The sequence below is a fragment of the Malaclemys terrapin genome, chromosome 20, assembly GCF_027887155.1.
Source record: "Malaclemys terrapin pileata isolate rMalTer1 chromosome 20, rMalTer1.hap1, whole genome shotgun sequence".
NCBI classification, from domain to species: Eukaryota; Metazoa; Chordata; order Testudines; family Emydidae; genus Malaclemys; species Malaclemys terrapin.
In genome coordinates, this window is record NC_071524.1 from 9,907,053 (window position 1) to 9,979,141 (window position 72,089).

General features: G+C 46.7%; 1 pseudogene; it reads left to right on the forward strand.

Annotated features, from left to right (window-relative positions):
• Positions 1-24,048: 24,048 nt before the first annotated feature.
• On the forward strand, positions 24,049-55,466 carry LOC128826504 (butyrophilin subfamily 1 member A1-like; annotated as a pseudogene).
• The last annotated feature ends 16,623 nt before the right edge of the window (positions 55,467-72,089 follow it).

Sequence of the window (72,089 nt, forward strand, 5' to 3'; positions counted from 1 at the left end):
TGTGTTCTTTGTTGGAGAGTGTGTTCGTTCTCGGGACTGAGAGGGACCAGACATCAATCCAGGTTCTCCCCATCTTTCTAAACAAGTCTCTCCTATTTCAGACTTGTAAGTAAATAGCCAGGCAAGGCGTGTTAGTTTCCCTTTGTTTTCTCAACTTGTAAATGTACCTTTTACTAGAGTGTTTATCTTTGTTTGCTGTACTTTGAACCTAAGACTAGAGGGGAGTCCTCTAAGCTCTTTAAGTTTGATTACCCTGTAAGGTTAATTTCCATACTGATTTTACAGAGATGATTTTTACCTTTTTCTTTAATTAAAAGCTTTCTTTTTAGAACCTGATTGATTTTTCCTTGTTTTAAGATCCAAGGGGTTTGGATCTTGATTCACCAGGAGTTGGTGGGAGGAAGGAGGGGGGATGGTTAATTTCTCCTTGTTTTAAGATCCAAGGGGTTTGGATCTGTATTCACCAGGAGTTGGTGAAGGGAAGGAGGGGGAAAGGTTAATTTCTCCTTGTTTTAGATCCAAGGGGATTGGATCTGTGTTCACCAGGAGTTGGTGGAAGGAAGGAGGGGGGATGGTTAATTTCTCCTTGTTTTAAGATCCAAGGGGTTTGGATCTGTATTCACCAGGGAATTGGTGAAAGGTTTCTCAGGGCTTCCCAGAAAGGGAATCTAATTGGGAAATGGTGGCAGCGGAACCAGAGCTAAGCTGGTAGTTAAGCTTAGAAGTTTTCATGCAGGCCCCTACATTTGTACCCTAAAGTTCAAAGTGGGGATCCAGCCTTGACACTCACACATTCATTTTTATCTCAGAGACACAACATCACCAAACTTATAACATAACAAATTAAGGGCTTGTGACTGGCCTCTGTAGCTACATAGTGGGGAAAGGGAATATAAAATACCCCCCATCCCTCTACACAGCCATGCAAGATTTACTGTCAGAGTTATAAGGCAGCTGCACCTCTGACCCGTTTCCAGTCCCTCTGAGAGCTCCCACCCTTAGGTCTCTTGACCTTACCTGTCTCAGGGTGGAATCTCATGAGTCTTCAATTCTTAGACAGGGATGTGACTACAGTAACCTGGTCATACCATCCACTTACCACCCTTCAGTCCCATCTCAGACTGGGCACCTGCTTGATCCTCCTTTCAGGAAACTGTGACCAATGATACTTACCAAAAGCCTTTTAAAAACTAAGTATTTTTAGTTAGCAGTTGTGTAATTTATAGAAATAGAGTCATGTCCCTTTAAATCATCTATGAGCCCGCAGATCACATTCACCATTGGCTATGAATTGGAAGCTGCCATAAACCTGTCGGCGCCGCAATGTGTGCGCACCCAGGCCATGCATGCTTGTGTATATTTAGAAAACTCATTTGTTTGGAATAAACTTGTTTATTTGGAATATTTGGAGCCTGTGTTGTTTCTTCATATCATTTTGTCTTTGTAAGGAGAAGAGGACACGATTGGTAACAAGGAGGAAAGCCCAATCCCAGAGTACAGTGGAACAGAGAATAACTTCAGAGTCCTAGACTAAAGGAAAACTACAGCCACTTAGATTGTGACAAAACTGATCATTCCAGAAAAAAAAAAAAAAGGTTTGTAAAAGTCTGGCTGTTTGGAGAAAACTGACTTGTTTGATAAAGTGGGTCAGTCCTCCACTAAGCTGTGGGGAGAGAGTAGAACACAGTATAATAGCTAATGGTATCAGTGTTGAGCAAAAGGTGTCAGTTTTACTGAGTCTAATGGGGACTAAAAACCTATATCCCGCTACATAGCCTGACAGCTCCTGTTGAACCAGCAGCTTCATTTTCTGAGATTGTGGAAATTCTCCAAAATCACCTCTCGCCAAACCAACAGGCGATTGCAGAGTATTTCTGATTTTATAAATTAAATCAAAAACAAAATGAAACAATTCCTAAATATGTGGTTGATTTAAGGATATTAACAGAGTATGACCAGTTTGGAGAGAGTTCAAATCATAGAATCATAGAATATCAGGGTTGGAAGAGACCTCAGGAGGTCATCTAGTCCAACCCCCTGCTCAAAGCAGAACCAACACCAACTAAATCAAGCTGGGCCTTAAAAACCTCTAAGGATGGAGATTCCTCCACCTCCCTAGGTAACACATTCCAGTGCTTCACCACCCTCCTAGTGAAATACTGTTTCCCTAATAGCCATCCTAGACCTCCCCAACTGCAACTTGAGGCTATTGCTCCTTGTTCCGTCATCTGCCACCACTCAGAACAGCCGAGCTCCATCCTCTTTGGAACCCCCCTTCAGGTAGTTGAAGGCTGATATCAAATCCTCCCCTCTTCTGCAGACTAAACAAGCCCAGTTCCCTCAGCATCTCCTCATAAGTCATGTGCCCCAGCTCCCTGACCAGTTTTGTTGCTCTCTGCTGGACTCTCTCTAATTTGTCCACATCCTTTCTGTAGTTGGGGGGCCCAAAACTGGATGCAACACTCCAGATGTGGCCTCACCAGTGCCGAATAGATGGGAATAATCACTTCCCTTGATCAGCTGACAATGCTCCTACTAATGCAGCCCAATATGCCTTTACCCTTCTTGCAACAGGGGCACACTGCTGACTCACATACAGCTTCTCATCCACTGTAAGCCCAGTGCACTCCCTCCCTTTGCTGCAGAACTGCTTTTTAGCCAGTCGGTCCACAGCCTGTAGCAGTGCATGGGATTCTTCCTTCCTAAGTGCACTTGTCCATGTTGAGATGATGACATTATAGTGACATTAATGACATTATAATGTTATAAGCAAAATGAAGGAATCCAAAACCAGTTATTGACTGAGGCTGATTGGACCCTGTAACATGCACTAGAACTTGCTGTGTCAGTGGAAACCATTACTGAAGATTCCATGGAGCTGCAATCACAACCCATGATCTGACCAATAAACAAACTGGCAGCCAAGCGGAAAGCACGACATGGTCAGTGCTAACACAAAGACTGGGTGCTTTCATTTGTAAATCAGTCTCTCAGTGCAACTGACTCTTGATTTAAGGACAACACCTGTAGAAACTGCAACAAAATGAGGCTCACACAGTAAATATCAAGGTCTGTGAACAATGCACAATAACTACAGCAAGAAGGGCAATACCAGAGGATTTCAGATGCATTAGCATGCAGATGACAACATGGTGTCTCCTGAGAATGTTATAACATCTCTACAAAATTTAGTTTACAAGATAATAAATGACTAGATATTAAAGGGTATTCCTGGCACTCAGTGTTAGTTGGATGATATACTGGTTATGGGAACTGGTGATAAAGAACACCATGGACACCTCCCAGTGTACCTGTGAGGTTGTCTGAGTGTGGGCTTAGAGCAGAGGTGGGCAAACTACGGCCCACGGGCCGGATCTGGCAAGTCAGGCATTTGGATCTGGCCCACTGGATTGCCCCCCCGTGGTACTGCAGGCCCCGCGCCACTCTCAGAAGCCGCTGGCACCATGTCCCTGGGGCCCCGGGGAAGGTGGGGCAGAGGGCTCCGTGTGCTGCCCTCGCCTCCAGGCACCACCCCCTGCAGCTCCCATTGGCCAGGAATGGGGAAGCGCGGCCAATAGGCGCTTCGGGGGAGGTACCTGGAGGAGTGGCAAGGGCAGCGTACCTGGAGCTATGTGTCCCCCCCCCCCCCCAGGGGCCGTGCAGAGACGTGGTAAGTGGCGCCGAGCTGGAGCCAGAACCCCTCCTGCACCCCGCCCCCCAACTCCCTACCCTAAGCCCCCTGCCTGCACCTCGCACCCCTCCTGCAGCCCAACCCCGTCCTGAGCTCCCTGCTGCTCCCCGCACCCCTGTGCAACGCTGCCCTGAGTCCCCTGCTACACCCTGCACCCCCAACCAACTGCCCTGAGCCCCCTGCTGCACCCCTCCTGCACCCCAACACTCTGCCCTGAGCCTTCTGCTGCAACCTGCAACCAAACTACCTGCCCTGAGCCCCGTTGCACCTCTCACCCCTCCTGCACCCCAACCCTCTGCCCTGAGCTCCCTCCCGCAGTCCGCACCACTCTGCACCCTGCCCTGAGACCCTCCTGCACTCTGCACCCCTCCTGCACCCCAACCCCCTTCCCTGAGCCCCCTCATACATCCCACAGCCCTCTTCTGCCCCAATCCCCTGCCCTGAGCCCGTTCTTGCACCCCGCACCCCCTTCCATGCCCCACACTCCCTCCCGCACCCCAACTCCCTGCCCCAGGCCTCCATACAATTTCCCCTCCCGGATGTGGCCCTCAAACGAAAAAGTTTGCCAACCCCTGGCTTAGAGCAAACAAGGAGAAATATGATATTTATAGAATCAGGTGCGTACTGCAGGCCCGCCATTGATACAGATGGCTTGTGTTAATCACAGTACACAGTTGAAGCTGTCCTTATGGCACCTCAACCATAAAATGTGTCATAATTATGTCCCTTTGTGGGGATGATCAGTTATGACTGTCACAGTTCAGGACAACTGCACCTATATTCCCCCTCGGTGATCCAGCAAGGACACGCAATCTCAGACTTCTGGCTCCCCAGTCATCACTACACTTGGAAAGAATCCCACATGTCTCTGTCTTTTCTCACCAGGTTATTCCCAGGCTGCACAGTTCTCTGCCTTCACTGTGTATTTCCCAGCACAGACAGATTGGCCAAGGACACCTGCTTGCTTTCTCTTCTGAGACAGTTATCAGGTGTAATTGCTACAGTTATAAGGTATCACACCATTGTATGAAAGCCTACTTTATTTTAAGGTAAAAAGCATATTTAAACAATAAAATAACTTACACATGTGCTAATGAGCTTATCAGCGATCACCCCCAACTCCAACATGGAATCTGGCAGAAGCTGTCCTTCAAGCCCCCATCTAAGGAAATTCCTTTTTTGTCATACATGGATTACAGCTTCAGCCCCGAATAAGTGTTCAGTCTTATGTGGCCGCATTAGGCCAAGTCCTTCCAATCCTTCCTTAAGGACTGGGGCCCTCAGTGGACCAGAGGTCCTGTCCATGTGCAGGAACAGGAAGAAAGCCCTGAGTCAGTCTAAACAGGTTATTTATCCAAAAATCCTTCCTTTGTCTCTAGGTACCTGCAGAATCCAGGTTGAACTAGTCTATGCATACCTCCCCAGAGGGGTGGCTTCAAAGGCTGGCATCAGAACGGAAAATTTGTATTTCCAGAACCCCAAGGGATTTCCTAAGAAATTCACTTCACATGCTCTGTTCCAAAAAGTCCTTTGAAGTTCCAAGGAATCCCAGAATAGTGCACAAATATTTTCATAGTTACTGCAATGAACTGCAGAGATATAAATCTTAATTCAGTAACATTGACAATAGTTCAATAAAGTTCATTCCGGGTGTTACAGGAAATTGTCAGCCTGTCACAATTACCGTAGGTTCTTGACTAACACAGTGTCACAGCCTCCATGTGAACTGTTGGACAGGAATGGTGTTGGCCCACACACTGCATGGGATGGGACCAAGAAGTTTGTATCATCTGAAAGGGTCCTTACACCCAAAAATGCATCTTTGCCTATAAAGTCAGTTTATGACACTTCCCCTTATGGAGTGGAGCAGTGATTTCACATGTGCTGGAAGACCAGAATGAAAGGCCCATTGCCTTTTCTTCTAGATCTCTCACCTCTGTAGAAGGTAAATATTCTCAAACTGATAGAGAAGCTGTGAATTTACTCAGGATAGGCCTTTGTGAGCCAGGGCAGTAGGGGATAGGCTGGATTACCCAAAATAACAGTGACACAGCCACCCCTTTAAGCTTTCATGGGCTACAGCCCACTTCATCAGATGCATAGAATGGAACATATAGTAAGAAGATATATATACATACAGAACATGAAAAGGTGGGAGTTGCTCTACCAACTCTAAGAGGCTAATTAATTAAGATGAGCTATTATCGGCAGAAGGGGAAAAAAACTTTTGTAGTGATAATCAAGATAGCCCATTTCGGACAGTTGACAAGAAGGTGTGAGGATACTTAACATGGGGAAATAACTCATCTTAATTAATTAGCGTCTTAGAGTTGGTATGGCAACTTCCACCTTTTCATGTTCTCTGTGTATATATCTTCTTACTATATGTTCCATTCTATACATCTGATAAAGTGGGCTGTAGCCCACGAAAGCTTATGCTCAAATAAATTTGTTAGTTTCTAAGGTGCCACAAGTACTCCTGTTCTTTTTGCAGATACAGACTAACACGGCTGCTACTCTGAAACCAGCCACCCCTTTGACATCCATGTCATTGGGTGGGAATAAAATCCCATTTTATCCAAACTGGAAAACACTGCATCTCCAGAGTATCCTGACACTATGTACTCTGCCAGTGCATCCCACATTGGTGCCCAGGGCCATCCTTACCCATACGCAAAGTATGCAGCTGTGGCAGGCACCAGGAAATTTGGGGCACCAAATTTCCTGGTGCCCTGTGCAGCTTTGTGCTGTGCCAGCCCCTGCTCTGCCTCTTCCCCAGGGCCACCGCCCCTGCTCTGCCCCACCCCACCTCTTCCTGCCCCCACCCTAACCCCTTCCCCACCCAGCCCCCGCTGGTGAGTGCTGGGGGCTGGTTCCCCCCATCGCCCAAGCCAGCCCCCCCCACAGAGGCCTGGGTCCCCACACACACCCCATGGGGGGGCTGCGTAGGGCCCCAGAATAACTAGGGATGGCCCTGTTGTTGCCCATGAACCTCTCTCTGTGGTCAGCCAATCTCTGCAAACTGAGCTAATAGTGACCTTTCTGGTTTACATATTCATGTGCACCTTGGGCTGGTGGGGGTGGGGAGACGGGCAGGGGAGACAATGTTTGATAAGCCCAATATAATAATTCAGGAAGACTATTTGCTCAAATCCAACTATTATTTGGGGGGACATTAACAAACTTCACCACCCATGGGTGAACCACACCAATAAGTGCCTTGCAAACGTCCATCATCACAGTACCAACAGCTGACTTGGTAACACCAAACTGATCAGCCACGGATCTGTAGCAGTTTGTAACAGCCATTTTCCAGATGGCAACAGCAACTGCTTCTGCACAGGAATGACCTCCCTCACCTGTGTGTCCGAATGCTGGAAGGTTGGAGGAGCTTCTCACACAGCTGAATGGGAGTGTCCTTCCTCATAGAGAAGTCTTGGACTCACTGCTGAGCAATTTGGGTCTGCATGACAATGTGGTCCCACCACTCTCAGCTAGTGACCCTGCTCCAGAGCCACTGGTTAGCACAGACAGAATCCACAGCTATTAAACCATCCACAGCTATTAAACTATTCCATGTCCATATTCAGTCTGCACCATCTCCTTAGCAGGGCATGCAGTCACCTTCTTTGGGCAACAAGACGCTGCCACAATGCACTTTGTAGTATCTCATGCCCATAACTGCTGGTTATTGCCAAATGCCATGAATGCAAACAACTGGAACAGGTCATCCAGAGTAGGACCCCTGTCTTTTCACCAGTTGCAATGGATACCACATCCAGGAATCATTTTTTTCCCCCTCAGTCAGTGGGCTCAGAGCATATCTCTACAAGGGCCTGAGAAGAACAGACAAGTTCTCCCACAATATGCTGTGAACAAATTCATGGAGTGGCACAACTTGGGGCAGCACTAAGAGCCCTGGGATGTGCCCCCACAAGTCCTAATGACTCACAAGGGTGAGTACAGCACTGCTGTGGATGCAGCAATGCAGCAGTACATCAAGTGCATTACAGAGTGACGGGATGGATCACTTGATTATTACCTGTTCTGTTTATTCCCTCCGGGGGCACCTGGCATTGGCCACTGTCAGAGGACAGGATACTGGGCTAGATGGACCTTTGGTCTGACCCAGTATGGCTGTTCTTAGCTATTTTGGTGCATTTAGTGGGGGACCACAAGGCCCGTAAATGTGCAGCAGGCTAACACACTGTAGACTTACATGCCAGTTTGCTGTGCATTAACTCCAATAGTAAAGCTCTAAGAGACCAGAACAGGAATCAATTACATCAGTTGAAGCCGGGCAGGGGGCCCGATGGCAGAGATTCATCACCCTGGAAGCATGGCAGAATGCACAGTGAGACAAAAATGAAATTAGTTGAAACCTGAAGGAAAATACTGTTATAACTATCAGCCCCCTTTAGCTTTGGGCAGCTGCTTGTTTTGTGTGTAAACAGGCAGAAAAAAATATTTACAAAGGGGCACACTCCATAGCCTGCAAAGTTCTGAATGGGTTTGTCTAGAATGGAGGGAAAGCGTCATGTCCAAAAATGTAGCTGATTTTAGCTAGGATGGTATTAAACAATTTGTCCTAAATGTGCCTAAGGACAGTCACGTTTATTAGTGGGTCAAGGGAGACATCCACAACCAGCTCGCATTATTGTAAACATGACTCTTCTTGCTCCCAATACGTCTGTTAGTCTTAAAGGTGCCATAGGACCCTCTGTTGCTTTTTACAGATTCAGACTAACACGGCTACCCCTCTGATACATGACTCTTCTTGTCCACCCTAAAGGCAAAAATCCTGTTTAACATTATGTCAGTTAAAATGTGAGTTGACATATTTTGTAACGTGTTCGCATGTGAAAAAGACCCAAAATGAGGAATAAAAAATAATAATTCTGCCAGGGCACTGACGATGCTGTGGGGTTTGTCTCTTTAATGTGACTAGCTCTCTGTAATCTCAGTTTCACAATTCTTGATTCCCCATTTTACGGGGAGCTGGTAGGGAGTCCTATGTTTGGATTGCCTAATTTTATAAAAGATGCTTGCAAATTTTTTAGAAGCACTCACACCTCCACTATTTACAGCAGATATTAGAAATTCAGCATGGGGAGCCCTTGAGTTAGAGAAATGCCTTTTAAGTCTCCCAGGAAATTCTGCTCTCTCACCACCACACCCCACTCACAGTGGCTGTTCTTGGTCAGTGAGGACCCAGGAATCAGAGGTGCGTCTTTGTGAGTTCACCTCTGTGTGAGTTCACCGTCCACCCAGAGAAGAAGGCACCTGGCTTGCTCCATCATCTGAGCACTTGCTCTGGCTGGCCCCCCAGCCAGTTGCTGTTCCTCACCCCTGGGCTGTTCCCACCAGTCAACTTCTGCTGCCTCTCTGGATGTCAGTCTCTTAGTGATTTTCAGCACATACCAGGCTGGGCAGAAACCCTACCCCATTGCAAATGATTTCAGCTTTTATTGAGTACTTAAAATAACAAAACTTTCCTAATGTAGCCTATTTAGTTCTATCTTTGAACAGTACGAAGGAACAGGTGAAACCAGACCAGGGACCCTGAAGCATAGGGACAAGTATCTACACCTTCTGGCTAAGCTCAGGATCCCAATCTCCCCCACCACCTTTCTTGCTTTCAGAGGAGTTTGGCATTCTAACCCCTGGCTTAATTATGTCCTTTCATCTGAGGGTGACCCCCCTCATTCAGGACAGGTTAAGCACAGTTCTGCTGCCCTTTATTCATACAATAAAGACAACAACATTGGTAACAGCATTTCACTACCCCTGCATTCAGTACTAAAGTGATTTGTAACCCAACACCAGCCATAGTTGATCACTTTGAGTAACACCCCTCTATCTCTCCACACCTAGGCAGAGTAGGTGTGTTCATGTAAATACAGTTTGCTCAGGAAGTCTCTCCCACTCCCAGCTAGCTGTCAGGGGAGAGTTCATTCAGACCCTGCTTACATTGAAATTATGGTCTTAAGAACATCTTCCCAAGCAGGCTGGCTAACCTACTGAGGAGGGCTTTAAACTAGGTTCACCGGGGGAAGGAGACCAAAGCCCTGAGGAAAGTAGGGAAATGGGATACCGGGAGGAAGCACGAGCAGGAGAGGAGGACTCCTGTCTCAGACTGAGAAAGCTGGAAAATCAGCGAGTTATCTTAAGTGTCTATACACAAATGCAAGAAGCCTGTGAAATAAGCAGGGAGAACTAGAAGTCCTGGCACAGTCAAGGATCTATGATGTGATTGGAATAACAGAGACTTGGTGGGATAACTCACATGACTGGAGTACTGTCATGGATGGATATAAACTGTTCAGGAAGGACAGGCAGGGCAGAAAAGGTGGGGGAGTTGCGTTGTATGTAAGAGAGGAGTATGACTGTTCAGAGCTCCGGTATGAAACTGCAGAAAAATTTGAGAGTCTCTGGATTAAGTTTAGAAGTATGAGCAACAAGGGTGATGTCATGGTGGGAGTCTGCTATAGACCACCAGACCAGGGGGATGAGGTGGACGAGGCTTTCTTCCGGCAACTAGCAGAAGTTACTAGATCACAGGCCCTGGTTCTCATGGGAGACTTTAATCACCCTAATATCTGCTGGGAGAGCAATACAGAGGTGCACAGACAATCCAGGAAGCATTTGGAAAGAGTAGGGGACAATTTCCTGGTGCAAGTGCTGGAGGAACCAACTAGGGGCAGAGCTCTTCTAGACCTGCTGCTCACAAACTGGGAAGAATTAGTAGGGGAAGCAAAAGTGGATGGGAACCTGGGAGGCAGTGACCATGAGATGGTCAAGTTCAGGATCCTGACATAAGGAAGAAAGGAGAGCAGCAGAATACGGACTCTGGACTTCAGAAAAGCAGACCTTGACTCCCTCAGGGAACTGATGGGCAGGATCCCCTGGAGAATAACATTATGGGGAAAGGAGTCCAGGAGTGCTGGCTGTATTTTAAAGAATCCTTATTGAAGTTGCAGGAACAAACCATCCCGAAGTGGAAGATTGGACAAATGACCAGGGAGGAGTATAAAAATATTGCTCAGGCATGCAGCAGTGAAATCAGGAAGGCCAAATCACACTTGGAGTTGCAGCTAGCAAGAGATGTTAAGAGTAACAAGAAGGGATTCTTCAGGTATGTTAGCAACAAGAAGAAAGTCAAGGAAAGTGTGGGCCCCTTACTGAATGAAGGAGGCAACCTAGTGACAGAGGATGTGGAAAAAGCTAAATGTACTCAATGATTTTTTTGCCTCTGTCTTCACAAAGAAGGTCAGCTCCCAGACTGCTGCACTGGGCAGCACAGTATGAGGGGAAGGTGACCAGCCCTCTGTGGAGAAAGAAGTGGTTCGGGACTATTTAGAAAAACTGGACGAGCACAAGTCCATGGGGCCAGATGCGCTGTATCCGAGGGTGCTAAAGGAGTTGGCGGATATGATTGCAGAGCCATTGGCCATTATCTCTGAAAACTCATGGCGATCGGGGGAGGTCCCAGATGACTGGAAAAAGGCTAAGGTAGTGCCCATCTTTAAAAAAGGAAGAAGGAGGATCCGGGGAACTACAGGCCAGTCAGCCTCATCTCAGTCCCTGGAAAAATCATGAAGCAGGTCCTCAAGGAATCAATTCTGAAGCACTTAGAGGAGAGGAAAGTGATCAGGAACAGTCAGCATGGATTCACCAAGGACAAGTCATGCCTGACTAACCTGATTGCCTTCTATGACTCTGACTCTGTGGATGAGGGGAAAGCAGTGGATGTGTTATTCACTTTATTTGACTTTAGCAAAGCTTTTGATATAGTCTCCCACAGTATTCTTGTCGACAAGTTAAAGTATGGGCTGGATGAATGGACTATAACGTGGTGTGACAGACCCAGACCAGTGGGGTACAGGAGTCTGGTAGAGGGCAAATATACTGGTCACTGGATGAGTAGTTTTCTGTTTCCTGAGTGACCAGACCTATTGGGATCCAGGAAGTGGGCGGGCAAAGCCCGCCCACTGCTAAAGGATCCCCCCCAGCCTAAGGGGGGGTCCACAGGACCTGGAGACCAAAAAATTATGGGGGACAACTAATAAAAGAACAGGGACAGGAGTGAGGGCAAAGGGTCAAACGAAGCGAACCAGAAGGGGACACCGAGCAGAGAACCCCGGACAGTGCCCACTGCTTCTCGAAGGCGTCAAGGGAGCCAGTGGACGCCGCCCAGAGGAACTCTGCCCGGATACGTGAAAGAACGGACGACCTAAAATACGCCCCACAGTCACAGGAAACTCCATCGGCCAACCTCCTTACTCTGGTTTTATAGATGGCCAGTTTCGCTAGGGCCAGAAGGAGGTTGACCAGGGGGTCCCGCGACTTTGTGGGGTGACGGATAGGGAGTGCATAAATAAAAAGGTGAGGAGAAAAGTGCAACCAAAATCTTAACAAAATATCCGTGAGGAGCCGGAATAGGGGCTGCAGCCTGGCGCACTCCAGGTAAACATGCGCCAGGGTCTCCCTCACGCCGCAAAAAGGGCAGGTGTCTGGGATAGGGGTAAACCGCGCCAAGTACACGCCCGTGCTCACGGCTCCATGAAGGAGCCACCAACTGATGTCCCCGGTGGGCTTCGGGATCAGAGCAGAATAAAGGCTGGCCCACCGGGGCTCCTCACCCTCCAGAGGTGGCAGAAGGTCCCGCCGCTTCGTATCGGGGCGGGACGCGAGGGTGAGGACATGAAGAACATGGAGCACGAGCGTGTATAGATGTTTCCTTGGTGCAGTCCGGAACAGAACCGGCTGCAGATGGTGCAGCCGGCTCATGGCAAATGGACGGGGAGGGGGCCGGTTGGGTCCACGGGGCAGGGGCCCGATGAAAAAGTCTGGAGGGCTCGGAGTGGAGGGTGGGCGGGGCATGCCTTCTCGCAGGACCCGGTCGAGATAGTCCCGAGCAGCGGGCAGCAAAGCGGACCTCACCTCCTGAAGTACGCGCCGGGGAGTACGAGGTCTGGATAGCCCCATGCGCTGAGCGAGCGTCAGGGGATCCAGCCAGTCTCCCTGGTTGTAGTCCAGGAGGTCTCCGACTTTGGTGATTTCTGCTAGGACCAACCTCTGGCGCACCATGGGGGACTCCGCCACCTGCACACAAAGCGGGGGGTTGTGTAGCAGGGGCTCCGTGAGGAGATCTGCCCCCACGGTGGCCGCCACGGACCTGGTCACTGAAAACAGTTTCCAGATCCGGAGGAGGTCCTGGTAAAAGACCGGCAGCTCGGAGAGGCCTCGCGGAAGACCTCTCGGATGGAGTCAAAGGAGCTGCCGGTCATATCGGAGCCCTCGGAAGTGGCGCAGGAAGGCGTGCACCAATACGCTCCATGCCGGACTACCTGCACCATAAAGGAGCCTCTGCAGGGCCTGGAGGCGGAAGACATGGACCTGAGCGTGCAGACACTTCAGGCCCTGCCCTCCCACCTCCAGGGGTAGATGGAGAACCCCTGCAGAGACCCAGTGCAGTCCTGACCAAAAGAACTCCAGAATCAACGTCCGGAGGGTGGTCTGGAAGCCCGAGGCCAGGACCAGGGTGTTGAGACGGTACCAGAGCATGGACAGGACTAGTTGATTGAGCACCAGTGCTCTCCCTCGAAGGGAGAGACACCGGAGCAGTCCTGTCCATTTCCGGAGCCGCTTCGACACTCTGCCCTCTAAACCTAGCCAGTTCTCCAGCGGAGACGGATGCGTGGCAGAAAGGTAAACGCCGAGATAGAGCAGCGGACCCGCGCTCCACCGGATGGCCTGAAGCGCGGGTGGGAGGGAGCTCGCTTGTCACCGTCCCCGACCACCAGGCCAGAGCTCTTGACCCAGTTGACCTGGGCGGAGGAGGCCGCTGAATAGATGGTCTGGCAAGCCTCCACCCGCACCAAGTCACCCGGGTCCTGGACAACGAGGAGCACGTCATCGGCGTACGCCGACAGGACCAGCCGCAGCTCCGGCTCCCGCAGCACCAACCCTGCCAACCTCCTACGGAGGAGACAGAGGAAGAGCTCGATCGCCAGAGCATACAGCTGGCCCGAGAGGGGGCACCCTTGACGTACTCCTTGCCCGAAGCTGACCGGTTTGGTCAGGGTCCAGTTGAGCCTGACCAAACACTCTGCGGAGGCATACAGCACCTGGAGAAAACCCACAAACTGGGGCCCGAAGCCAAACGCTCGCAGAGTGCCCAGGAGATACCCGTGGTCCACCCTGTCGAACGCCTTCTCCTGATCCAGGGAAAAGGAGGGCGAACGACAGACCATCCCTACACCCGAGTTCCAAGAGGTCCCGGACCAGATACAAGTTGTCGAAGATGTTGCGGCCTGGGACGGTGTAGGTCTGGTCTGGGTGGATCACGTCCACCAGCACGGACCCTAGCCGCAGCGAGATGGCCTTTGCTACGATTTTATAGTCCGTGCTGAGGAGCGAAATGGGACGCCAATTCCGTAAATCACGGAGGTCCCCCTTCTTTGGCAATAAGGTGAGCACAGCTCGCCTGCACGAAAGAGGGAGGACCCCGCCCTGCAAGGACTCGGCCCAGACGGTGACAAGATCCGGGCCGAGGACGTCCCAAAACACGCGGTAGAACTCCACGGTCAGCCTGTCCATGCCCGGAGATTTATTGGTGGGCATGCGGAGGAGGGCTTCCGAGAACTCGGCCAGAGTGAGAGGCAGCTCCAGCCAGTCTCGGTTGTCCACGCTGACCATCGGGAGTTCATCCTAGAGCATTCTGCAAGTGTTAGGATCGGTCGGATCCGGGGAGAAAAGACCTGCGTAGAAGGCCCTGGTTCTCCCACACATTTCCGCCGGATCCGTGAGGGGGGTGCCGTCCTCTGCTAGAAGGCAGGTGATGTGCTTCTTGGCCCCTCTTTTTCTCCAGGGCGTAGAAGAAGTGGGAGCCGCAATCCATCTCCCGAAGGAGGCGGATGCAGGATCGAACAAAGGCACCTCGGGCCCAATGGTCCTCGAGGGTCCGCAGCTCTTCCCGCTTCTCCCAGCACGCTCCGCAGAGGGATGGATCACCGGGGCTGGCAGCCAGACGCCTCTCCAGCTCTAAGATCTCCCGTTCCAACTGCCCTATCACTGCATCCCTCCGTCGGCTGGCGCCCCGGGTGTAGTCACGGCAGAAGAGCCGGGCGCGCACCTTCCCCAGGTCCCACCACTGCCGCGCCGAGGGAAAGGCACGCCGCTGCCCTCACCAGGCCAGCCAGAACTCCCGGAAGGATGCCATGAAGCCCACATCCTCCAACAAGATATTATTAAAGTGCCAATAGGCTAGCCCTGGCCTCTCCACGCAGAGAGAGGCTGTCACGGTGACTAGATGGTGATCTGAAAAAGGGGCTGGCCGGACGCTGGAGGAGTGGGCCCGGGAAAGATGGAAGCGTGACATATAGATGCGGTCCAACCGGGAGTGGTACGACCGATGGACCTCCACCCGGACAAAAGTGAATGTCAAAACGTCATCCGGGTGGTGGTCGTGCCAGACGTCCACCAGGGAGTGATGTTCGACGATCTCCCGGAGGACATCCGTGGCGGCCTGGTGCTGCTCGGTCCCCGAGCGGTCCCGTTCCTCAAGGGTGGCGTTAAAGTCCCCGCCCAGGACCAGGCACTCGCGAGGATCCAAGGTGCCGAGGAAGGCGGACGCCTGCTGATAAAAACACAACCTCTCCGGGCCCAATGTCGGGGCGTAAACGTTGACTAGATTAACCACAAGCCCCTCCATGCGGACCCGGAGGTGCAGCAGGTGGCCCGGCACAGCCTCGGCGACCCCCAGCACCTTGGGCCGTAGGTCGGGGGAGAACAGGGTCGCCACTCCAGCCGTACAAACTGTGAGATGGCTAAAATAGACCCTGTCCCCCCACTCCAGCCGCCAGCTAGCTTCAGCGGCCGGATCCGTATGGGTCTCCTGCAGGAAAATCACAGAGTACCCCCACCCCCGAAGGAAGGAGAGCACCTGGCTCCTGCGGAGACCCATCCTACAGCCCCGGGTGTTTAATGTTGCGAAGATGATCGGTGCCATGAGGAGGGCTTGGGGGGATCCTCGCTAGCAGAGACACCCACGGCCTCCTTCGGGCCGCGCAACAATCCATGACCTACCCCATAAGCGATTTAGGAGTCACGGAAGAGGCGGACCGGTTGGTAGGCCGCGGCAGCCTGCCTCCCGGTCCTCTTACCCTCCCCCATGAGGGCCCTCGCGGCCCGAAGGATCTGATGGAAATTCCCCCATCGCTGGAGTGCAAGCTGTATCTTGTTGCGGGAGCCACAGACGTCCTCAAGGAACTCCCGTAGCTCCTCTCTCAGCATATGGGGGGGTGGGGTCACTGATCTATGGCTTTCCCCCAGTGGGGCCCGTCACAGCCCCGTGGCCCACCGAGACGGGCAAGCAGGGGGCAGACCCTCGATGTGGCGTCCGATGGGCCGACGCCACATGGCCCGCCTCAGATCCTGGCTCAATGGGGGGCGGCGGAGGGAAAATAGCAGCCCCTGGTGGGTCGGGACAGGGAAAAACAAAGGCTGCTCCTCGGGGGTCATCATCTGGGATATAGAAGGAGACAGCCCCAGGGGCGGCAAAAGCATCACGGGAAGTGGAGGGGACAGGGCCGGGGTCGGTGTCAGGGGTAGGGCTAGAATCAGGAATAGGGACAGGGGAAGGGGCAATATTGGGATCGGGGGTCCCAGCAGCCAGGCCACTGGGTGGGGGGGGTAACACCCCGCAAATGGGCTCAGGGATTTGTGGGGAGGGAGGTGGGCCCTCAGCGATGCCGGACTCGTGCTCCAAGGCAGATGGTAAGGCCACGGCATCCATAGGTGGAGAATCAACGATGGGGCCCCCACCCGGAAAGGAGGTCGGCTGTCCCTCAGCCATGAGGGAGTCCCCTGGCGACTCGGGTCCCGGTTGCATGGCACTGGCCGTCGCCTCAAGAGGTTCGGCGGCCGCTAGCGAGGTGCCATCTGCAGCTGGGATGGTGGAAGAGTCCAGGGGCTCCTCGGAGGCGGGAGCGGAAGCAGTGGGTAAGGGGACAGAAGATGGGGAAAGGGGGGCCGAGGCGAGGTCGCTCAGATCGAGGCCCGCTGGCAGAGGGTCGTCCTCCCCCTGGGTAACTGGGGTCAGACCCAGGGCCTCGATCTCCTCATAAATGGAGGGGAGATCGCCGTCCATCACCCCAGGGCTCTCCCCGCCTGCACCCGAAGTGACGCTCGTCTTGGTGCATGCAGGGGCTTCAGATTGTAAGGGGGCAAGAGGGGCTCCATCAGGGGCTTCCATGGGAAGGTACTCCAGAGGAGGGGTAGTGCTATCCTCCGATGCTGCCACGTCTTCCCTAGCCGGTAATGGAGGACAAAACCCACCCGGGGGCAAAGCAGAAGGCTCAGCATCGGTGCCCCCCTTCCTGGTCTTCCGGGGGGCTACCGCATCAGATGGAAGGAGCGGAGCTCGAGCCTTCCGCTTGCCCCGCTTCCCCTGCGCTAAGGACCAGCCCTCCATGGCATCATCCGGGGGCTGGATAACAGGGGTCAGGTCAGGGAGCAAGGGCAAAGGCTTAGGGACTCAGGGAGGCAATGGTGGGGCAGCATGTAGGAGGGAAGATTCTCTCTGGGGCATGCTCTCTTCTATGCCCGGCAATATCCCTACCTCACCCTCCTCCACAGGCCCCGCCAGATCGCAGGCGGCAGAGGCGGGGCCCACTCGCTCGTCTAGGCGCACTGGGGGAGATACCCCTTGGGCCCGAGCGGGAGCGTTAGTGGGCCGGAAAGGAGGAGGGGCGGCTTCGGGCGCTGGGCAGCTAGGGGCACAGGCGATGACGGGGCCGGCGCCCTGCTGGGGTTCGGGGGTCTCTGATGTCCCTCCGTGCCGGGCCAAGGGGCAGTCCCTCCGGACGTGTCCCATCGCCCGGCAGAGGTAGCACCGGGCCTCCCCCGTTGAATAATGCACCCGGTAGCGGGGCCCCTGGTAGGGGACCAAGAAGGACCCCTCGAGCACCTCACCGTCACGTGCCGCCGGCGGCAGTTGTAACTGTACCTGCCAGCGGAACGAGAGGACGTGACGGAGGGCGGGGTCTTTGCAGCCCAATGGGAGAGGGCTGACCACAGAGATCGGCCTCCCCAGGGTAGAGAGGGCGGGTAACAGGGCGGCATTTGGAAGGAAGGCAGGGACAGAAGTCAGGACCAATCAGGCACCCAGGTCTTCTAGCTGTTCCAGGGGGACGTACACACCCCCCACCGCCAGGCCCTTCTCCACTGCCTCCTGGGCAGCGGCCTCCGATGCTAGGAAGAAGACGACCTTGCCGTACATCTTGGAGGCCGCCACAATGGCCGTGGGCTCCACCACTTTCGCCAACGCCCGCACATAGATCTCCACGTGGGGCGAGGCGGGTACCAGGAGGCAACGGACGCCGTGCTTCCTGGACAAGGTGGGGAAGGGGCCCCGTCCGCTATAGATGGTAGCAGAGGTGGTGGATGGGGGAGATGACATAGCGGCAGGCGGGGGGGGCTGCCGCCACCTGGGCGTATGCCCTGGGAGCTGGGGGTGGGACACCTATAGAGCTGGTGGGGGGAACAATAGGGAGGGACGCTGCGGCCTGTTGCGGGGCCGCGGCAGTGGGGGCACCCCCTGCCATGGAGGGCCTGGCTTTTTTAGCGGGGCCTTTACCCTTCTTCGTGCCCTGGCCCTTCCTGCCGGCTGGGGGGACTCCCCCAGAGTCAGAGGGGGCGAGGGACGTGGCAGCAGCGGAGGTCACCTCGTTACCCACCGCTGCCGGCGCTCCAGCAGGGGTGGTAGTAGGTGGCTCAGCAGCGGCGGTTGAGGTAGAGGCTAGGGGGGAAGATGGTGGGGAGGGTAGAGGAGGGTAGCAGGGTCTGTCCGAGGGGTCTCACTCTCCTCGTCCCCTACCATAATGAGGACGGGGGGAGAGCAAACACTGGAGAGGGGGTAGGGAAAGGGGAAGCAGGTTGACCACTCCTCCCCGCTAGGCTGTAGGCAGGGGAGGAGGGCGCCAAAAAAGGGGGGGGTGGATGGGGGGCTATCAAGGACTAGGGGTCAGTCACTGACTCAGGGAAGATTTCCGGCTCCTCTTGTTGCACCAAGGAAGGGAGGAGATAACAGCATTGGGGGGGTGCAGTGAGATAGAATCAAACTAAAACGGGGAGGGGCACAAGCGCATAGGAGGGGACATGGGCGCACGAGGGGAGGGGCTAATCAGGGCGAGGGGACCGCAGGGGGAAGGGAGCAACCAGGCAGGAAATGGGGCAGAGGAACCACGGGGCTAGCTTCGGAGGCTGGGGCGGGTCAAACAAAGGCTGCAGAGGGAAAGGGCGGGGCAGGCAAACAAACTGGAGCTAGCGAGGGGCTGGGGCAAGGGGGAGGGGCAAAAGGCAGCAAGGGGCAAATGGGTAGGCAGCAGGGGCAAAGCTGGGGGCTTGTTGCAGGGGGGAAAGGGTCAGTCAAAAATGGGGGGTTACGTGCACCCACGTGCGCTTGCAACAAAAAGAGAATCCTTGGAAGCTGGCTGCTGTATCAGGCCCAATGGTGGCAACAGGGCGTAGCAAGCCTAGGTGAGCAGCTGAAATCCCAGAGGCAGGAGCTCGAGACAGATGGTAAGTAGCCAGTGGGGGTGGTGGAGGGGGCAACGATGATGGTGGTGGTGGGGGTCGGGGGGGACACAGACGGACCAGGGGGCAGGCTCCATGCCACACCCCTGTGTCCCACAAACACAGTCTAGACCCCCACCACAAGAGCACAGTTCAAAAGTTACTCAGTCCGTGAGAACCCCCTCCATGGTGGTCTGTTCCTACGTGCTTCCCAGCTGGCAAATGGTCTTCTCCTTCTCCTCCTCCGCCTCCTCAGGGCTCCAGCAGCTCCCAGCAGCAAACACAGCAGCTTTAGGCGGCAGTCTGGTGGCCAGCAGGAAGGACCCCTCTCAGGTGGTGGTCGATGGTGTCCTCAGCAGCAGGAGCAATAGCTGGCTCCCTCCCTCCTCTCCTCCGGGGAGTGGGCCAGCAGCCCCTCCCCCCAAGGGGCTGTAACTGGAGCAGCAACAACCAAGGAGGGCGGGGGGGTCTAGCAGCCAGCCAACAAGCAGGTAGCAGAGATGCAGGGGGGGGGGGGGCGGGGGGGTTAGCCCAGCCAGGAGAGTAGTTGGAGCAGCAGCAACAGACAGCAGTTGTAGGGAAAACCCAGGGCCTAGAAGCAGGAGGAGCAGCTCTCAACCTCCCTCCCGGCCAGTGAGGTACAGGAGTCTGTTCAAAGGCAAACACACTGGCCACTGGCTGAACAGTTGTCTGTGCCCTGAGTGACCAGAGCAGGGGCTGCACTAGAATAATCAGGAACCTGCTAGAACCAGTTAAGGCAGGCAGGCTAATTAGGACACCTGGAGCCAATTAAGAAGAAGCTGCTAGAATCAATTAAGGCAGGCTAATCAGGGCACCTGGGCTTTAAAAAGGAGCTCACTTCAGTTTGTGGTGTGAGTGTGAGGAGCTGGGAGCAAGAGGCGCAAGGAGCTGAGAGTGAGAGGGTGTGCTGCTGGAGGACTGAGGAGTACAAGCGTTATCAGACACCAGGAGGAAGGTCCTGTGGTGAGACTAAGGAAGGTGTTTGGAGGAGGCCATGGGGAAGTAACCTAGGGAGTTGTAACTGTCATGCAGCTGTTACAGGAGGCAGTATAGACAGCTGCAGTCCACAGAACCCTGGGCTGGAACCCGGAGTAGAGGGCGGGCCTGGGTTCCCCCCACACCTCCCAATTGACCTGGACTGTGGGTTCTCCCAGAGGGGAAGGTCTCTGGACTTGTTCCTCAACCCACATGGTGAATCTCTGAGGCAAGAAAATCTGACAATAAGTGCAGGACCCACCAAGATAGAGGAGGAACTTTGTCACAGTGGATAGAAAGCTGGCTAGATCATCGGGCTCAACGGGTAGTGATCAACGGCTCCATGTCTAGTTGGCAGCCGGTTTCAAGTGGAGTGCCCCAGGAGTCGGTCCTGGGGCCGGTTTTGTTCAATATCTTTATTAATGATCAGGAGAACGGCATGGACTGCACTCTCAGCAAGTTTGCAGATGAACTAAACTGGGAGGAGTGCTAGATACGCTGGAGGGTAGGAACAGGATACAGAGGGACCTAGACAAATTAAAGGATTGGGCCAAAAGAAACCTGATGAGGTTCAACAAGGACAAGTGCAGAGTCCTGCACTTAGGACGGAAGAATCCCACGCACTATTACAGACTAGGGACCGAATGGCTAGGCAGCAGTTCTGCAGAAAAGGACCTAGGGGATACAGTGGACGAGAAGCTGGATATGAGTCAACAGTGTGCCCTTGTTGCTAAGAAGGCTAACGGCATTTTGGGCTGTATAAGTAGGGGCATTGCCAGCAGATCAAGGGACGTGATCGTTCCCCTCTATTCGACATTGGTGAGGCCTCATCTGGAGTACTGTTTCCAGTTTTGGGCCCCACACTACAAGAAGGATGTGGAAAAATTGGAAAGAGTCCAGCGGAGAGCAACAAAAATGATTAGGGGGCTGGAGCACATGAGTTATGAGGAGAGGCTGAGGGAACTTGGATTGTTTAGTCTGCAGAAGAGAAGAACGAGGGGGGATTTGATAGCTGCTTTCAACTACCTGAAAGGGGGTTCCAAAGAGGATGGATCTAGACTGTTCTCAGTGGTACCTGATGACAGAACAAGGCGTAATGGTCTCAAGTTGCAGTTGGGGAGGTTTAGGTTGGATATTAGGAAAAACTTTTTCACTAGGAGGGTGATGAAGCACTGGAATAGGTTACCTAGGGAGGTGGTGGAATCTCCTTCCTTAGAGGTTTTTAAGGTCAGGCTTGACAAAGCCCTGGCTGGGATGATTTAGTTGGGAATTGGTCCTGCTTTGAGCACGGGGTTGGACTAGATGACCTCCTGAGGTCCCTTCCAACCCTGATATTCTATGATTCTCTGATATTTATAACTTAGCCCGTTGCAAAAAAAATGGTTATTAATAATATTATGATTGCACCTCAACCATAACATTGAAATAGTGTTACCACTTATATTTAAAAAAAAAGGATAAAATTGACTTTTGTGGCAACAAAATTTAAGAAAAAAGTAGTCACATGACACACAGAACATATGACACAAGACAACATACATGACATACAGGACAAACTTACAATTAAAGAAGAATGGCACCAGAATTGTATTTATAAACTATACAAGATAAGGCATTAAGAACTAAGTTATTAAAGTAATGAGTTTTAGAAACCAGACAGGTAAACAAAAGAGTTAAAACATTTAAATAAGTGAGTTATTAACTTTTTCTTTAAAACTTTTGATAAGAATTGATAAAAATTCATATTAAGTTATCTGCCCACTTTGTTGTGTTAATTTCGTTAACTTAAGGCAATTTCCATCACTTCATATTACTTTTATTTTAAAAATACCATATATGGAAATAAAAAGTATCCATGTTTCATATATTAATTAATGGCTAGAATTAGAAGAAGAGTTCACATGCGTCTGACGAAGTGGGTATTCACCCACGAAAGCTTAAGCTCCCATACTTCTGTTAGCCTACAAGGTGCCACAGGAGTCCTTGTCGCTTTTTACAGATCCAGACTAACACGGCTACCCCTCTGATACTTGACAACATTTCTATTGCTTGTCAACTATATCTTCAAGAAAGTTAGGAGTATTTCTGGCTGTTCCATACCTGAGAGGTTAACATAATTAATTTTACTGGACTTATTTAAACTAAAGTTTTTACTTGGTTTTCTCTTTGCTTGTTTGTTGTTGCTTTGTCTTTTTCTGCTATGGAGATTTGCGTAATAAGTATAACTTTTAACTTTTAAAACAAAGGGAGGGCAGAAGTGAAGAGAGGTGTGTGTAGAGGAGAAAGCAACATTGACAGGGAGGGAGACCTGAGCCAAGAGATTAACTCTGTCAGATCATCTTTATGTATAGACAGCAGCAGCCAGTTTAACAAACAGAGAGGATATAAAGGAAAACTTAAGCAGTATGTAAAAATATTTGAAAAAGGTTATATTGTTAGCTCTGAGTGAGGAGTGGGCCTTCGTGGGTTAAAGCAGTAGATTGGGAACCCGCACCCCTGGTTTTTATTTTCCTCTCTGAGAGGAGAGTGGAAGTTGTTACCTGCTCTTGCAAAACCTCAATTTGTTCCCTCAGTGTGTTTTGCTTTTGTCTCCATGCCAAATGGATTGCGGGAGTGCCCTTCCCTGCTGCAGTTAACCATTTCTGAGCAACTCCATGAGTTAATGCATCAATTCTGGATATTAACCTGCTCACTCTTAGCTTTTGACATTGACATTCTTTTTTATCCACTCCCCTGCAATCAAGTCATACCTCCTGCCTCCTAATATGCTCTGTTAACTGCTTCATTTTCTCCTTCATCTGATTTACCAATCTAGTGAAAGTATTGTTTGCTACTTCTCCCTCCTGAGCACTTATTTCTCCCATTTCAATAGGCACCAGCCTAGGTTTTGGTTTTACCAGAACCTGGCTCCCATCATACAGTGATGGTTGCAGTATGGCGCCCCCTGCCCATTGATTGCTTGGTGGCTCTTGATCTAGGTCATTGCCAATATCTCCATTCCAACAACCATTCCAATCATTCCATGTTCCATCTTTTAATTTTACTCAGGCCACCTTTTTCCATTTCTGTCCTCATTCTTCAGGCACTGTACAATTACCAGAAATCTGCTGTTGCCAAACAAGATTTATAATGGGGGATGGCACTTCTCTTTTTTGCAGATTGTCTAGAGCAGTTTCCGATTTTCTATTCTGTTCCTGTGCCTTCCACTGCTCTATTGCTTCTTCTAGTTGTTTTGTGTCTTCTATGACTTGCCCTGCCAATTTCATGGCATATTGTCTAAGCCAACTCACTGTGATATCCATTAATTTCAATATTCTACCCTTATTATTACCTCTGCCTTCGCTTATATATTCCAGTCCATGTTTCCCCACTATCCTTTTTGAATTCATATGGACCTTCTTTGCTGGCTATCCAGAGTGTCCATATCTCATCAAACTCTGTGAAGATATTTAGGGAGAGGAGGAGGGGATTATCTCCCTCTAATTTATTGATCTGTTTTGATAGAGATGGGGTGAATTTCAATTCCCTTCAATATTGCCCAGCCTGGTATTTCCATGTCTGTATGTAACCTCCAGTATCGGGGTTGTTTTAATGTGGTTTGTTAAATGTGTGTGTGTTAGAGACATAAAATGCATTCCCATCTAAGCACTGACCTAGCTTTAGGGTTCTAGGCGACCTTTCCTGGAAAAGACACATAAACTTCAGGTAGAACTGAGGGTTAATATTTAACCTACTCTTTTTGCTTTCACTTTCCTTGGTCAGAGTTCAGTCCCTTTGTTCAGTGTATTCAAAGTGTGTGATCCATTCCCCGCAGGCACGCACTCAAATCCCATTTTAAAGTCTTGGTTTTATTAACACTGGAGCCCCCGCATCTGACACTGAAGCATGGAGAATCTTCCAGATTGTGATCTAGTTTAATTTTCTGAAAAAGGTAAGAGTCTCTGCATTAATTCCAAATCCTCCGCTTGTGTTGACGGGTGGGGCTGCATTAACGTCTGGGGAGTTGTGACCATTTACACTCATTGGCTGGGAAGCACATTGTGGAGAACGGTGGCTGAAATCTATAGCTGAGTTCGTAGTGGGAAGAATGAAAGATAAATTATGATTCTTTGAACAAATGTGTCGCCTCTTCTTCTTGACATTTTCCTTTTTTACTTGGTTGGTTGATCGGTCGGAGGGTTTACTACGAGATAGAACAGGAGGCTATAGTCTAGGATGCAGAGGCAGTGGTGGATTACCGCATGGGCCCTGCACAATTTGGGGGCCCCGCAAGAGCACTGGAACTCTGGCCCCACCCCCTGCTCCTCCTCCCCCCTGACGTCCTATGTCCTGTTCCTCCTCTTCCCCCTGAGGGCCTGTCCCCTGGCCTGGCTAGAAGATGGAGCCTGTAGTAGGAGATGGAGCCTATTCCCCCTGCCCCCATGCAGAGTAGGGTGACCAGTCAGCAAATGTGAAAAATCGGGATGGGGGAGGGGGGTAATAGGAGCCTATGTAAGAAAAAGACCCAAAAATCAGGACTGTCCCTATAAAATTGGGACATCTGGTTACTCTAATGCAGAGCTGGCAGAGCTGCTCACCTGAGCCCCTCTCCCTTCACCCTCACACGACGTGGAGGTGGCTCAACTCCCGCCCCCCACTACAGTGCGCAGAGCTGGCCTGAGGCCCTCCCTCCCCCATGTGGCATGCCCCACAGTTTGGGGACCACTGCCCTAGGCTGTCACCCAGGAGCCCACATAGCTGTGGGAAGCCCCCACCCTCCACCTGCCCTGGGCGGGAGTTTGGGGGCCCAAGAGAAGCTCCTGTCCCATGTCCATGCCCCCCAGGGTGCACTGCCCAGAGCAGGTGGGGGAGAGGGGTCCAGGGCTCCTCACAGTGGCCCAGGCTTTCTGGGCAGCTCTGACCACAGCCCAGCTTCCAGCCAGGCCAGGGGATGAGGCTTTGGGGGGGGAAGGGAAGGAGCCAGGGTGGGGCCGTATGGTAGGGAGAGGATGTGAGGGGCCCAGTTGTTCTTTGTGCTCAGGGCCCCATATATCTTAATCTACCTCTGTGCAAAGGTTATAGTCCATCTCTTCTGATGAGTCATTTTTTGACTTCAGGCAAGTCGCGTGTTAACGGCTTCAGCCTTTATTGCCACCAGATGGAAAATAAGAATGATACAATGTATCCGCCATTTTAAGGTGCTTGAAATCTTCATCTGGTTGATGTTCTATTAAATCAAATCTTTGTTTTTGTTATTTATTAATTATTAATTATTAGTAGTAGTATTATTTACTGGTCTCTGTCTGATTGTCTCTATAAGATTGTGTTGTAATAATATATAGAAGTCCAATATTTAAAAAAAAAACCTTCCTAAATATTTCTGTGGATAAAAGCACTGTGCTCAGTTTACTGTCACTCATAGGATTATCAAAAAAAAAACAGGAGTACTTGTGGCACCTTAGAGACTAACAAATGTATTAGAGCATAAGCTTTCGTGGGCTACAACAACAGTGGGTTGTAGCCCACGAAAGCTTATGCTCTAATAAATTTGTTAGTCTCTAAGGTGCCACAAGTACTCCTGTGGGTTTTTTTTTTTTTTTTTTTGAGGAAATAGACTAACACGGCTGCTACCCTGAAACCTGTCATAGGATTATGTTATTTGTTAGGACAGCTGCCAGATATTTCTGAGTGTTCACAGATCTCAAAAGTTAGATACATTTTTAGAACGAATAATTATTTAATTGAAAAGTCATAACTGAAATTCACTATTTTCATCAATCATCATCGTCCTCATCATCAGGAGAACGTTGGAGCCCTAGTCATATTATCTGTGATGCTAACAGCAGAAGCCAGGAGCGATTCATTGTACTGGGGGCTATTGAACGAGTTTTCTGGTTTAGACAATGTGCTACCAATGCTCTATCAGAGCAGTTGCTTTCAGAAATACAAAAGGAAGTCGAATTTGGCACATATCAGACTTGTGTTGAACCCAGGAAAGAAAACAGACTCAATCTGATCAGAGAGCATCATATTCACCTGCTTCTATAGCTACCAGAGCAAACACATTGTCCAGTGCTTGGTCCTTTTGCGTTGTTTGCTTGGGGGGAGGGGAGGTTGGGAGGGAGGGAAATAACTCACACACAAGACAAGAAACATCATAAAATTGAAACATTTGAAGAGCAACCAATCTAAGGGGGGCAGCACTCAAAGAGGCGATAATGTGCTGACAGAACAAGGAGTAATGGTCTCAAGTTGCAGTGGGGCAGATTTACATTGGATATTAGGAAAAACTTTTTCACTAGGAGGGTGGTGAAGCACTGGAATGGGTTACCTGGGGAGGTGGTGGAATTTCCTTCCTTAGAGTTTTTTAAGGTCAGACTTGACAAAGCCCTAATGGTAATGATTTAGTTGGGGATTGGTCCTGCTTTGAGCAGGGGGTTGGACTAGATGACCTCCTGAGGTCCTTTCCAACCCTGATATTCTATGATTTGTTATTCTTCTATTTAAAAACTTTCCGTCATTCAACCAGAACGAATACCAACTGATGACCAATCATACATCATGAATAAAGAGTAGTCACAGACAGGTCATGGGCTAAAACAGGTCCATCTTATTTATTTGGTAAATACTTAAGAAATAATAAATATATTCACAGATTAATGGAATATATTTGTACAATCAGGATCAGTTCATTAATAATTTCTTCAGATTTTTCAAAAACCTCTATTTGAGCTAGGAGATCAAGTCCCATTAAATAATCAAGGAAATGTGCTCCTAAGTCATTCAGATCATGTCTGCAATATGAAAAAGGTATCTAACACGTTAATTAACAAGTAGTAGAATCCTAAGCATAGACATGGCAGTTGTAGTGTTATTAAGTCAAGATAAAGCCAACTGCCTTGTCTATTCTAGCATTTTAAAATGTTAGTTAACATGCACTATAACACACCTTTTTCCAAGTGAAGACAAGACCATAGACACATTAAAATCCCCCCTTGAAACTTCCACCTCAAGTCTCATAACATTAAAGCTTACACGTCCTGTAGAGTATCATATTTCATCATGTCATAATTATTAGCTGGGTAGCAACTTCATAGAGATCTTCATATCGATAGAGCTCATCAAACTATTTGCTGAAAATAAAATTTATGAGGAACATTGGGTAAAATAACTGAAATGTTTTGAAAATTTTACCCACAATCTCGTGACCAGCCAAAGATGAAAGAAGGCATTTCTGTGCACTGCTGTCACCTGGGAAACAAAGTAAAGAGACTGGTTGTAATATGGACGCTGTGGGCCAAAATCTGCCTTCATTTAAAACCATCCAAACCCACTGACTTTGCTTAAGTTGAAAAGTTGTAGCTAAAGGGGGAATATGGCCTTGTACATTTTACTGCTTCATGGCTTGATTCTAACTCTCATTTACCAGGAGAAACTCCATCACCAATGTTGTTAGGCTGGTGTAAAAACAATGTGAGTGGAAAATTAGCCCCTCAGTAAATACTTTGATTCTTAAAAATAATGGATCTTGAAATATATTGGGCAAAATTAACACTTATAAGCTGGATATTAACAAAATTAAATTTCAAAGGCACTCCAGACTAAACAACTGATACAGATAAACTCAGCAAATGTGCTGTCTGCTCTTACATACTAATTGTTTGAGTTATAGGGGAGAAGGGAAGTCATGGTGTTTTTCAGAAATGAGTGAGGCCGGACTTGGTGCTAAACTATGTTTGTTTGTTTTGTCTGCCTAAGAAAGAAACAGTGCATAATGTTAAGGTGAAAGGTGCAAATGGCTAACACCTTATAGGTTTCAGAGTAACAGCCGTGTTAGTCTGTATCCGCAAAAAGAAGAACAGGAGTACTTGTGGCACCTTAGAGACTAACAAATTTATTAGATGCATATGCATCCGAAGAAGGGGGCTGTAGTCCACGAAAGCTTATGCTCTAATAAATTTGTTAGTCTCTAAGGTGCCACAAGTACTCCTGTTCTTCTTTTAACACCTTACAGTCATTGATGGATAACCCCCAGCACAAAATTCCCCTTAGAAGATATCACACAGTAACCTCCCCCAGTGGGCTATTATGGGTTCTGTGTGGTCAAAGCGCTCTTCTTTGGTTTGCACATACACAGACACTCAGGGAAATTATTCTGCATTAACTAATGGGGTGAATGAAGGTGAATTAGTTAAACTGTAGTAAACTCCTATGTAGATGTTCTCCTTCAGAATTAATGTGGCCTTAATTAAACCAAATTAAGGTCACATTAAAGCCATTTGAATTCTGAATAAGAGCATCCACATCAGGATTTAATGTGAGTTAACTAATCCACTTTAAAAATTCAGTCAGATTATGTTTCCTGGGTGTCTCTATGTAGACAAGACCTTGTGTCTCTGGCTTGGCCTACATTTAAAATTTAGGTTGATATGGCAGCTGTGCTCCGGGATGTGAAAAATCCAGAGAGAAAAAGACAAGCTTTTGATTTTACCCAGAGCTCTTCTTCAGTTCTAGGAAATTTACTCAGTGTCACAGCTAATTCCACACCCCTAAGTGCCATAGCTATGGCAACCTAACCCTCAGTGTAGACGTAGCTAGATGAATGGAAGAATGCTTCTGTTGACCTAGCTACCATTGCTCAGCGGGGTGGTGCTCCGACAGCGACAGAAATACCCCTTCAGTCAGTGTAGGCTGCATCTCGGGGATATGCTGGCAAAGCTACAGCACCGTAGCTATGCCACTATAGCCCCTGTAGAGTAGATATGGCCTCAGAATGGTAGCACAAAAGGAGGGTGGATAATCAGGCTCATCTTGCCAAGTGAGCAGCCCTGGACTAGGGTTTTCCCACAGCAAAAAACTCAGAGGCTGGGGCAGAAAGAGGAGTCTATGATGCAGTGTCTGGTGAGAGAAGCAGAGGCCCAAGACAGCTGCCAGTCAGTAAAGGGCAGGAGTCATCTCTTTTCCAAGCTGACAAGTTCCGGTTTTATTAATCTCTCCTCATATCAAAGCTGTTCCATGTCTCTAATAATTTTTGTTGCCCTTTTCTAAATCTTTTCCAATTCTAATATATCGTTTTTGAGATGGGGCGACCACATCTGTACACAATATTCATAATATTCACAATATGGGCATACCACAGATTTATATAAAGGCAACATGATATTTTCTGTCTTATTATCTATCCCTTTCTTAATGATTCCCAACATTTCATTAGCTTTTTTGACTGCTGCTGCACATTGAGTGGATGTTTTCAGACAACTGTTCACAATGACTCCAAGATCTCTTCTTTGAGGTGTAACAGCTAATTTAGACCCCACCATTGTATATGTATAGTTGGGATTATGTTTTCCATTTTTTCCAATAACATAAAATAAAATAAACATGTGTCTAGCCAAGTATATGGGTGTCCTTGCCATACATTACAAATAAACAAATACAATTAGAGAGCCAATGTGGGTGAAGAATCATCAACTTCTCTTGGTGAGAGATACACACTTTCAAGTTTACACAGAGCTCTTTGTCAGATCTGGAAAACTTACTGAATGTCACAGATAAATACAAAATGGAACAGATTGTTTAGCATAAGTAGTTATGTATTTCAAGGGACCAAAATAAAATAAAAATAAATAAAACTGGATCTTGGCATCTCTGCCATAAATTACAAAAAAATACAATTACACAACCATGAGAACATAAAGCTCCCATATAAGAACTGATTCCCCTCAAAAGCCCCTCTCTGCATCACCTTGCAGTGAAATGGGCTGAAAACTTTCACATATTATTTCAAATGGAACTGCTTCACTTGAAGAACTGTCAAGTTCACATCATATATACCAGGAGCCAGATAAAAACAAAAATACTTTTTTCTGGAAGGTTGCACATAACATGACTTTATTGCTTAGAATTGAAAAGGACAACACACAAGAACCAAATCAGAGAGAGAGAAAGCAGGTTGCTCTCTAAAAAACTGAGAGCCACAACTCTCCCAACAGTAGCTGAGGTTGGCAGGTTGCACACTGACTCCGATCCCATGCTTCCATACAGAGCCTCCTGCGTGCAAGCAGGACCAGGAAAACCCCTGCGAAATTAAAGTCCTAGATCATACTTTTAATACAGTTTTGAATACATCACAAGAATCTCATTGTATTTAGCTTTCTGCCTTTCTCTCCTGACTAGGATGATAGTGTGGAAAGCCATGTGCCTTTACAATGACTCCAATTCAGCAAACCATCACTTTTCAGAAAAGCACATGCTGAGCTTAAAAAGGACTTATGTGGGTACTTTGTTGAACTGGGGCCTATAACAGGTGCTCTCACATTTTCAGTATATCATTATGTTGACTCTGAAAAATAATTCTGCTTATGAGGAAGGGCAATGCGTACACTGATATCTCTGCTATGAGAGGTTAACTTCTCTTCTCATTCTTTCTCCATTCAGATCTCCCATAGGTATGTTTCAAATCCTACCCTGGGTACGGTGACCATATGTCCCCGTTTTGGCCAGGCCGGTCCCTTTTAAAAGCCCTGTCCCAGTCATCCCAACTTTTTGGCAAAAGTGGGCATTTGTCCCGTTTGCTCTAGCTGACTTGATCAGTTGGCAAGAGCAAATAGAACAAATATCCATTTTTGTCAAAAATGTGGGGTGTGATGCAGAGGAATGTGCATAGCAGCAAGCTAGCATGCCAGCCCTGTGCAAGGGGTAGGCAGGCGACCAGCGATAGCCTTGTGCAGAAGGCAGGCAGGACTCGAGCGAGTGGCTTGGGCCAGACCCATGCTGGGGTGGAGGGAGAGGCTTGGGCAAGCCCTGCGCAGTGTCCCATTTTCCCTTTGGGAAATATGGTTATCCTAACCCTGGGGGCTAAATGAGCCTGTATCAAAACTATTTATTGTGAATCATAATGTCTAGTGCTTTTAGATGGACTTTTTTCGTATGTGACAAAGAATTACATGTTATTTTCAACAAGATACAAGAGAAAGAAGTAGGTTTTGGCTACACCTGGCAATCCTGACAGCACAATCTTTAGCACCACTAGATAACCCTGTGGAGTTTGCTGGTTGTCTGCACTAGAACATTCATACACCTCAGAGTCAGGTGACAGAGGAATGTTTGATGGTACCAGTGTGTGCCACACCTTCGGCACTGTGTGCTTAACACAACAAATGGGCATGTCAGAACTGGTAATAAAATAACAGAGATACATTGAGACTGGTGCTGAGGAGATTGCTGGAGGTGAAGCAATAAACACGCTGGGGATATCAAAGTCCTTGAACGGCTGAAAGAGACGACAGACAGGAAGAGGATGGGGGTGAATGACAATGTAATGAGTCAAAATCTTCCCTGGAGTAACACCATTAAATATCCGTGTTGAATTAGATCCAGTAGGTCTGTTACGTGCACTCCATTTGGGAAGAAGCAGAAAGGCCTAAAAAAAGTTCAGAGCCTCAATGCCCACCCAGAGGGCACGCACATGCATGGCGAGTTTAGAGTGAAAGTTTCGTTGGTGAAAAATACCACCAGGAGTCTGCAGAGATAACCTGTGGGAGCAGATTACTCCTCACTCTGCCGCTGTCACTCCTTTTTGAGTAACGCCTCACTCTGCCAGTGGTCTCCCTGGCCAAGAGCTTCAAAATGGACCAGTCATGTTGGGTGCCCAATCTGAGAGATGTTGAAGAGGCCTGAATTTCAGAAAGAGCTGAGGAGCCCCACTCTGAATGTCAGGCCGTTTTAAGGTCTCTCAAGCTGGGCACCTAAAATCAACAGTCAGTTTAGAGACTCTTGGTCATTGAGTTCAATAGGACTGTTCAGAGTGCAGGGTACCAACCAGCATGAGTCAAGCCCACAGTGTCCATGTAAAAAGAAGGCTGAGCTCAGCAGTACAATCATCCTCAGACAGTCAAACACAGCCCCATGTAGACAAACCCTTTTGTGCTGATGCCTTATGTAGATTTTTTTAGTGACTTGTGTCTTTAAGGGTATGTCTACAATAAAAAACCTGCAGCACCAAGTCTCAGAGCCTGGATCAACTAATTTGGGATTGCTGGGTTCTGCCTGCGGGGCTAAAAACTGCAGTGTGGACATTCAGGCTCAGATTGGAGCCTGGGGGTCTGAGAACCACCCCCTTTGCGGGGTTTCAGAGCCCAAACGTCCACACTGAAATCTATAGCCCACAACCCAATTCCAGCCATCACCATGCTGCGGGTCTTTTATTGCAGTATGGACATACCCTAAGGCACAGCCCATGGTAACAGAAATCCTGGAGACTCTGATGAGTGCAAAGGGGCAGGAAAACTGCTGGATATCCCTAGCTGAGAATTTTCTCTCTGTAGAGAAGTAAATCCTCTGGCTTAGAACTTGGTGAAGTGTTGGCCTGCGTGCCACCCCAGCTCCTGCGTTGTCTGGCAGAGGAGCATGAACTGACATGTCTTGAGCATCACAGAACTCCAGTTAAACTGATCGGACGTAATGGCCCTTTGGGGCCATAGCTAGGAGCAGCCCCAGAGCTGGCATAGAATTGGTCCCAGAATTAGGGAGTTGCAATCGACTCCTTTTTTCTCCCAACTGCCACATCATCAAAGTACATTCAGCTGGAACTGGGTGCAGCTAAGCGTATGTCTATGCTGCAGTCATTGGGTCTGATTACAGCTCGAGGGGACATGCCTGAGCTAGCTTTAATCTCACTAGCACAGGTCCTGGAGTTGTGAAGCAGCGGCAGCAGAGGCTAGCCCTGGGAGTAATTATCCTGGGTGGTTTGTATAGCCTGGACTGAGGCTTGTGCTGCTGCAGCTTCACTGCTCCAGGACTCGAGCTAGCGAGATTAAAGAGCGCACAGGCAATGCCTGCAGCCTAGACACGCCCTGCTTCTGTGGCCCATTGTGCCTCAGGGAAAGTCAGTGCCTCTAGCAGCCCTGGAGAAGGGCAGGTGCTGTGCCATGCTTGGACAGCAGTGGTGCTGGAATCACATGGCCTTGCCCTCCCTGAGCACTAGGAGCATGACAGTGAATGGCCCTTTCACCACAGCAAAGGTTCTCATGTGATCTCTCCCCCACACTCATTCCCACACTGGCTGGACATAGTGACACCCTCCCATATTGTTCAGCTTTTCCTGCATTGTACAGAGACACAGGAGAAGGAAGGGGAGGAACAATCTGATGTATTTCAAGGGGGAATAACAAGAAATCAGGTGTCTTGTATTTCTGAGCATCTGTGTCTGTTCTGATTGCTGTTCTCATTTCAGATCAGCCCCCGTCTCTTCCCACATGAGCTACCAGAGGCATGGAGCTACGGGAACAGCTCTCCAGATGCTTGTTCTGTGCCATACTCCTAGCAGCGATTCCCTTTTCAGGTAAAAGCATTGTTGTTAAAACACTTCTCCACAGCACAAAATCCCCGGAGTGAGACCCTAAACCAGCATGAAACCCCTGCTGGTATCTGTGTTTCAGCAGAGAGAATGTTTTTGTTTGTGTTACTGAGCAGGTTATTCAGGAGGCACTGGAAATCTGGTCCTGGAAGTATCTGGGTGTTCTCAGTGCCTACTGAGCCGGCAGCTCACAGCAGGTTCTCAGCATGTTGTCAGTTTCAGACTCTTTGTTAGCTCTGGTTTCTCCAGTGAGGTTCTCAGTTCATCATGGACCTGCAGTCAGTACGAGGTGGAGATGTACAATTGGTCTATTCTGGGGATCTGCTCTAATTCTAGCCATTGGGGAAAGATGACCAATGCAAGAACCCCCACCATCACCACCACCCAAACACAATTTGGCTTGGTTGAGCTTATACCTTAAACTGGATATGCAGCACTAATGGAAATTACATCATGCTCTGTCTATATTTAAACATTTGTGCTGGTGGCTGATGGCTGGAATAGGGCAAACATAGGGTTGAAATTTTAATTTGAATCTTTTGTTTCAATAGAAAAATTCCTTTTCGCAACAATACATTTATGATTTTTCAACAGACCTCCTTCCCCATCAGTTTATCAGTTTGGGATTTCCCCCCCTCCTTTTTCTTTTTTGCCTTTCTTCATTCCCTCCCCTCTTTTCCAATTTTACCATTGAAAAAGGAGAAAAGTGAGAAAAAAGCAGACAGTGCCCCCCCCCCCCCAAAAAAAATAAAAAGAAAAAATCTTTTATTAGAACATTGGAAAAATGTGAACTGTTTTACAAAAAAAATGATTTTTTTTTTTTTTACTTTTTTCTACATTTCTTTAAACACATTTTATCCTTTTTCAACAAGCTCTCAGAGCAGCCCTAAGATCTCCCAGGCAGGCTCTGGTTATTTGGTATGTTTTATCTGTTATACAATGTCTTATATACCAATGGTGCAATAAAAAAATGTATCTCCTTTCTTCTTCTTTGATTCCCTTCTCTCAGCTCAGCAGCTATGATGAGGGTCGAGTGATGTCTTTCCACCACTTTCTGTCTTGAACCAGCTGCATGGCTTCCTTTCTCTTTTTGTTCTATGTCATTGTATGTCAATGCATTCTCAGTCTTCCTCTATTTCCAGTTCCTTGCACTCTGGTATGTATTGCCAATATGGTATCCTTTTCAGGTCCATTCCTGACACATGTCCAAACCATCACAGTTATCCTTCTTCAGTCTTCTGTAACAGGGTTGTTTCTTGCCCTAGACATTTTCTTCTCACTTCATTTTTTTAAAAATTTCTGCAGTCTTGAAACTCTCAGTATCCCCCTCAGCCAGTTCATTTCTGCAGGCAATGTCTTCTCTTTGTTAGCTTTCCTCATACTCCAGTGTTACAAACCTGCAGCACAGTATCGGCACGAGAGTTTCTTTGTTATTGAAACGTATTGAGCCTTCCAGATGTTGCAGTTTCCCAAATGCAGTAACAGCTAGTCCAATTTTTCTTTTTACGTCATCTTCACAATTCCCATTCTTTGATACTAGCCCTCATTTTTTCCCCACTTGTTCTAGTTCTTTGTCTCCACATTTGATCTTTATCTCTTCCTCTTGTCTTACAATTGCCATATTTTTTGTCTTCCCTGTGTTGATGTTCAGGCTGAATTTTCTGCTTTCCCAATCTAGCTTGTTAGTAATTCTCTGTAATTCCTCCTTGGTCAATGCTATGAGTCAATATCATCTGCGAAACTCAGGTTCTTAAGAAGAATGATTTCAGACACTTAGAATCATAGAATATCAGAGTTGGAAGGGACCTCAAGAGGTCATCTAGTCCAACCCCCTGCTCAAAGCAGGACCAATTCCCAGCTAAATCATCCCAGCCAGGGCTTTGTCAAGCCGGGCCTTAAAAACCTCCAAGGAAGGAGACTCCACCACCTCCCTAGGTAATGCATTCCAGTGTTTCACCACCCTCCTAGTGAAATAATAAACAATAACAATAACTATCAATTACATATTTGCAGAGTATTTCTACTCTTTAATATATGAAGACAGATTCCTGCCCCACTGCTTGGAATTCATGGCTATTACAGACACCACTGGTTTTATTCTGGACATACCCTCAGGGTACAATTACACTGCAGTCAGTAGGAATACCTGTACTATCTTGAATGTAGCTAGCTTGGTTAAAAATAGTATTGAAGATGTAGCAGTATGAACTCCTATGTGAGCTAGGAATGTGAGTATGTACCCAGAGTTCCGGGAGGGCTTATTACAGCTGAAGCCCATGCCGCCATGTGTTCATTGCTCTTTTTAGCCAGGCTAGCTACATTCAAGCTAGCACTGACATGCCTACCGAGCTGCAATCACTCCTCCAGCTGCTGTGTAGACACTTCATCATTTAGGTTTGCTTCTTTCAGAGAATTTCGAAGTCATCTCGTCCCCAACTGTCACTGGGATCGTCGGCCAGGATGTGGTCTTACCGTGCCACATCTCCACTGGGACGCAGCCGGCCAATATGGAAGTGCAGTGGAAGAAAATCATCCAGGCAGCTATTGAGACTGTCCATGAATACAGAGCCAACCCAGGCCAGGATGTGCCAGGGCCAAACTACCAGGGCCGGACCGCGCTGTTGAAGGATGGATTCACCTCTGGGAATGTGTCTTTAAAGCTGAAGAACGTCCAACCAGCCGATGAGGGAACGTACAGCTGCATTGTGAAGTCTAACGAGTGGAGTGCTGATGCTGCAACCGAGCTTAAAATTGCAGGTTGGTGATTTCCTTGGGCAGGGTCAGATTTTGCCTGGCCATGATGTAGGTGTGCCATGTGGAGAGGGTACAAGGAGTCTTGTTCCTGTGTGCAGTCTGTATCATGGCCAGGCAGAACTCCAGTCCCTGTCCCTCCCAGTGCCCTCAGGGTGCTGAACAGGAGGCAGATCCATGGTGCTGCCCCATATGAACCAACCAGTGTAGCTGCCCAGTTATTCAAGGGGCTGCATGCTGTGTTAGCAGCCTGTGTGGTAGGAGCTCTGGGGTAGGACAACTCCCCACCTGCCCCTAACTCTGCACTGTGCCTCTGCAGGACAACTGAATCCTAAACACACAGACTGTGAAACACTGGGCCCGATTCTCAGTCACACCAAGGCCTCCTTATGTTGCTCTGGCAGTGTAAAGGGGTCTTAAAGTGGGCAGAAATGCCCCCCAAGAATAGGTCCTGGGTAGGTCTGTGGCTGGCGTAATGGTTCTGCACCCAAGCCCCAATATAAGGGCAGAATGGGATATGTTAGACACCTGGGCAGAGCACAGTGCACTATGGATGTCCTCTGCTCGCCAGGGCCCATGGAGACCAGCTCCTCTAACTTACATCAGAGGGCTGGGCAGGCCCTACCTGGCCCCAGAATACAGACAGAGTGAAGGTGGCTTAAAGCCCTTTCTCTCTTCCATCCTTGCCCAAATCAGAGGGACTAGGGAGCTGAGAAACAGGCCCAGCCTTCTGAGAGCCCTGTCTATGGGCTTGTCTACACTTCAGTAAATTACAGTGATGGGAGGGGTTCTCTCATTACAGTAATGAATCCATCTCCCCGAGAGGCGATAGCTAGGGTAACAGAAGAATTCTTCCATCAACCTAGTGCTGTCTACACTGAGGTTAGGTGTCACTCAGGGATGAAGTGATGTAGCTGGGTCGACCTAACTTTTGAGTGTAGACTGGCCTGAGGAGTATTGGCATTGGCATCTGGCATTTTGAAGGCCAGGCAGCCGTACAACTTGCCATTTACTGTGGAGACTCGCCATGATCTGAAATCCCCTGGAGAAGCAGGTGAAGAATTTCTTTGAACTCCAGTAAGAAAAACACAGAAACTGGGACCATGTCCTGAGTTAAAAATAAAGCCATAACAAAGGGACAATGCTGTTTCCCTGCAGATCATCCCTTCCTAATCTCTCCCATCTTGTTTTAGCTGTTGCCTCTGTGTCCATTGATGTGCTGGGTCCCCAGGGCCAGGGGATTGACCTAGCCTGCAGGTCAGCAGGGTGGTTCCCCAAACCTGAACTCCGCTGGGTTACAAAGAATGGGCAGGATCTGCAGCCTGTGACCAAAACAGAGCAGGGTCGTGAACTTCTGTTCAGTGTTCTGAGCCACGTCACAATCCTGGGAGAGGAAACTGGAGAAATCAGCTGCGTTATCCAGAACAGCCTGCTTAAAACAGAACAGAAATCTGTTGTTCTCCTCTCAGGTGAGTCTTGTGCATCATGCTTTAACCTTGAAGCCGCTTCTCTGTCCAGAGTCATGTCCTATCAAGCTCTAGTGTCTGTATTATTGATATAAGAATGTGGCAGAACATGGCTTCCCACATAACTCAGAAGGATGCTGCCCTAACACGGTTAGAAGGGCCCCATTGTGTTAGTTGTTGTACAAATAACTAAACTAAGCTTTCACAGGGTAGGATTAGGACAAGAAGAAACATGGGAAATGGTGAGCTGGGAGGAAAAGAAGCATGTTTTGCATGCAGCATGGTCTAGTGAATGAAATACTGGACTGGGACTCAGTAGACTTGGATTCTATTCCCAGCGATGCTACTGGCCTCCTGGGTGACCTCGAGCAAGTCACTGCCCCCTCTGTGCCTCAGTTTCCCCATATGTAAAATGGGGATAATGATGCTTACCTCCTTTGAGATCCACTGATAAAATACATTATGTAAGAGCTAGAGATGATTATTACTAATAATCAATCATTTCAGCTCACCACCCGTCTCACCGTTCTGGTGACTTATTGAAATTTGGATAAATTAACCCGTTGTTTAGTGGCAATAGGAGACCAGCTTCTAATTTTTATTCTCACAAGGCATCTCTCTCCAAATCTGACTCCTATTCACTTGTGTGTGATAACCAGCAATGGAGAGTGGACAGCTTCAGACTCCAAACTGGTATGAAATAGCACCCAGTCAAATGTCAGGAATCACTATATTGAGGTACAATTCCACCAGTGCAGAAGGCCAGAACAAGGCCTGTGAACCATGTTAGGCCTACTTAAATCCAAGAAGCCTTGAGTTGGCCACCTACCCTGGGGTGACTGTTACCTCTGAAGAAGGTGCAGTGATGTTCATTGATCTCTCACTCAAAGCAGGGATAGAAACTAATTTTCTTGATCTTGGCATGTGAAATCTAGAATCAGTGGGCCAAATCCTCAGATGGTGTAAATGGTGGTAGTTCTCCTGTCTTCAATAAAGCTATGCTCATTATATTAGCTGAGGATCTGGCCCATTGACTCCGGTGGAGAGGGACCAATTTACATTAGCTGGGACTCTGGTCAAGTGTCTTTATCATTGCCCAAAATTGCTAAGGACCCAGGAACAACTTACGATGCCAACGCTGAATTTGAAGTTAGTCCCATTGGTTTTAAAGAGTAAGATACAATTCACTGTAAGAAAGGGTGTCAGAATCTGGTCTACAGAAAACAGGCAGGATAAGAGCAGGAGTGAATTTGGGCTATCCAGTCTGGCAGCTCTCCTGCTCAAGGGCTAGATTTTCAGCTGGGTAAATCAATGGCATTTACGTCAGTTGCGGGTCTAGCCAATATTCTGTACTGCAAAACCAGTCAACTCCTATGCTTCACACATCCATGGAGCCTAACGCATTGTTCCTCTAAGCACGGGAAAGAGACGGCCTGTTTCCAGGGTGACTTTTTTTATATATATTGTTTTCAAAGGTGATATTTTCCCTCATGGTTCTCCATGGCTTGCTGCATTCTGGGTGTTATTGACTTTAGACCTTCTTGTGATTGGTGCCTGTGCATTTTGGGGTTATAAAGGTAAGTTCATTATTTGCATGTTTAAAGTCCCTCCACAAAGCGGGAAATAATAATCATGAAATTGTAATCAATTGAAACCCAAACATCAAACTAAATGTAACTACAATGTTTATTGGTGCTCAAAAAGGCTTCAGGATTTTTAATTAATCAATTAATTAATTTAAATGTTTGTTCATCTCTGATTAACATCTAGAACTAGAAGAAGAAATTTTAAAAATTGTCTGTTTTAGTATTTTGAATAGGGAGATTCTATTATTTCTGTATTTGGCACTAGTGTGACTGCTTCTAGAATCCTGTGTCCAGTTCTGGTGGCCTCAATTCAAGAAGGACATTGATAAACTGGAAAGTGTGTAAGAAGAGCCACAAGTATGATTAAAGGATTAGAAAATATCTCAGTCTGTTTAGTTTACCAAAGAGAAGGTTAAGGGTTACTTTATGTCACATTCCATAACTTACACGGGGAACAAATATTTGATAATGGGCTCTTCAATCTAGCAGATAAAGGTACAAAAAAAAAAATCAAACAACTGGATGTTTGAGCTACACAAATTTAGACTGCAAATACAGCATACATTTTTTAAAAGTGAGGCTGATTAACCACTAGAACAATTTACCAAGAGTTGTGGTGGATTCTCCATCACTGGAAATATTTAAATCAAGCCTGGGTGTTTTTCTAAAAGATCTGATCCAGTTCAAACAGGAATTTTTAGGAAGAAAGTTCTCCGGCCTATGTTATACAGACTGGATGATCATGGTGGTCCTTTCTATCTTTATAATATATTAATCTACAAATTAAATACAAAATTAAAAGGAGGGAGGAGAGGCACAATGTTGAGGCCTGATCCTGGAAAAAAAGCTATTGTGCATAGTGCTTACTGCCATGGATAGTCCAACTGACTTCACTGGGCTTTAATGAGATTACTCACAGTAGTAAGCACTACACTTGGGAATGCAGCTTGTCAGAATTTTTTTCTTTTTTTTTATCAAAATGTGGTCCTTTTTAAAAGATTATTTTTACAAAAATGTTTCAATTTTCTCAAAATTTTCCAATTTTTTCAGCAGAGTCTGTAGATCATTAAAATTAGCCTGTTTGTTTTACAAACACTTTTTTCCATTTTTATTGATTAGTTGGTTTTGGATTTTGGATTTTGACTGGTCACTGAGAGACACGGTACATTTTTTTTTCAATATCAGAAAATGTAATTTTAAAATATTTCTGCATCTACAATTTTGATTGGAAAAATATTTTGACAGAAAATTTGGAAAATAAAGCAATGGACTCTCATAAAACACAGCAGAATGGAAAATGTTTTCAGATTTGCCAAAACATCAGCAGTATTTTGTTATGTTTTTCAACCATCTCTAATTGTTTGCAAGATCAGGTCTGAATCCATGTGAAAACAGAGGAAATATTATTCTAATACAAATTCCACAATTCATGGGCATGAAAAATGTCAGAAGAAAAGACGTTGCTAAAAAGCAGTTTGACAAAATCTGCTCAAAATACCTTTATGCATATTAAAATGTCCTATATCATTAGAGTGTACATCACTGATGCCTATTTCCACAAGTCTCAAATTGTTCATGAAGCATTTTATATTTCTTGTTCTTCCCCTTCTCTTAAACCTTCAGCTTCCTCTGTATTTAAATTCTTCCTTCTGCCAACCATGCATAGTATGACAAATGTGCACTGTACTTATATTTTCTACTTCAATAGTTGAGGCACTTTGGTGAACATCTGTTTTATTGTATCTGTATTGAACATATGTATTGTATCTTCTTTGCACCCAAACAACTTAGCACACCAAAATCTTTGATTCTTAATCTTATAGAAAAGCAGAAGGCTTCTAATAAAAAAACATCAGAAGACGAGATTTTATTAAACAAAGGTAATGTATTTCTCTTTCTTAAGTTATCCTTATTATGTTTATACTCAGTTTTGACATCTGTTTTAACTGGAATTATTTTTTCTTGAATGATTTTTAAATATATAACTTTTTATCTCCTACCATAATATCATTAACAAAGTTATTAAACAAGACAATTTATTTTTAATATATATTTTACTCATAAATTGGACCAAATGTCTATTTCTTCCTGGGAAATCTGTCTCCACTGCTGCTTACATGTTCTAGGATAAGGCCTGTGCATTCTGACAGCTTCCCTTAAATGTCTTATGGTATCAAATAAATGTCACTAAGCCAGATGACAGTGTGTCAGTCATTGCACTGATCTCAAGGTGCATGTGTAAAAATAAGCTCATCTCACACTCTTTCAATGATATTTTCTCCTTTTTCCATATCCCCACCTATTTTTACCCTTTGTTTTGTTAAATCTATGTTAGGGGCTGATCCTGCAAAGCTTTATTTGCCATATTGCACCACCCCTACTATGAAATCTGGGAGGTGTGACTATGCTTAGGGTCCTTGAACAGGATCCTCAGAAGAACAAAGAGGAAGGATAATGAATCCCAAGTTCATGGGGCACATGACTTACGAGGAGAGGCTGAGGGAACTGGGCTTATTTAGTCTGCAGAAGAGAAGAGTGAGGGGTGGATTTGATAGCAGCCTTCAACTACCTGCAGGGGGTTTCTAAAGAGGATGGAGCTCGGCTGTTCTCAGTGGTGGCAGATGACAGAACAAGGAGCAATGGTCTCAAGTTGCAGTGGGGGAGGTCTAGCTTGGATATTAGGAAAAACGTTTTCACTAGGAGGGTGGTGAAGCACTGGAATGGGTTACCTAGGGAGGTGGTGGAATCTCCTTCCTTAGAGGTTTTTAAGGTCAGGCTTGACAAAGCCCTGGCTGGGATGATCTAGTTGGGGATTGGTCCTGCTTTGAGCAAGGGGTTGGACTAGATACCTCCTGAGGTCTCTTCCAACCCTTATCTTCTATGATTCTATGATTCTTCTAAGACATGAATGGCCTTGATTCTATTCTTGGCTGTGCCACCGGTTGATGACTGACCTTGGACATGTCACATAATCTCTCTGTGCCTCAGTTTCCCCAACTGTAAAATGTGGATAATGACATCCCCCTCCTTTGTAAAGCACTTTGGGACTGAAAGATGAAAAGCACTAGATAAGAGCTAGGTATTATTATTACCCTTTAGGATCCAGCTGTGCTCCCTAACCACAGAGTCAGGCTAGGTCATAGAGCTCAGCTTTTCCTGCCAGAGGCCGCGAGTTTAGCCCTAAATGTGGAACAAACAGCCAAAATGAGGCGTATGATTTTGAAGCAGGAAGTCTGAGGTAGATTTAATAGATTGAGAGAGATGAAGATGCCACAATTACAGGGTAGCTGCACCTCTGGCCCCTCTACAAGCTCTCAATTGCACCTTTTCAAGTGACAGGCCTGGTGCCTTCATTCTTCTCAGGGTGGAATCTCATGATTCTCCCACTCACAGACATAATCCCCAGACTACAGCCCCCACCCTTTTCCAGCCATCTTTCCTTAGTAGGCCCAGTTGTGTTCGGTGCCTGCAAGAGAATTCCCACCAGGAGCTGTGATCAGTATGAAAAAAGCAAGGACTCAAGACAGCTCCTTCAAAGCCATGTATTGTTTGTTTATCCATGGGAAGACAGCATTCAGAGAGGGAAAAATATATATTCGGAGAGATTAGTGATGTAACTGGTTACTTTCCTATCAAACATAACCTCCAAGAACATTCTTTGAGGTGTTTTTTATCAACTTTGTATTACAAATCATCACATAGTTCTATAGTAACATGTCATTCTCTCCCATGCAGAAACTAGGAGGAAGGAGTTGGAATCAGGTACAGTAAAAATTACTTTCAGGACTGAAAATTTCAAATATGGGTTTTCACACTATGATTCAAGAGAAACAATGAGACATAAATATTGTGATATGTTCACAGACAGTGCAACATAGTGCAGGGGGTCTGGGGTAGATGCCAGGAGAGCCAGGGCTATAATTCTGGCTCTGCCATGAATATCCTGAGTGACTTTACACAAGTCACTTATCCTTCCTGCCTCAGTTTCCCCATCTCTAAATAGGGATCATAATACTCATCTGCTTCCAAGGAGTGTTGTGAGGATTTGTTTGTAAAGCCAGATAGGTGCAGTTCCTTCCTATGCAGAGAGCCAGCACAAGAGCTACACGCCACTCAAAATAGGACTTAAGTGGAACTTGAATGACTTATGTGGTGCATAGGCATCATGTGGGCCCTGTATACTGGGTTGATTTTATCCCAGATAAGTATTATTAGTGTGAGAAGCCACCTGCAGTTTGGAAGAACAAAGAACATCTGACAGGGGAGAACAACGATCTAGCATTCTTCATTATTATGAATATTACTGTGTTTTAACTGTAGTCTCCTAAAAGCACCTCCACAGTATCAGAAATTAATTTCAAATATTTCTTTGCAACTAAATCCACTTTGCCTTTCCTATCACAGTCTAGTTTATCTGGGAAATCAGTGCTACAAATACATTCCACTTCAATGGGGAAAAAAGGAAGCAAACAATTCCCTAAGTGAAAGAACTAGGCACTGTTCAAACTTTTCAATGTAAACAGGTCATGGCCTTATCAACATTAGAAAAAGTATTGCCAGAATAGCAATCTAATGACTAGATGTGTAATATTTTTATGAGATTGCTGTTAGTGTATGTAACCCTTCTGCCTGTCTGAGTTGGCAGCAACAAGGGCCGGGTTCTGTATCTAGGGGTTCCGTTTCAATAACACAATGCAAAACCGGCTCGAGCCCCCACCCAGTGACCTGGGACAATTACATACCACCCCCCTGGGCTCCTCTAAGAGCAATACTTCCCCTCTCGCAAGCACGGAGTCTGAGTGTAGCAAAATCCTTTTAATAAAGGAGGGAAAGAATGCAGCATTATGTTGGGGAAACACCACAAACAGGATTCATAACACAAACCATGAGCAAAAGACCCACCCCCAAGTAAGTTTGGCAGTGTCCTTTTCCCCTCAGGGTCTTAAGTCCAGCAACCCAAAAAATCACCCAAAATCCCAAAAGTCTCTTGAGTCCAGCAACCCAAAAGTCACCCAAAAGTCCAACAACCCAAAGTCTCTGTCCCTGGTCAGTGCAGCCCCAGAGTTCAAAAGTTTATCTGCAGAGATTTACCTCCCAGGCTGGGTGGAAATCCTCCCCAACTCCCACACAGGGGTGTTAAGGGGCACCTTACGTGGTCTAAGGCCAACTGCCCCACCTCTCCATGGGGTTCTGCTGCAGGCTTCACCATGAGCCACTCCACCAGCCACTCCACTCCACCAGCCATCCCGTGAGCAGCTCCAGCTGTCCTGCCAACTGCACCGCTCCACCAGCTGTCCCGCCAACTGCACTGCTCTGCCAGCCATACATCTTCAGCCCCCCCACTACTTAACACAGCACTCAGTGAATTCAGCTTGTAGTAGGGGGAGCCCCACTGCTAGTGCACTATTGGCCCAAGGTGAATTCAGCTCAGCAGCCTGTAACTAGACTCCTCATAGAATCAAGATGAGCTCTGATATTCCACAGTGGAGAGAGAAAGAGAAAAGACAGTACAAATGGTGTTTCAAGCCCATGCCATTAGGTACAAATACCAGTCCCCAGCCTCTCTCAATTAACTGGGTTTTGGAACCCATGTCCCTTGTCTAGCGAGTGCTACTTAGTTGATGGCGAGTCCCTCCATCATAAAATGCCAAGTACAGTTCTACTGCACTTGCTTCACATAATCAGGGTAACAACACTTTATTCTTCCTGCCCCAATAACAGAGAAACTGGGAATCCCACAGCCGCCAAAGTGACCATTTTGGCTGCTGTGGGTTCAGGCTAGGCGGAGTGGGTGTGCCTATGCAAACAAAATCAGCCCCTGAAGTTCTTTTCCACAACTCGCCACAATTCACCACCAGATGTCAGGGTAGAGCTCATTCTGACTCCGCTTACATGTAGATGCAATTGTATTGACAAAAAAGTGCTTTTTCTAGTATATCTTATTTTCCTTGCTGAACCACAGTAAGATACATTTTTTGGCAGCATAAATAGGGCTTTTGCTGGCATAATAATGTTGTAAAAATAATATCAATCCCTTCACTGATAGTTCTATAGCAGCAAATCACTCTAGTGTAGGTTTGTCCCATATAAGGCTATATCTGCACTAGAAATGCTACAGCAGCGGAAGGGGTTATTCCATCACTGCAGTAAATCCACCTCTCCAAGAGGCAGCAGATAGGTCAATGGAAGAATGCTTCTGTCAACATAACGCTGTCTACACTGGGGCTTAGTTCAGCTTAACTGAACGCGTGCTGAGGACCTGTGGGGTGGGCCGTCATTACGCACGGCTCATAAGACGCCTAATGGTCTCGGACACTATCCGTTGGTCCCGGGACATCTACATCGAGCACATCACCGGCCACCGCCAATACCGAGAGTGAGCCGGGGAGACCTCGTACACCCACACACACCCCCTGCTGGACTTTATCCCCTGAGCCCTGAACCCACCAAACCTAACTGAATCCCACCACGTGAGGGTCACCCCATCCCCATTCCCCAGCCCACTTACTTATACCCATGACTGTCTCTACTTCCTGTATGGGTGATAAACCCTCACCGCTTATCGACTGTTTCCTGATCCCGCCCACCAGTTACCCACCCCTCATTGGGGACATTGCAGTCTATATGTACTATGTGTGCTGCCCAACCCCAAAATACCAACATACCCCTATACTCTGTATGTTACCCCCAATGACCATTAACTGACGCTTCAAATTTTCTGTATCATTTATTTTTTAAATATTCTCTAATAAAATTTAAATCTGTCTCTCAGAGGAGTAAATTTTTTCATATACCTGAGTGACACAGCTGGGTTGACCCAACTCTCTAGTATAGACCAGCCCTTAAATGTAACAACTGATTGTTTACCACTTTTATAGTGATTGTTAGTTTTCCCTTTTTCCATGCAGAGAATCACTGCATGCATTTCTCAGGATGAGCTGAAATTTCTGTTTTAAAATATTAAACTGGTAATCAAAGTTTTTTGTGTGTTTTTTTTTTTCCTTTTACAGACTGTCAGGAGCTGCAGGAACGACTTGGTAGGGCTCGTTTTATGGTACAGAATTAATAAGCAGCTATAATTGTACAGTGTAGATTGAATTATGGGTAATCTGGAAACACAGGTATATAAGGGGATTCTAGGGATATTATATTGAACATGAGTAATAAGTAGTATCAACAGCAGGGCCAAATTAACATAGGGGCTTTAGGAGTTGCCACCCAGGCCCTCGGGCTAAGGGAGGTCCTACAGGCCCATGGGCTAGGTGTGGCCTGCTGCTTCTTTTCATCTGGCCCATGACAAGTCTCCACACTGTGGGCTGGACACCAGTCCCCGAGCCTCGACGCCCTCCCCCCGCGGGAACCATGGCCAATGGGAGCTGCAGGCCTGGGCAGCATGCATTGTGCAGAGCGACCTGGCCCCTCCGTCTAGGGGCTGGACATGCCAGCCACCTCGGGGAGCAGAGTAGTGCGGAGCCAGGACAGGCAGGAATCCTGCCTTAGCCTCTCTGTGCTGCCGCCCAGGAGCTGCCTGAGGTAAGCACCTCACGACCAGAGCCTGCACCCTGCACCCCCTACCCCAGCCCAGAGCCCCCTCCTGCACCCAAACTCCCTCCTAGACCCCAGGCTCCCACCTGCACCCCAAACCCTTATCCCAGCCCTGAGCCCCCTCCTGCACCCAAACTCCCATCCAGAGCCCACACCCTGAACCTCATGCTGCACCCCAATTCCCTGGCCTATCCCTGCCCCCCCCCCCGAGCTGCATCCCCTCCCACACCCCAATCCCTGCCCCAGCCCTGAGCCCACTCCCACACACCAAACCACAAGGGGCCCCACAAAATCTAATAGCCCCGGGCCCACAGGAGAGTTAATCCGGCCCTGATCAACAGACCTTAGAGATAAATTTATTCAGCATATGTGCTAACAGTCTGTCTTCTGCTCCCTACATCGTTACCCTCAAAGCGTGATCTAAAAACTAATAAAAAAGTTTCATGGTAAATAATCATAACATTCAAACTGCTGAACTGAGTTCCTTCAGACTTGGTTCAGTAAACTATGTTTAGAGATTATATTCACTGTTGTGGCAAAGCACCTCCTTCACTTCACCGGACTCAGCGCTTTCCCCTCTGGCGATGGGAAGGTCAGGAAGGGCTGGAATAAGTCAGCCCCACTCCAGGTGGATGGTGTTTTGGGGTTTATTTCTCACTATTTTCCTGGTAGGGCTCAGGGCAAGCCCAAGATATGCTCTTGCACCAAACAAAAGAAACAAATTCACAACATAAAACAAAGGGGAATGCCTTTCCCTGCCCCCTTTCTGGTGGGGGTGGGGGGCTTGTTAATGGCTCCAGGATGGCCCATCCTTCCCCCGGACAGGCAGTGAAGTAGGTAGCATCTCCTATGAGAAGGGGTGCAGCCTCCTACACTGGAGAAGTGTTTCTCCTTGCTGCAAATAGCCAGCACTGCTTTACTCTCTCCCCCCACACACCATAAGAGGGCTGTTCAAAGGTCTCAGGCAATCCTTAATTGGACTCAGGTGTCCCTAGTTGACCTGACTGACCTTCTCAGTTTATAGGGAAAAAGCTAATCTAGGGCTAATATACCTGCTTTTCCTCACCCTCTTACTGCTGTCCACCCTGACTTTGTCACACTGTACTGTCATTTGCTGTATATAGGAAATTCCCATTTGTATTAAAATACATGTTATTAATTGATAAGCAATTTATAGTCATATAAAGAGAGTCTGTATTTTAAAGCTAGAGCAAAAGAAGAAAAGCAAAGGTTTAGCTTTCGGCTTCAATTCCACATTTCAAGACTGTTAAGTGCCTGATTTCTCAATCTCACCATTGCAATAACGATATTGATATTTGTGCTGAATATTTTATATAACTTGCATATAACTATGGCGCCCATCACAATAGCATCAGGATGCACTAAAGAGAATTCAAAACAAATACAAAATATCTTCTGTCCCTTTATCTGTCCATTTTGTAATAAACCAATTTACAATAAACCTGGCTCTGAGGAAAAGAGCAATAAATATTGTAAAGGGCAAAATTAGCAACCAAGTAAATTTTATATTTTCTGAGATAAAGGCAATGCTCAGAAATGATCCAGTGGATATAGAGTATTTTCAGAAAGCCTTTGACAAGGTCCCTCACCAAAGACTCTTAAAAAAAGTAACCTGTCATGGGATAAGAGGGAAGGTCCTCTCATCTATTGGTAACTGATTAAAAGATAGGAAACAAAGGGTAAAAATAAATGGTCAGTTTTCAGAATGGAGAGAGGTAAATAGTGGTGTCCCCCAGGGGTCTGTACTGGGATCAGTACAAAATATTAATAAACAATCTGGAAAAAGTGGCAAACAGTGAGGGGGCAAAACTTGCAGATGATACAAAACTACTCAAGATAGTTAACGCCCAGGCAGACTGTGAAGGGTTACAAAGGGATCTCACAAAACTGGGTGACTGGGCAACAAAATGGAAGATTACATTCAATGTTGATAAATGCAAAGTAAGGCACATTGGAAAACATAGTCCCAACTATACATACAAAATGGTGGGGTCTAAATTAACTGTTATCACTCAAGAAAGAGATCTTGGAGTCATTGTGGATAGTTCTCTGAAAACATCCACGCAATGTGCAGCGGCAGTCAAAAAAGCAAACAGAATGTTGGGAATCACTAGGAAAGGGGTAGATAATAAGACAGAAAATATCATCCTGCCATTATATAAATCTGTGGTGCGCCCACATCTAGCATACTGCATGCAAGTATACTCTGCATCTCAGAAAAGGATATATGGGAATTGGAAAAGATTCAGAAAAGGACAACAAAAACCTTCCATATCAGGAAAGATTAATAAGACTGGAACTTTTCAGCTTGGAAAAGAGATGACTAAGGGGGGATATGATAGAGGTCTATAAAATCATGACTGGTGTGGAGAAAGTAAATAAGGAAGTGTTATTCACTCCTTCTCATAACACAAGAACTAGGGGTCACCAAATGATATTAATAGGCAGGAGGTTTAAAACAAACAAAAGGAAGTATTTCTTCACACAATGTCAAGTCAACCTGTGGAACTTTTTGCCAAAGGATGTTGTGAAGGTCAAGACTATAACAGGGTTCAAAAAAGAACTAAATAAGTTCATGGAGGATAGGTCCATCAATGGCTTTTAGTCAGGATGGGCAGGGATGGTGTTCCTAGCCTCTGTTTGCCAGAAGCTGGGAATGGGCGACAGGGAATGGATCACTTGATCATTACCTGTCCTGTTCATTGCCTCTGGGGCATCTGGCATTGCCCACTGTTGGAAGACAGGATACTGGGCTAGATGGACCCTTGGTGGGACCCAGTGTGGCCATTCTTTAGTTCTTACCACTATTCCCCAGTGGCATTTGTCTACATTTGGTAGATTCTCCCCAGTTCACCTGTTGGAGGAAGGTCCCTCCCTCTCTCCTAACAGAAAAAGAATCTGGAGAATAGCCCAGCTCCCAGCAAAGCCACAGAAAACTCAGTTAAAGATGTCACTTTCCTCCTTCCTCTTGGAGAGGAGCAGAATTTAGGGGAGACTGTCAGACTCCAGAGGTTGAAATCGGAAAACACAAAGCAGTGGTGCTCTTCTGAGTTCCAGCCACTTGGGGCAAATTGATGATTTGCGTAATAATGGATAAAGCTGTAGAACCAGTGAATAAACTGCATTTATTTTGGAAATCTGGGTCCCTCCCCTGTGCTTTTACCACTAATTTATCTTTCCTTGGACTAACAACTGTCCAAGCCTCTGAGAAGCAATGGAGTTGAGATACAGCAAGGATTGCAGCTTTAACTGTATATAATAAAGCTATCATAGATTTCTGTTTTGTTTTTCCCTCTAATGTGTTTCAAACAGCATTTGTCTCTTGTTCACTCCCTTGAGATTTTCAGTGAGAAGAGACAATCTAGCCCTCAGTTTGAAAATCTGTATTTGTGCTGTATGAAATCTAAGTTAACTTAGTCCTATTTTTTCCCTACACTTCTGGAAACATCCAGTAAACTGCCCTCTGCTCTAATAAAAGTAAATAATATCAGATCTTTCCATTTCAGACAGAGCAGTCACAGAACTAGGTAAGTCAAGACATTTTTTGCTTCATGTGTTTTTATATATAACATTGACACCCTTGGGGGTCAGCAGAAGCAGGATTTGAACGTGGAGTTTCATACAGGAGCCTCTGCTGCCCAAGCTAAATGGCCTAGCTCCTTAACCAAGCCTTTCACAGGATTATCAAGTTCTAGTTGCTGAACCACCACTAAAGGTGGGACAGAGTTTCATGCTGAGTGGGCATGGTTTACACACAAATCCTACTCTGAGCAGAAGCAATATGTTCTCTCAGTCCTTCAGTGCTAGCAACAGAGTGGCCCAGTGAACAGGGCTCTAGAGTCTGACCCTAGCTTCGTGAGGGACTTTGGGGAAGTCACTCCCAGTTTCTGGGTTTCAGATTTCCCACTGGTAAACAGAGACAATGATATTGGCTGAGTGGAAATTAAGGGCCTGGGGGTGGGGTGGTTCTGCTTACATAAGAGATCAGTGACCCAGATTCTAAGTAATATCAGGTGTAATCCATTTAATTACAGAAAAATACATAAGTCCCACTGTTTCTTTGAACAGCAGTGTGAACATAGAGCACACAGGCCTTTGCCGAAATCCCATACCAGACACTCCAGCAGGCCTTATGCCCGAGAAACCACTAACTCTTAGCCTCTGCTTCCTCATCTGGGTCACACACAACTGCTGCTGCTTACACACTGCAATTGCTTAAACACAGAGCCTGATTATAGGCCTCTATGTTTCCATCTGAGGAGACCCCATTAGGTCTGCACTCACCCCCGGCAACATAGCCTGTCGGTGCTCTTGGACATTGGTCCCCTCCTTTGTGCCCAGCTGTTCTGCACTACTGAAGAATTGTTCCTACTGTTGGACACAAAGGTTTTAGCACCCTCTCCCATTTACTCTAACAAGCTCCATGGTTGTCTTGCCTCCAAAACCCCAATGGCAGACTGTCAGGACCTTTCACTAGAACAATATTCACTTTCCTTTATACAGCACTCTGAGATCTACAGATAAAAAACATAACTTGAAAGCTAAAGTACTAGTATAATCATTGGCTGGTTCTAAAACTCTTACCTGTTGCACGTATTTTAATTGGAGTGAATGGGACTTTTTCTGATTAAGGACTGGAAAAACTTGCCAAATATGAATTCTCACTGCCTTGAATTCCGTTAACTGGTGATTCTTCTTTTTGCAGAATTCAGGAAGGCTCGGAGCTACATGGGTGAGTTAAACTCTCTAATTTGACTGCCACCTTATTAGGGCTATTTTTCCAAACCTTGAGGGAGCAGGAAATGGCAATGATATATGTAGGATTGAAGGACTTAAGGTCTGGATATGAAGGCAGGATCTATGCTAATGGCAGATACTAACATTTGGAGGGAATCTTATCTATTTGACTCATATAGTCAAAAAGCTGGCATTTGTACATCAATCAAATATGAATTGTACATTTATGTTCTTTTTAATTCAATCAGTGGAATCTGTTTATAATTGTATAGCTCCTTCAGCCCTGATCTAGTGCTTTTCTTGTACTAAAATAAATAAAATAAGTTTCAAGTATATCTCTAATGTGGGAATGTCACTATCTTGATACAGGAAGTAAAGGCTGGAATCTAGTTTTCTATCACAAGTAAAACGGGAAATTGTTACGTAAAATATTTGCCTTAATATTAGAAGCTATTCCTTTTCTCCTCAAGATTGCCATTGATATTGAGATCTGACATACCCATGACTAATCGGATTGTTCTGGTCCCTCTCCTGTGGGATCAGGGGGTGCCTGAATGATCTGTGGCTAATAGGGTTATTTTGATCTCTCTTCCCAGTTTCTGTTACCCTGAATCCAAGTTACAAACACCCTGAACTCACCGTGTCTGAAGATGGCAGAAAAGTCCAGCACAACACCCCTTCCCTAGAGCCAGCTGCCACCTCTGGGGCCCTGATCTCTGTGGGGATGAAGGGGTTTGTGGCCAGGAAGGATCATGGTGGAGAGGGCGGGCTTTGCAGGTGGTACTGGGAGGTGGAGGTGGGGGACAGCCCGCACTGGGAGCTGGGGGTGCTGAGTGAGACTGTGAGGGACAGAGTGACAGGGGAGAGGTTGGAGAGACTCCCTGAGGGAGGGTGCTGGGCTCTGGAGAGATCTGAGGGGCAGTATCACCCTGAGGAGGCTGACACTGTGCTGCAGAACTGGGGTGTGAGGCCAACAGTGGTTGGGGTGTATCTGGATCTAGAAATGGGGAGTCTCTCATTTTATAGTGTCAATTCAATGGCCCTTATCCTGAAGATTCCTGTCGAAGGTTCTGAGAGATTGTTTCCGTTCCTAATCCCTGGTTACACTGTGGGGAGGGACGACAGGAAACCCCTCAGCATCTGCCCTCCCAGCGACTGGGATTTCCCCCAGAAATTAACAGTCAGTGGGTCTGTTAGTGAGGGCGATCACACAGCCCTGGCACAGTCCTCCAACTCCAGCATGGGAAAGGGGCAGGAAACAACACAGGGTCATCCACAACAGGAGAAACAGCCCCAGCCTTTGAACATCCCTCTGCCCCCAACAACGAGGAAGGGGCAGGAAACAACACAAGGCCATCCACAACAGGAGAAACAGCCCCAGTCCCTGCACAGCCCTCTGCCCCCAACAACAGGGAAGGGGCAGGAAACAACACAGGGCCATTTGCAACAGGAGAAACAGCCCCAGCCCCTGCACAGTCCACTGCCCCCTGCAGACCAAGGGGCAGGAAACAATACAGGGCCATTTGTAACAGAAGAAACAGCTCCACACCCTGAACAGCCCTCTGCCCCTGCAGATCAAGATGTGAAAGGAAACAGCACTTTGTTCTCTTGGGTCAAAAATTTAAGAAATCCCTTCCACATCCCGAAGAGGAGAAAGGGAGATGAAACAGAGCAGGAGCATCTGCAAGCAGAAGGGGGAAAAGAAATGCCAGACCCCAAGGTCTGAAAGTCCACCTGCAAAAACTCCATTTGCCAAAAGCCCTCCAGCAGGGTAAAGGGAATCAGAAAGAGAAAAAAACACCGATAACTTGAATCCAGAGGGAATCTCTGGAGCTGAAGCTTTTGTTCTGCAGATTTCAGGGCCAGGAAATATGATGGGGGGAATCAAATCCAAATGCTGACACCTTGGAAAGGATCTCGCCCCAAAGAGACAGGGGGGAAATGGCAACACTTCTGATGTTTCCACCCCCTGAACTCAAAGGAAAACTGCAACAATTAGTGATAATGCTTTATAACTCACACTAATTAAATTGGAAGGTGTTAACTGGAGGGAACTATGCTAATGCTACCCTTAAGACTAGGAATTTAAACACACAGAAGTCAGAAAATGCAGAAGGGAAGGTTCTTACAGTGACACTAACTCTCACACATTGCAAACATACATGCTCTGCTGCTGCCGCTCTTATTCAGTGTGAGTGGATGGTAGAACAAAGCCCTTGCAGTATAGAACCAGTCTGATATCCCTAGTCATGTGAAATAGCACCTTATTCCAACATCAGTCCGATTGACTTCAGTGAGATCACTCATGCGGTAAGGTACCATGCATAGAGACACCAGACTCAGGCCAGTCATAAATTGTGTGTGCAATGCAGATGAGTTAGTGTTACTTGGAGAACTTTACCTTTTGCACTTCCTGACTTTTGTCAATTTACATACCCAGTAAATAGGACCAACATTTTTAGAAAGGGAGAGAAGGTGCAGGAACCACAGCTGCACATGCTGTTGGTGTGACAATGCATATTTGGTGACTTTGACACCTACATAGATAAATGTGCATGCAAATGGATAATTTACACTTGCATGTGTAACTGCATGTGCAAATGCTAGTGCACAAATTCATATTTTATGGGGAATGTGAGCCTGTATCTTTGGGAAATTTGCTCACAACTTTAAACTTGCGTTTCGTGTTTAATCTCCCTGTTGATTACACATGAAACAAAAAGAAAGAAAATGCCAATTGTATGCTGCATGCAGTTATGAAACTGTAAAGCCTTTGGTTTCCTGTGTACTGGGTGTAAAATTTTCAAAAGTGCCTAGAAGTGAGTTAGGATCCCAAGTCCCTCTTCAGAAGTGACTTGGGCACTTGGGTGCAGATCTTCAAAGGTATTTAGACACTTAACTCCCATTGAAATCAAGTGTAGACACACTCTTAAGCTCCTAAAACTCTGTTACTTTTGAAAAGGGGACTTAGGCTGCTAAGTCACTTAGGATAAGATTTTTAAGGTATTTAGGATCTTAGCTCCCATATAAACACACATCTTTAAAAATCTGACTTTTTTGTTATTTTTTCACTATACTTTTAAATGGTTAAGAATACTCTTTGCATACAGAGTTGAGTAGCTGTTTTTCAGAGGGTCGTGGCAGCTAATAACCAAGGAGACATGTGCATGTACACACTCACACACACACACATACAGAGTGCTCTCCCAGACACATTACTTTTGTTCTCTCTTCTTCTTCTTTTCCTTAATCAAAAATACCCTGGAGGTGTTTGTGTTGCTCTTTGTTTATGGAGACATACAGATTTAGGTAATGAGGATGGATATGTAAAGCACAAGGAGGAGCTCAGAGAAAGTGAGGAAGCCATGAAAAAGTATCCTAAATGGAAACAAAAGGAGAAAAATAATGTAATGGAAATATAGTTTGCAGGTTAATGAAGAAGAGGCAATATCTGAAATATACGTTCATAGGCTTGGACTGTATTTTCACGTAAATACTATCAATGTGTTCCAAAAACAAACTTCTAGTTGCAAAAGGAAATAAATGGAATAGGAATAAATAAATAATCTAAAGCAAAGACAAAGACAAAAATGGGGGGGAGTCTGTTGCCTTTATTATACTGTACTATTGTAATCAAAAGAGTAATGTTTAATGTGATGGTTTTATCATTTCTACAGCAAATATGAAGAATATGCCTTTGGTTTACTAAGTGTTCCTTTTTTATTTTAATTGTTCTAATAAAAATATAGTTGATGTGGTCCCATTATATTTTCATGCTATTTTTAACAGAAGCTGGGGTATAAAATCTATATATTTCAACCAAAACTTCAATTCAAATTCACCACCACCACCATCAAAAAAAACCTCACTTTGGCTTTGACTTCACTAGTATAAATTGCATGTTTTAAAATTCCTGCTAACTAACCTGTGTTAAAACCCCAGTGTGGACAGGACAATTTGTATGTCAACATATGTTCGCTGGTAGGGGGTGACTGTAGGGGACAGCCCAGGCTTTATCTTGACTGGCTTAAGACATTTTAAAGGCACACAGCTTTGTCTAGACTAGACTTTTAAAATGTGTTAGTACTGTGTCTTTGCTCTCCACTCAAGATTAATAATGTGTAGAAATCACAGGGACTCAGCTGGGTTCCAAATAACCATGTTTATTAACGTTTTACAGATATACAGTTCACTGCTGCTCAGGGAGGGTCCTGGTGTCTATAGCAATAGAAGACAGGGAGCTGAACTAGAGATCCATTTTAAGGGATATTACCCAATTCCTGTACACTACATCCTCCTGCACTTTTAGCATGGAAGGGCATATAAAAGAATTATAGGCTTATTGCTATAGAAACTACAATCAGTAATACACAACACACTACCTATTCAGTCTGATAGGTGGCTTGTGACTTCTATCTGGACAAAAAGAACAGGAGTACTTGTGTCACGTTAGAGACTAACAAATTTATGTTGATTTTGTTCTACCCCAGTAATGCCTGTTGAAAACAATGAGCCTACAGTAAAGCCACAGACAGTGGCTGGTGATAGCAGTTTTGAGCATCATGGCCCTTTTCCTACTACAAGTCACTCTTATGCTATAGAGCAGGGAGTTATTGCAGACATAGTTACTCTAGAAATTGCAGACACTCTCCCAGATCCTGCTGTGATGCCTATGAGATGCTGTCCAGATAGATATCAGAGTAGCAGCCGTGTTAGTCTGTATCCGCAAAAAGAACAGGAGTACTTGTGGCACCTTAGAGACTAACAAATTTATTTGAGCATAAGCTTTCGTGGGCTAGAACCCACTTCATCAGATGCATAGAATGGAACATATAGTAAGAAGATATATATACATACAGAACATGAAAAGGTGGGAGTTGCTCTACCAACTCTAAGAGGCTAATTAATTAAGATGAGCTATTATCATCAGGAGAAAAAAAAGTTTTGTAGTGATAATCAAGATTATTTCAAGTATCCTGGGGGGCGTGGGGAGGCACTCTCTTTAGCCAGCTGAAGACCACCATGGAGTGGTCTCCCACTGGTTTAAATAGACTTTCTCTTGTGGGTGGAGACCCCCTTCTCACTCCTATGCAAAGTCCAGCTCCAAGATGGAGTTCTGGACTCACCTGGGCAAGTCACATGTCCATGCATGACTCAGTCTTTACAGGCAGAAGCCATTGTCCACATGGTATCTTGTATGTCTCCAGGAAGACTTCTTATGTGGATTGGAGCATTCCAAGATGCATTGTTCCCCAAGTGCTTCCTGATCGGGTACTTAACCTTGCAAATTCCTCCCTAAAGAAGCTGACCAAATGCCTCACAAAACTTACTTAGAAATCAAGCAAGTATACAACCAATATTCTTAACCTCAAATACAAAATGATATATGTGTACAAATAGGATGAATAGATATAGTAGACCATAACCTTTACAGAGCTATGTTACATGGCACAGGCAGCACAAAACATATTCTAGTTATGTCATATTCCCATAAAGCCTTATGGGAGGTACTGTCACAGATATATATAAAGGGGAATGAATATCAAGTAGACGTAGGGAAGTGATCTTGCCTCAGTACACAACCCTGATAATACCACTACTAGAAGTGTCCAGTTCTGGTGTCCACACTTAGAATAGAATCATATAGAATCATAGAATATCAGGGTTGAAAGGGACCTCAGGAGGTCATCTAGTCCAACCCCCTGCTCAAAGCAGGACCTAATCCCAACTAAATCATCCCAGCCAGGGCTTTGTCAAGCCTGGCCTTAAAAACCACCTCCCTAGGTAACCCATTCCAGTGCTTCACCACCCTCCTAGTGAAACAGTTTTTCCTAATATCCAATCTAAACCTCCCCCACAGCAACTTGAGACAATTACTCCTTCTTCTGTCATCTGGTACCACTGAGAATAGCCAAGATCTATCCTCTTTGGAACCCCCTTTCAGGTAGTTGAAAGCAGCTATCAAATCCCCCCTCTTTCTTCTCTTCTGCAGACTAAACAATCCCAGTTCCCTCAGCCTCTCCTCATAAGTCATGTGCTCCAGCCCCCTAATCATTTTTGTTGCCCTCCTCTGGACACTTTCCAATTTTTCCACATCCTTCTTTTAGTGTGGGGCCGAAAACTGGACACAGTACTCCAGATGAGGCCTCACCAATGTCGAATAAAGGGGAACGATCACGTTCCTCGATCTGCTGGCAATGCCCCTACTTATACAGCCCAAAATGTCGTTAGCCTTCTTGGCAACAAGGGCACACTGTTGACTCATATCCAGCTTCTCGTCCACCGTAACCCCTAGGTCCTTTTCTGCAGAACTGCTACCTAGCCACTCGGTCCCTAGTCTGTAACAGTAAATGGGATTCTTCCATCCTAAGTGCAGGACTCTGCACTTGTCCTTGTTGAACCTCATCAGGTTTCTTTTGGCCCAATCCTCTAATTTGTCTAGGTCCCTCTGTATCCTATCCCTACCCTCCAGCGTATCTACCACTCCTCACAGTTTAGTGTCAAGAATGATGTGGAAATACTGGCGAGAGGTAAAAGGAGGGACCATAAAAAATGATCCAAATCCAGGAAAACAAGTTTTATGACATAAGGATCAAGGTGCTCAACCTATTCTGCTTAACAAAGAGAAGGTTGAGAAGTGGATTTACCATCGCTTGGAGTCTTTAAAACGAGATTCGATATCTATCTAAAACATACACTGCAATCCATCTTCTGGAAGAAATTCTGCAGTCTCTGCATACAGAACGTTGGGCTGCATTGTCCTGGTGGTTCCATCTGGCCTTGGAGTCTGTGAATCTGTTCATCCCCTTTTGTCATGAGGAGAACAGGAAGCTCTGCAATGCCTTCAGCATGCTCAAAACACTGCAGCTCTGCACTATGAGAATGATTATTATCAGTTCTCAGGCTTCAGGGCTTCTGACAGTCACCTGCAGGGGTCAGGAAGGATTTTTTCCCCAGTGCACAATTGGCCAAATGTGTTCTGTATTTTTGTTTTGTTTTGTTGGGGATTTTTTTTGTTTGCTTGTTTTTTCCTTCCTCTAAAGCATCAGAGATTGGCCACTACTGGAGATGGGACACTCCCTGCACTCTTTCTAGATGCCTAATTAGTGTATCTTACTCACGTGCTCAAGGATACCAGATTTGGGGATCAGAAAGAAATTTCACCCACATGTCAAATGGGGGGTGGAGTTCACCTTCCTATGCTGCATGTGGCATGGGTTGCTTGCCAGGATCATCTGGATATATCTCACCTGTTCCATTCCCTATCATCACAGGGATCTTTGGGCATTGGTGCACTTTGGTCTGTCTTGTTCTCTGCCTGTGGAACACAGCAGTTTATTCTCATGAGGACTGAAAGGCTAAAGCAGTGGTCTCCACCCTTTTTATGCACAAGATCACTTTCTGAATGTAAGATCAACCCAGGATCTACCCCGCCCCTTCCCCAAGGCCCCACCCCTCTTACCTCATTCCCCTCCTCCCTCGGTTGCTTGCTCTTCCCCACCCTAACTCACTTTCACCGGGCTGGGGCAGGAGGTTGGGGTGTAGGAGGGAGTGCAGGTTCTGGATTGGGGCCGAGGGGTTTGAAGTGTGGGAGAGGGCTCCGGGCTGAAACTGTGGCAGGGGGTTGGGGTGCAGGAATAAGGAGTTCAAGTCTGGGAGGGAGTTTGGTGCAGGAGGGGGCTCCAGGCTGGTGCAGAGTGTTGGGATGCAGGAGGTGATTCCAGGCTGGTGCAGGGGATTGGGGTGCAGGAGGGTGTGAGGGCTCTGGGATGGAGTTTGATGCAGGAGTGGGTTCTGACCTGGAGCAGGAGGCGGGGTGCAGGAGGGGATGCGATGTGCAGGCTCTGGCTGGGAGGCGCTTACCATAGGCAGCTCCCAGCTGGTGGCGCAGCAGGGCTCAGGCAGGCTGCCTGCCTGCCCTGGCCACATGCCACTCCTGGAAGTGTCAATCTGTTGTCATGTCTCTGTGGCCTCTGGGGGGGGGGGAGGGAGGCAGTGGGTCTCCGTGCGCTGCCCGTGCCCGCAAGCGCCGCCCCTGCAGCTCCTATTGGCCGGTTCTTTGCCAATGGGAGCTGTGCAGACAGTTCTGGGGCGGGGGCAGCACACGGAGCCCCCTGTCCTCCCCCACCCCCCAGAGGCCAGAGCTGTGCCAGAAGCCAGTCGCTTCTGGGAGTGGCGTGTGGCCATGGCAGGCAGGCAGCCGGCCTGAGCCCCACTGAGCCACTGGACTTTTAGCTTCCTGGAGATCAAGATCGACTGGCAGAGGCTCTAGGATCGACCAGTCGATTACGATCGACGGGTTGGTGACCACTGGGCTAAGGCATTAGCTAAAAACTTTGGGCTCACTGCAGAGGTATCTGGATGAAATGTAAAGGCCTGTGACATACAGGAGGTCGGAGAAGTGAGCCAATTGTCCCTTCTGGCCTTAAACTAAACAACGAAACCTCTTGCTGAACTTGGGCACAAAACTTGCCTATGTGTCTTCTCCAATCTCCATGACATGTTTGGTGCTACTTCTACCTGCTAAGGCAGAGGAATCAATCTGTGCTGTAATCCTTGTAGAGGTCCATAAAGTGGCTATCTCGTACTCAGACTTTTTTCTCCAATGTGAAAACTTTAGCCATTTAATCACACTGTTTTGTCCAACATCCCTCAGTAGATCAGGCTTTAACGAGTTCAGGTGAGCCTTATATTACACCTCATCAACCACATTGACAGTGTCTGATTACAGGAGCATGGACTCCTTGCTATATACACTAATAGAAGATTTCCAGTCTTCTGTAAACTGCCTTTATCCAGAACCATGGCACAGATTGCTTGCCTGATCATCTGGACAAACCTTTTCACAGATCAGTTTGTGGCAGGGTGACAGTGGCAAATTAGCCACTGCGCCAATGGGGCCTGAGTCCAGTGGCCCCAGCCAAATGGGGGGCCCTGGAAAAATGTGTGTCCCCACACCCTTTTCCGCTCATCCAGTGCTCCTGCTGGAGAGTGGGGTTAGGGCACAGGGGCTCAGTGGCAGAGTGCCAGGTGGGGAGGCGAAGCGTGGCAAGTCCCCATGCACTGACCCCGCTCCGTGGGCAGAGTCGGGCAAGCCCCCGCACTCCAACCTGATCCCCAGCAGGAGTGCCAGTAGGTCGCGGGGACCGCAAGTGGAAGGAAGATGCTGATGTGACATGTTTGATACCGTTTCTTGTGACAAATAATTGGAACTCTTCAGAAGTGAACGCAGAGTAACTTACAATGTGTTCAATGACACACATCCTTGATAAAGAGCCTTAACACATCCACTGTCTGCATTGGCCTTGTCAAATCCACACAAAATACTTCAGTCAATTTAATAATGGTGATATCCTATCTACTAGAACTGGAAGGGACCTTGAAAGGTCATTGAGTCCAGCCCCCTGCCTTTACTAACAGGACCAAGTACTGATTTTGCCCCAGACCCCTAAGCGGCCCTCTCAAGGATTGAATGCACAACCCTGGGTTTAGCAGGCCAATGTGCAAACCACTGAGCTAGCCCTTCCCCCCTTAGAATTTAGAATGGGCCTCTCCTACAATCAAAAAAATACATTCCATAAACAGTTCTGGATAGTCTATTTGGATTCACCATTGGGTAGCTTGACACTCCAAAGGGTGCAACAGAGCATGTTAAGGCAGGGATTGCATTTGCTGACCACCTTGACATTGTTTGCCATTTCCTCTGTTTATGCATCAATCCCCGGCCACCACACACAGCTCCTGGCAAGGACTTTCATTTTGCATCATGCGCACTAAGCAGTGACTGTTACTCATTGTAACAGGGCCCCTAGCACTGCTCTGGGCATTGGGGTCAGCATTGACTGTGAGAAGAGGGTGTCCCCTACTGAGCCTCTGCCATGCTACCTGCAGCACAGACCCCTAGTACTGCACTGGGCATTGCAAATAACATTATGTTACAGATAACATATGCGGATGACACAAAAATGAGGGGAGTGAAAATTATGAGCAGGACACATCACTTATTCAGAGCAATCTAGATCTGGTAAGCTGGACAATATGCGTTTTAGTAGGTCTAAATGTAATTGTCTCTATCCAAGAACAAAGGATATCAACCATACTTACAGGATGGGGGACTCTGTCCTGGAAAGCAGTGACTCTGAAAAAGATTTGGGGGTCGTGGTGAATCATCAGCTGAACATGAGCTCCAAATATGACATTGTGGACAGAAGAGCTAATGTGATCCATTCCTGGGATGCATAAACAGGGTAATCTCAAGCAGGAGCAGAGAGGTTATTTTACCTCTGCATTTGGCACTAGTGCAACCCCTGATGAAATACTGTGTCCAGTTCTGGTGTCCAGAATTCAAGAAGGATGTTGACAAATTGGAGAGGGTCCAGAGAAGAGCCATGAGAATGAGTAAAGGATTAGAAAACCTGCTTTGTAATGATAGACTCAAGGAGATCAATCTATTTAGATTAAGAAAGAGAAGGTTAAAGGGTGACTTGATTGCAATCTGTAAGTACCTACATGGAGAACAAATATTTAATAACAGATCTCCCTGACCTCACAGAGGTTTTTGTCTGAGCTGTCTGCTCACAGAGGGGAAACAGTCATGTGGATATGTGCAATCCCTGCAAACACCCCAATGACAGGTATTATCTTCCCTCAGAATGGGGAGAGGATTTCTATCTAGACAGAGGAGAAAAACAAATCCACTCATCACTTACACCTAACCACATCCAGGGGAAACTCCATGGCATTTTCCTGCCAGTATTAGCTTAGGGACAAAACAACCAGGAGAAAAATTCTCTCCCAATTGTCCCCTATATCTGAGGCTATATCTACACTGCCAGCTGGGCTATATCTACACTCCCAAGCTTGCATACACATAGTCACACTACTGAGTGAGAGACAGCATGTGTATATATAGCAGTATAGCTGCAGTAGCAGGGGCAGCAGCTGTGGTGGCACAGTTTAGCCATGCCAAGAAGGTACCCACTGATTCCAGGAGTGTTTGTACGTGGCACAGCTAAGTCATGCTTCCACTGCCTGGTCTATCACAGCTACGCTGCTATTTATACTCATGCTAGCTCTCATGGAACTACTACGAATATGTGTACACGAGCTGGGGAATCACACCTCTAGTTAGTAGTGTAGACATAGCCTGAATGTGGCAGGTAAAGCCTGGCTGCTTAGCCTCAAGGAGTTAGGGAACAGGGACAGTATGACACAAATGAATGAATATTTCTGTTCACTCCATGTCTAGAAGTTTAATGCTTTAAATATGGGAAACAAAATACAATCTTACATTGGGCCTGGTCCTGCATTCAATGAAGTCAAGCGCAAAATTGCCATTCTCGTCAATGGCGGTAGGATCAGAGGACCCTTAAAGGTGAGCTGATTAGAGTGAAAATAATGGGGTTTGTGCCCTTTTTTGTTCCATTATGGGCTATAGGGCTAGTTGAAAGTTATCCGTCAAAACAGTTTTTCAACAGAAAATTAGATTTTCAACTAAATGCAATTATTCATAAAACGTGTCTGCACCGTGGTTAGTGATGCTGTCTTGCATATCTTATGCTTAAACAGGACAGACAATTAATGCATTATAGTAGATGTAGTCTAGCCCATAGAGGAGAATGGGAATATGAGGAGCAAACTCCTGCTGGTCACTGCATCTCTCCCCCTGACCTTTTTTTGGGGGGAGAGGGAAATATTTCAGCCAAAACCTTGTGGTTTCAAATTTTCACTGAAAATTCTAATTTTCCCATAGAAAATTTCAACAAGAATGATTTTTTTTATCTTAATTGCGTTTTAATTCTGCAGGAAACAAATAATTTCTGACTAGATTTAATAGTGTATAAAAAAGGCCGGAAAGGTTTGCTTGTTTGTTTATATTAGGTTTTTTTTTCTGGGTTGTTTTTTATCCTAGATATATCAGGAATTGCCAGATCTTGATTTCCCTGTATTTGCTGGATTGGGAGCTTTTTAAATGCGTGTGGAATCTTTAACAGAGACCTGCTCTTTCAAAGTGTTTGCCAGGCATTTGAGTTACATAAACAGGTGTTTGCAAAAGTGAACAGAGCACCCAACTGCACTGAGTCATGCTGATGTCAATCTGGAGTAGCTCCGTGTAAGTTAAAAGACAACAAAGAGTCTGGTGGCACCTTAAAGACTAACAGATTTATTTGGGCATAAGCTTTCGTGAGTAAAAACCTCACTTTACTCACGAAAGCTTATGCCCAAATAAATCTGTTAGTCTTTAAGGTGCCACCAGACTCTTTGTTGTTTTTGTAGATACAGACTAACACGGCTACCCCCTGATACTAAGTTAAAAGAGTTACTCTGGACCAATAGCAGTCCTTGGCCTGGTCCACACTAACCCCCCACTTCGGACTAAGGTACGCAAATTCAGCTACGTTAATAACGTAGCTGAATTCGAAGTACCTTAGTCCGAACTTACCGCGGGTCCAGATGCAGCAGGCAGGCTCCCCCGTCGATGCCGCGTACTCCTCTCACCGAGCTGGAGTACCAGCGTCGACGGCAAGCACTTCCGGGATCGATCCCAGAAGATCCATCGCTTACATCCGGACCAGGAAGTAAGTATAGACGTACCCTAAATGCAGAATTTGGTCTTAGTGTATTAAGGAAATGCAGAGATTCAAAGCAGGAAGAAGATGAGAAAGAGAAAGAAAATATGATACGGAAGGCATGAGAAGTATACAGTGATTCTGCAAGGGCCAGCTGAGCTGTGTCCAGGCTGCAGCTGGGGTTGAGATGTCCTCTGCTGGCTCAGGCAGGAGTTTGCAGGAATCACTAGTTTGCATTACAATCCTGCTCTATTACTGCCACCCTCCCGGTTCTTTTCCCAGGGGAGGAGGGGAGGAGCAGCATCCGCCCACAGGTTACAGGATTTCACTCCTGTGTATTGTACATTCCCCACCACACTGAGCCCCATGGAGAATAGTGCAGATCCCTCGCCCTGTTCCCTCCCATGGCCCTGGGCCGGCTCTGTCTGTCAGAGCCTGAATATTCTGCCACTGTATGGTGCAGCTGCTCCTGGTGTTTGCACAGATCATCATCTGCACCTGGGAGAAAGGAGCCGCAGCTTTGCCTGAGCTAGACTGGAGATGCCTGGGGGAGGGGGAATGGCAGGGAGGGGTGGGAGGAAGGGGCCAGGGACCCTGAGGGGAATGGCAGCAAATGCCTCCTCATGTCTGGATTCACTTGTCCCAAAACCTAACCAGATCGGCTTCCTTAGTTCAATGTACAGAAGAGGAAAAGGAAAACTGCTGGTGGAGTGGCAACATGGAGGCACATGTACCTGTACTGGAATAAAAAGTCACAGAACACAGGACTGGCAGGGACCTCCTGGGTCATTGAGTCCAGTCCCCTGTCAAAAATTTATCAAGCTCCATCTTAAAACTAGTTGGATTGTTTGCCCCTGGCACGGATTCACTGGATCTGTACAATCCTCTGGCTTTTGAACAGCTCCTTAGAAGAACGCCTTCGGTGTGGCTGACCCCGATAGGGTCCCACTCTTCCTTCAGGTTAGGCTGCATGGTCTCAACGCTTCAAAGACTGAGCCTCTGCGTCCAGCCCACCTGCTTCTCCCATGAGCTCTAGCCTCTGACCAGCGAGTCCAACAGAGCCAGACTCTTGGTCAGAGACTTTTGCACTCTTCAGGGATCAATGCATCCCAGGCAGTATTTGCAGTGACACCCGGCAGCACTGACAAAACAGAGCAGAGTTTATTAGCCAACTGGATCATGCATGGGCAGAGAAGCTGAGGTTAAGACAGAGGCAGACTGGCTAGTGCCAGGGCTCCACCCAGCGAGTCCTTTTTGGCTCTTTCTCTTTGTCTTTCCATCCCGGGTGAGATCTTGTTTCTCAGTGAGGCCAGTTCTTAACACAGACCCTGCCACCTTCCATTCCATTGTCCTCCTGCTGAAGAGCCCTGCTGAGCTCACCTGGGATGTCAATTGTTCAATGTTGGGGTTCCCATTGTCTTTCTGAACCCTCCATTGATACAGTTCGGTTTCAGCCAGTCCTCAGTGACCCATCCATACCACGCTAGGCTGCTATGTGACACACACAGCTCATGTCTCCTGCTCTGCCCCAGGAGCAGCATGTTAACCCTTCTGCACCCACAGGGTGGGAATCCCACAGTAACAGGTATAGAGTCATACACATCGTTTATAAAACTCCCATGTTTGTCACTCCCCCCCACACACACACACCTATTGAAAGTCCTCCAGCTGCAGTCCCACAGTACAATATTCCCTTCAGCGGTGACCTGTCTGGATTTGCTGGCCAGGGATCGCAGTGATGGAAAGCTTAATTTTTAAATACCCAGCACGTTCTTTGCAGCCATGCCCGTTCTGTTCCCTGATACCTGTTCCCAAGCACTGACAGACCAGCTGCAACATGGCCTCCTGCCGTGTGGACCAAGAGGGAGGTGCTCAGTCCCCTGAGGCTCTGGGGTGAGGGGTATGTGTTGGCCCAGCTACAGTGCTCCCACAGGAGCAAAGATAGTCTTGACAAAGACCCTGTGATACTCCAGTGACAAGAGCCAATGCCAGACAATGTGGGGAGGAGCTGAGGCAGCTCTAGCTCAAGGTTAAGCAGAACAACATGAAGTCTGGAGCCACCCACATGCCCTGTGTACTGAGCTGGATGCTGTATTCAGCAGCCCCCTCCCACCTCCCCTACAACAGTGGGGATACTTCAGGCCTTGGAGAGGAGGATGAAGCTGCAGCAGTGGACGAAGACGAGCTGTTTGGTATTGGTCAGCAAGGGGTTGACGACGCAGAGTACAGCAAGGCAGCTGAAAGACAGGAGCTGTCTGACAGACACCCAAGACACATGGACCGGGTGTGAAACAGCAGGACTTGTCTCATCCCTGGAGGACCAGCACCCAGGTAGGTGCAATGGATCATTAATGTCCTGTTGAAAAAAACATAATTTAGGTTAACTCTTGGCAAGCACCAGCCAGCCCTGCCTGCATGTCTACGTTGCCTGGAAAGAGGCAGTATCTGTCCAAATAACCTTCCCTCTGGATGTGGTTACTAACACTGTCTGTGGCCTGGTGTACATGTAAAAGTTACGATAGCATAGCTATGGGAACCTAACCCCCAGGATAGAAGCAGCTAGGTCGATGGAAGAATGTTCTGTCGCTCTCGCTACCATCACCTGGGGAGGTGGAGTTCCCACAGTGATGGAAAAACCCCTTCTATCACTGTAGGAAGTGTCTACAATATGATAATGCTATGGCATCACAGCTGTACCTCTGTAGCACCCATAATGTAGACATGGTCTGACATTGCACTACCTCCCCGTCCATCCGTCATTCCACCTCCCTTCTCATGTGAAGGGATTATATTCTCAGCCACCCCACCCTCACCCACCATTCCCCCCACTCACATTGTGAGGTCAACACAGCCTTCAAAGCACCCATCCCCACCTGTACAATTGTTCCCTCATGCCCAGGCTCCCTTCCCTTCGTCTTTAAACAGGATGCACAACTGTGTGTAGAAAAAAAGTCTCCTTACAGAGATGTTTTCAAAATGTTTTAACCGCACCAGTGTCAGCACTATGCAAAACCCATCACAAAGCAAATGAGGCAACACTAACAATTAATGCTTCCGTGGAGCTGATTTAATGGTATAATGATATCAGCACATACAAAGGTACTTTCCAGGGTACATGTACACATAGGGTTTGCATCCACCTGAGGCAGCATAATACCGACATGCAGTCTGGTAAGGCAGCCATGAGTCAGAGTTACAAACAGTCATGGTGCTTTTATTCTGAGACCAATACTTATCTCCCCGAGGTAGCATAACAGCACTACAGTCCTAGAAAGACATTGCATGCAGTAGAGATAACCACAGGTGAACAAATGTATAAATACATTAATCACATGTGAACAGCAGACACGCATGGAACGTAAAATACTGAGAGCTTGATATGGGACTCAGCTGTGTTGGGGCCTTCTCTTGCTTGTTGCCTAGAAGAGTTGTTTGGGCAGTAATAGGGAGACAAGATCTAGAGCAATGACTCAGTAGCCATCTCCAAGAAGGGAAAGGAAAAGACCAAGGTTCCCTTCCAAGTCATATTTATAGAGCCTGAATTATGAGCAGTCCTCTGGCTTAACCACTCGGCAGCCAGGCAGGACCTTTAGTCACCAGCTGTCCTTTGACAGTCAAAGGCAGGCACTCAAGGCAGCTAGAGAAGAAGTAGCAGACAAAGCATGCCAGGGTTGTAGAGGCATGGTGAGAGATTCCCATTCTTTTGAGCTTGATGGGAGTCCCAGATGGCACAAGAGGCACTATGACATTGTCCCGCTTCAGGGTGCAATCCAGACCAGTGAGGGCTTTTGTCATTGCTTGCCCTGCACTTTCCCAAAAAGTACAAGGGGCTGGCTTCCCACCTCTTCCTAGGTGAAAGAGCTTTGCCTAAAAAGGCTTCTCACCTCGCTTCACTTCCCAGAGACTTCAAACCTTCCTTGCTTGAAGGGCTCAACTTGCAGAAGCTCTGGCCCCTTGAGTCTGTCTAGTGATGGATGCCAAAGGTGGCTTCTCTCCTCCAAAGCTCAATGACCTTCTTTCAAGAGACAGGATGACCTCTTGAAAGAAGAGGCTCTTCTTCCCTGTCTGTCCTCGTCTCACCCCCTGCTGATTTCTATGGAAATGAGGCTTCCATTGGTTTTGGTACCACCTTGCTTCATTTAACGACAGGGAACTAGCTGCCTTCCCTCCTGTCTGGGGGGAAGCCTGCTTCTCCCTTGCTTTGCTCACAGACTGCAAGGCAGAAGATATGGGAGACTTCCTAATTCCTCAGCTAGTGTTAAGACTGCCATTTCCCCAGGATATTCCTCACTAGTATGTCAGAGCCTTAGCTAAAGACCATGCTCAATACCCTTTGAGACTACAGTCCTATTTGATACAATCAGTTAATTGTTTGTGACTTGAAGTTCAGCTGGTCGTTCTAGACCAGTCAATCTCAGCAAAATATTCTTTGTAAGGTGAAACCCAGACCAAGCTTCTCTCTCCTGCTGGGTGGAGACGCCATGCTCTCTCTTCTGCTGCTTGCTAGCTTTAAAGCTTTCTTGGCCTCCTATGTCATTGGACTTTCATTCTCTCTGCTTGATGAGGGGGCTGCTCAGAGAAGCAAACACTTCCCTTTGCCTAGGGCACCTCTTTTTCCAAACCCTGCTAACATGCCTGGCTTCAAGACATTTGAGTCATCGTTGCAGCCTCTAGCCAGAACTTGCCATACGCACCGCAGGCAAGAAGAGTAAGGCCCAGCAAGTTCTCAGTTTTCCAGTGAGACATTCCAGGACACCTTTTAGATCCAGATCAGAAGCAGTGAATCGGGCTATGCTGAATTGGTCTGGCCAGCTGCAACTCGTTCCCTGAGACCACTGAGCCGCTTGCCCTCTGATACTGGGGCACTCTTAGAGTCACAGATATTCACTTTTCTGGGAGGTTTACTTCTCTTGTTGAGTGTAGGAGGTGCTTGGCAGCAACGGCAAGAGGAAGGAACCTGTAGCTGCCAAAATAAGAAGGGAAGGCCAATGACAAAGATGAGATTTGAATCCATGCGTGTAGAGCACAATAGATTAGCTACCCTTTGCCATAACCTCTTGGCCACTTCATGAACCAGACAGTGAACTATCTCAACAGCTCTCCTTTGATCAACCAATGCCAGCGACACAAAGCAGGAAGGAACGACATAGGAAGGAAAAGCTGCCAGCATGCCAGTGGTGTGGAAGCATCTTGTAAGAGTCCCATTCTTACAAGCCAGATTCAAGTCCTAGCTGGTGCAAGCATGCTGTGGCCTTGGTTGCATTAGGGCCTTGTCTTGCTTTTTTTTTTTTTTTTTTTTTTTTTTTTGGAAGAGTTGTTTGGGCAGTGAGGTGGAGAAGAGACCCAGAGCAATGACTCCATAGCCACTGCCAAAAAAAAGAAGGGAAGGGCAAAGACCAAGGTTCCCTTCCAAGCTACACATGTGGAGTCGAAAGCATGGCAAACATTTGCAGTCTAAAATGGTTGTGAATAAAGGCAAGGATTGATTCTGTTAGTGTCCTGGTGTTGTTGACATATGTGTCCACCTGTGAGAATCCTTCCCCACCCAGAGAAGCCCAGCTGTCTCAGGGACAAATCCACCAACAAGTGGTAACCTTTGCCCATGTAGTTCTGCACTATTTGTTAAGGTTGTCAGGCAGGGTTAACATATCTTAGTTTCCAGCAGAGGCAGGGACTTAAGGTGATGTAGCTATGAGCTGCCTACCACTCCAGTCCTGCTGCTGGTCACTGGGAAGAAAACCAGGTGCTTTGTCCTAATCCTGCAATACAGGGTTGCAAACCGCTAGTCAGAAAATAGTATTTCCATTGCACAGGAAATTTCAACATTTCAAAAATTTTGTTCTTTCCAAATCACAGTGAAAAGTTGGAATATTGATGTCTTCTACAAAATGGAAATTCGCCACAAAAAATCATTTTGGAATCATTGAAAAGTTTTGTTTTGATAATATCAAAATATTATTTTATACTATAATATATTAAATATAATATTTAACCTTAAATCTTGTGTATATAATAAAGCATTACAAATAATATTTGAACACAATATAAATGTCACAATAAGTGAATTGAAAAACAGTTGAAACGAAACATTTTGGCCTTAGCAAAGCAAAACTTCTGACAATATTGAAAAAAATTGTTTTGACAGTATTGAAATGAAATGAAAAAAATTGGAATGATTTGTTTTAACTTTCGCCTGTCAATAATTTCATCCAATCAGCATGTTCCTATGAAACCTTTTGATTTCAATTAAACTGAATTTTTCAACCAACTTTAGTCATGCATTGCTAAGGCTGTGTGTAGTCACATAACAGCCTCTGAGTCGTTTTTCTTGCATATGCATTTAAAGAGATATTGGCCTTAATTTCAAATTGGACTAAGCATTGGAATTATTTCCATCAGCAGCAGTTTTTAACTACCCATTGTTCTGTCTACCTCGGTACTTAAATTTCCAGCATAGTACCTACTGCTTTCCACATTTATTAGCAAACATGACATGCTGTTTTGCTTTCTATTAGCAGCTGAGTGGAAGAACTAGGAATAATCCTTGGTCTCTTGACTTTGAATACAGTGCCAAGCCGTCTGGGCATCATTGCCATTTTAAAGCTATGTTGATTATAACTGATTTCAGAAGCAGCTCGATATGAATGTGCATCTGGCACAAATAAGGACTGGAGTACAAATCCATTTCAAATTACCTCATCTGAATTTATAAATCAACAGGTTGAGTTCAATCATGAACTCTGGATTTAAATGTTAACAAATATATTTTTCTTTTTAAACTATGTCCGGCCTATTTACATTTGCTGAGAGAACACTTACACATACTGTAAGGGGACACAAAAGCTTTTCAAAGCTCCTGAGAACAAATTTCACTAACACCAGTGTTAACAAAAATTGTTATAAATGTGACCTTTTTTACCGATGACAATTCTGATGGATATTCCCATGCCATGGTCAGCGATTATACTGTGCTTTTAAAGTAGAAAAAGACGCTGGAAATGTGACACGTTATACAGCAATGATTTCCTGCTTAATTATGTTTTCCTTATGAAATTCTAATAAATGATTATTTCAATTATGATAGGGCCTTAGGACCCAGGCTGAGATCAGAGCCCTTCGGCACTGTACAAATACATAATTAGAGACAGTCACTGTTGTGAAAAGCTTACAATCTAAACAGACAAGATACACCAAGGAAGGATTATCATCATCCCCTTTTATAGATGGTTACCTAAAGCACAGAGAGAATAAAGAATTTACCCGAGAGAGACAAGGTGGGTGAGGTAATATCTTGCATTGCTCTAACTGTTGTTGGAGAACGAGACAAGTTTTTGAGCTAGAGAGCTCTTCTTCAGGTCTGGGAAAGAGCTGAAGAAGAATTTCTAGACAAATGCACCATGAAACCAATTATATTCCTGAGATGCATCAATTATATCTTCATCCTCTGGATAGATGACTTTGTTGACAATAGAGCAAGTTTTCCTCGTTATATTCACTCTATTATATTCAGTAACTTGCCTTTTATCATATTCAGCTGTAACGCAAGAAACCTACAGGCTTGTATCCTGTAAAATAGCATATGTTAGCATAAGTGTGGTTAAGTAGACCGTAACCCTTGTCACAGGCTACCTTTAGATTTTGGGAACTCAGAAGAGCTTGCTCAGTGGTAGGAGTTAGAATGTTCCAGTTAGTGAGACCACAAGGAACATGGAAGTAATAACCACAAATCCACTTCAGCAAGGGGTGGCAGTATGATCTGCAATGGAAACATGTGCTTTTCTAATCCACTAGGATTCTTTAGGCACATCAACT